Source organism: Oncorhynchus clarkii, chromosome 1 (assembly GCF_045791955.1).
Source record: "Oncorhynchus clarkii lewisi isolate Uvic-CL-2024 chromosome 1, UVic_Ocla_1.0, whole genome shotgun sequence".
NCBI classification, from domain to species: domain Eukaryota; kingdom Metazoa; phylum Chordata; class Actinopteri; order Salmoniformes; family Salmonidae; genus Oncorhynchus; species Oncorhynchus clarkii.
Window position 1 is genome coordinate 80371380 of NC_092147.1, and position 60948 is coordinate 80432327.

Consider the following 60948-nt stretch of genomic DNA (forward strand, 5'->3'; position numbering starts at 1 on the left):
CAGGCAGGCTAAAGAAAATGCTAAAATATTTAAAATAGTATTTGAACGGAAGTCTGTTGCAGTGTGGGGTATGAAGTATGGTGACTGTAGACTCAGTAGAATTACAGCAACAGATCATTGCAGAACTTTGTCCACCAGAGTTTAATTTAGCTCTTCTAAAACTCGCTCAGTCAGAACTTCCCCCAAGGCATCGAGAAATCCCTGAGCCTTCACACTCACAGAGTCTAAAACTACACAGGAGAGAGAGGAATCACTGAAATCAATCTTGCAACACTGCCTTGTGTTTGTCAATGTATTGTGAGAAAATGTGATGTTTCAATGAGGATAGCAAAAGTTGTAACCTCTTGATCTTGCTCCGTTACTCATTTGCACAACAAGAGGTAGACCAGCAAACCAAAATTGTTTCTGTGAAAGTTCCCAGAACATTCACTAGGTCACGGGAAATGTTCTCATAATACAAAAAACGTCCAGTCGGGCTGATGATTACACACTAGAATGTTTTGCCTGATGTTGCACGAACGTTCCTAGAACTAATTTAATCTGTTCTTTAAAGGTTCCCAGAATGTTTCATTAGGTTGTCGATGACAACATTGTGGGGACATGTTCCCAAAACTGTCCTATAATGTTCCAAAACTGTCCTATTGTGCAGATGATTCTACAATGTTTGTATCAGGGTGAACAAAACATTCCTATAATGTTGTAAGAATATTGGCAGAACTCCGGGTCTAAGTTCTTTAAAGGTTCCCAGAACATCTACTTAAGTTCTGGGAGTTGTCTGGGATGTTGTAACAATATTCTTGGGATATTCACATAGATTGCACAGAACATTCCCACAATGTTGAACAATGTTCAACAATTTCCAAATAATTCTGCTTTTATGACATTCATAGCATATTTGTTTTAGTTTAACATAATATTCCATTGATGTTCACATTTTTATCATGTCTTTGAAGTCCTCAAAAAACATTTAGAAAATATTATATTCAAGCTTGAGATATTACCACAACATACTCAGTATGCGAATTTGTAGCTCCTTAAAGCAGATTGGAATACATCCCCATTATGTTTCTCTCCAGATTTAATGGCAATTCACATTTTAAGGTGATATAGAGACACATGGCATTTTCATTTCATTCATATAACATTTGAACATTTAATCATACAAACACAACCATATTTTTTACACTTTATATGTTGACCATCTAGAGTTTGAAACTGTAATGTTTGGATCCCAGGCCAGCTCTTTAATCTTCTGCGCCACCAGGGAAGCTCTCTTACATCTTCTTTTTTCAGTATATAGCCATGGCAGTATGGTCAAGTCAGGAATTCAATGCTTACTATTATGTCAATCCAGACACAAAAAACAATTGCTGAGTTATTAAAATGTTCCCACCCTCTTCATATGCCGTGTACTCGTAACACTGTATTTTACACAAGAATACAAGTTAAACCTAAAACAAATATGCTATGAACGTCAGAAAAACAGACTTACTTGAAAACTGTGGAATATTATGCAACATTATGGGAATGTTCTGTGCAACCTTTGTGAATATCACAATAAGATTCTTGAAACATTTTTATTTTATCTTTATTTAACTAGGCACGTCAGTTAAGAACAAATTCTTATTTTCAATGACGGCCTAGGAACAGTGGGTTAACTGAGTTGTCATCACAACTGAGCATATATTGTGTTTTGGGAACCTCTCTCTTGTAATGTATGCACACTGTTCCCACAACCTACTTAAATGTTCTGGGAAACTTTAAACTCAACATTATCAGAATGTCAACACAACTGCACAGTTGAAGTGTATTGGGATACTACAACCTAAAGAAACATTCTGGGGACCTTTAAAGAACAGATTAAATGTGTTTCTCAAAACGTTCTTGTAACACCAGGTGAATGTTTCTTGCATCCTAAAATACATTTAGTAAAAATCATCCCCACCTGGACAGTTTTTGTTTTTTGGGAACAAATATTTTGTGATGTTCCCACAACCTAATGAAACATTCTGGGAAACTTTAAAGAACACACAAAACGTGTTCTGGGAATGTTCTTGCAACATCAGGCAAAAGTTTTGTGCAAACATTAAATAATCATCAGCACGACTGGACAGTTTTTGTGTTATGAAAACATTTGCCACAACCTAACAAATATTCTGGAAACTTTCACAGAACCAATTTTGGTTTGCTGGGAACACATTACTGGTACATTGTGTTATAACCTGGAAACCTAATTAGAACTTTTGGGGAATATTCTATGGTGATTGTTACAGATGTATCAATATTTTAGTGAACGTTAGGAGAACATTCCAATGATAATTAATTCAAAACAAAACATTTATTTTATTTTATAAAATGTTGTTTTCAGCAACATTCTTTTAATGTATTTAACTTAATGTGAATCTTAGCTAATGTTCTGGGAATGTCCCCGGTTTGCTGGCATTTATGCCTCCTCTGCCAGTGAAACGAGGTGTCCAATAAGAAATAGTAGGGCTGTGTTCAGGAGAGCACAACATTGTAACTTTTCAAATACTCCGAAGGACAGACATACATACCTCAGTGACATGTAGAATATGGAATCGTGTCAGCTCTATTCATGACATTTCTACCTGCAATGTTCAGTGTCGGTATGTTGCACCCTGTTAAATGTGGCACAATGTGTGTATTTTGCAAAAGGTATAAGAGTTGTTTTGTTATTGTTTTGATTGTAACAAGAGAGAGACATAGCAGTAGCTATTCTTCTAGGACAGGTATTCCCAAACTGAGGTACACGTACCCCCATTGGTACCTGCAATGCTGTCGGGGGTACGCCAAATAAAAACGTGATTCACATAAAAAAAATAATAATAACTAATCGTTTTTACATGTTTTTTCTTTGCATTTTCAAACAGTCCATTTATATTATCCAACGGGGCTACGTTTTATTCTTGCCTGAGTAGCCTCGTTTCACTGCCAAAAATAAAAAAGTCAACCATCTAGTGTTCAGCGGAATAACGACACAATGTCAAATACAGGTAGTCTAGTCAAATAATTAACATCCAATCACATTTACCATTACTCTCTCGCGGGAATTCCACAACGGTCCGTATGTAGCCAAACGTAGCTGCTGCTCATGTTGGTATCTGTACTGATGGCGCAAAAACAATGACAGGGAGACATAATGGAGTGGTAACGCACATGCAAGCAGTTGCTCCCAATGCCACTTGGGTACACTGCAGCATCCACCGAGAGGCTGTTGCTGCCAAGGGAATGCCTGACAGCTCGAAAGACGTTTTGGACACAACAGTGAAAATGGTTAACTTTGTTAAAGCAAGGCCCCTGAACTCTTGTGTATTTTCTGCACCATGCAATGATGTGGGCAGCGACCATGTAACGCTTTTACAACATACAGAAAGAAGTGAGCTGGTTATCAAGGTGTAAAGTATTGACACGTTTTAAAAGAAATTGAGAGACGAGTTTAAAGTTTTCTTTACTGACCATCATTTTCACTTGTCTGACAGCTTGCCTGATGATGAGTTTCTCACACGACTGGCCTATCTGGGTGATGTTTTTCTCGCCTAAATGATCTGAATCTGGGATTACAGGGACTCTCCGCAACTATATTCAATGTGCGGGACAAAATTGAGGCTATGATTAAGAAGTTGGAGCTCTTCTCTGTCTGCAATAACAAGGACAACACACAGGTTTTTACATCATTGTATGCTTTTTTTGTGTGCAAATGAACTCAAGCTTACGGACAATGTCAAATGTGATATGTAGCGAAGCACCGGAGTGAGTTGGCTGTGCTATTACGCAGGTACTTTCCAGGAACAGATGACACAAACAACTGGATTCGTTATCCCTTTCATGCCTTGCCACCAGTCCACTTACTGATATCTGAACAAGAGAGTTTCATTGAAATTGCAACAAGCGGTTCTGTGAAAATTACATTTAATCAGAAGCCACTGCCAGATTTCTGGATTGGACAGCGCACAGAGTATCCTGCCTTGGTAAATCGCACTGTTAAGACACTGATGCCCTTTGCAACCACGTACCTATGTGAGAGTGGATTCTCAGCCCTCACTAGCATGAAAACAAAATACAGGCACAGACTGTATTTTTCCACTGTGTGTGGAAAATGATTTAAGATTGAGACTCTCTCCAGTACAACCCAACATTACATAGTTATGTGCATCCTTTCAAGCACACCCTTCTCATTAACCTGTGGTGAGTTATTCACAATTTTCAATGAACAAATAAGGTGTTATAAGTAAGATGGTTATATAAGTAGCAAAACTTTTGATTATTATTATATCATTATTTGTGCCCTGGTCCTATAAGTGCTCTTTGTCACTTCCCAAGAGCCGGGTTGTGACAAAAACTTCTTCAGGCTAGGGTCTATCTTTCTCCACTTCCTGTCTGACTGACGTGCCCAAAGTAAACTACCTGTTACTCAGACCCAGAAGCCAGGATATGCATATAATTGGTACCATTGGATAGAAAACACTTTGAAGTTTGTAGAAATGTTAAAATAATGTATGAGACTATAACACATATGGTAGCCGAAAATCCAAAGAAAAACCAAACGGAAAAAAATCATTTGAGTGCCCATGCTCTTTCAATGGAAAGTTATGGGTCCTATGCAATTCCAGCTCCCAGAATGCAATTCCTTTGTCTTCCACTAGATGTCAACAGTCTTTATTCAAGGTTTCAGGCTTGTTTCTTCCCAAACGAGGAAGAGTTTTGAGTTTAGGTACAGGGAGTCAGAGTTGGAAATCCGTCTGTGCGATTGCGATGAAGAGGACGAGGACGAGCACTTGCTAATTTTACTTTTCTATTGAACACACTTCTTTCCGTATTAAATATGATAGTTTTATTTACATTTTAGGGTACCTGAGAATTAAAGAGAAATCTATTTTGACTTGTTTTAACAAAGTTTAGCGGTAGCTTTTTGGATTCCTTTCTCTGCATGTTGAACCAGTGGATTACTCAAATCGATGGTGCCAACTAAACAGACTTTTTGGGATATAAAGAAGGATTTTATCTAACAAAACAACCATGCATGTTGTAGCTGGGACCCTTGGGATTGCAAATCAGAGAAGGTTTTCAAAAAGTAAGTGAATATTTAATCGGTCTTTGTGATTTTACGAAGCCTGTGCTAGTTGCAAAATATTTTGATGTGGGGCGCCGTCCTCAAACAATTGCATGGCATGCTTTCGCTGTAAAGCATTTTGTAAATCGGACAATGCAGTTAGATTAACAAGGATTTAAGCTTTTAACCGATATAAGACACGGGTGGGTACAATTTGTGGAACGTTCCAACAGGAATATGTTCCAAAAACTTAGTAAAAACAAGGTTGTCAACAAACAACGCATTCAAAGTTGTATCGCCGAATAAGATACCGGGTAGGGAGTGGGCTATTTCAGTAAGTTTTTAACTCAACACATTTATTCCGAAAAATGTCTGTCCTCACTTTGGTAGCCAATGGACAAACATTAAGAATACGTTATGTGGCAAGTTGATGCCTATTCAGTAGCTAGTTAGCTAGGTGAATTGATCGTGCTACTTTGTATGCGTTGTTTGTTGGCAACATTGTACCTGTTGGAACGTTCCACAAATTATACCCAACCTAAGACACTTCTATGTACAGTACCTCAATGTTTAATTTCCATAATTGTTAGTTGTCGACAGGTGTCCCGCTGACGGGATGCCTAGCCCTAAGAGGTTTTTAATAAATAATGTATAATGTGTGTGTGGCAGTCTTACAATGATGGCAAAAAACAACATGTATGCTGACCCTGGTGCTAGAGGGGATATGCAGCTGGAGGTTGAATGTTTGAAGGGGCACGGGACTATAACAAGTTTGAGGACTACTGTTCATTGACAACACTCATTCTCTCTTTGAAGACAAACACTGCAGGAATTTGGTTGCTTCCCTTTGAAGATGCAGAGACATCACGTCTCATCACCCCTACCTACCCAATCTGGTGCTGTGTGTATGATAGTCCTGTGTGTGAAAATAAATCTGCATATTACAAAACAAACAAACAAGGAACCAACGATTAATCCCCAATGGCAATTCAATGATGAATCAAATCATGAGAGAGAGAGAGAGAGAGAGAGAGAGAGAGAGAGACAGAGACAGAGAGAGAGAAACATCTGGAAGGAGTGGATGGTGATCATCATGATGTTATAATTGCAGTGAGAGAGCCATTATTGATATTTATTGCACGTTAAGCTCATCAGAAGGTGATTAATTGGGGGAGAGAGTGATTGGGGGAGAGACTGCAATCACTGTGTAACACGGTTAAAGGGATACTTCGGGATTTTGGCAATGAGGCCCTTGATGTAGAGGCACATAGATTTTCTGTCGTTGCGCGAACGCTAGTCAGCATTGGCTCACGAAACTACTTTCAACTTCCTTTATACTGGACACAGAGACATAAAAATGGTATCCACGAGTTCATCTAACTCTGAGGAAGTACCCTGAATAAAAATATAAACACTGAACAAGGGAGAGCTTGGTTTGTTGTTATGGAAAATTTGTTGTTTTGGATAGTTTTGAAAGTACATTGAAAAGTTTCTTAGAGAGCTAGTGTCACAACTCTGCTGTGACGATCTGAAGGATCAGGTTACTGTGGGCCAGCTCTACACTGTGTTCTCTCTCTCGTAGAGAGGAGAGTGGGAAGTCGGCTGTTTTATGGCAGTCGTAAAATACGCTGCCTCTGCACTGTAGTGTGCGAGATTGGAATGTAAACTCCCCCCCGGGTCATCGAGGGCCAGCCAGCGTACTCAGTGAGACGCCTCCTGAGGGTTAGACGACGGGGCAGGGGTTTCCAGTACCTGGTTGACTGGGAGGGTTATGGCTCGGGGGAGAGGTGCTGGGTTCCCGCTAAAGACATCTTGGATCTAGGGGGGGGGGGGGGGGGGGTACTGTCACGCCCTGATCTGTTTCACCTGTCCTTGTGCTTGTCTCCACTCCCCTCCAGGTTTCGCCCATCTCCCGATTATCCCCTGTGTATTTATACCTGTGTTCTCTGTCTGTTTGTTGCCAGATCGTCATGTTAGTTCAAGCTTACCAGCATTTTTCCTGTCAGCTCCTATTGTTTCCCAGCCTCTCTTACATCGTCCTTCTGGTTTTTGACCGTTGCCTGTCCTGACCCTGTCCCGCCTGCAGTCCTGTACATTTGCCTTACTCTGGATTTTTGATCCCTGCCTGCCTTGACCTGTCTTTGCCTGCCCCGGTTGCCACAATAAATATTGTTACTTCGACATTCTGCATCTGGGTCTTACCTCGACATTCTGCATCTGGGTCTTACCTTGAGCTCTGAAACAAATACTGGTGGAGTCAACTAGCAAAAGAATGGATGACCTGACCAGAAAGGTCCAGGACCAGAATAACAGTTTGCAGTTCTCCCAGGGTCTTGCTATAGGCCACCAGGTGCAAACAGTCAGTATCTAATTAATATGTGTGAAATGCTTGATAGTGTATGTAATGTAAACAGAGTTCTACTATCTTGGGGACCTGAATATTGACTGGTTTTCATCAAGCTGTCCACTCAATAGAAAGCTTCTCACTGTAACCAGTGCCTGTAATCTGGTTCAGGTTATTAATCTAACTACCAGGGTGCTTACAAACACTACAGGAAAAATATATTTTTATAATTTTGTTCTAAAGCTGTATGCGTACCCATTGGATGCAGTGGCTATATCCAGGAAAGCCAAAGTTCCAAAAGCTGGGCCTAAAATAGTGTATAAGAGAACACACAAAATATTATGCTGTGTCTCCTAAGTGGATGATGTAAAACATGTGTTGGTCTGATATAATTAATAGGGAGCATCCAGATGCTTCACTTGATGAATTTATGAAAATGCTTCTTCCAATTATTGATAACGGACTGTTAGAACAATTAAGGCTCCATGGATTGATGAGGAATTGAAAAACTGTATGGTTGAAAGAGATGGGGCAAAAGGAGTGGCTAATAAGTCTGGCTGCACATCTGACTGGCTGATTTACTTGAAATTGAGAAATTATTTGACTAAACTCCACAAAAAGAAGAACCTGTATTATGAAGACAATATCAATGATATAAACTTTGGAGTACTTTAAATTAAATTATGGTCAGAAAGACTAATTGAACTACATTTTCATTGAATCAGATGGCTTATTCATCACAAAACCATTTGATTTTAGCAATTATTTTAATGATTACTTCATTGGCAAAGTGGCCAAACTTAGGCAGGAAATGCCAACAACGAACAGGGAGCCATTGTACTCTTGTATAAAAAAACTAGAATGAAAGAAAAGCATTGTAAATTTGAATTTGGTCATGTTAGTGTGGGAGAGGTGGCAACAATTGTTACGGAGTCTAGTTGATAGGTATTCGACTAGCCGGACTGTTCCCCGGACTCCAGGTGTAGGGATTTGTACAATGCACAACCAAGGCTATTGAACTTGACATTGGCGTCTGTCTTTATTCCTTTATCCAACATATCATACTGAAACATGGTATCAGAAGTGGCTTGGAAAACACACGTTTGTTATTTTTGTAGCTAAGTACAGTATAGACGCAGTTACGATCCATATGCGAACACACGCCGTTTCCTACTCACAACACTGATCAACTCGTTGTTAGCTGGCTAGCTAGCATCACTACCTACCTCAATGACTGCAGGCAAAGAAATATCCTACTCCATTGCTATGGCAGCGAACATTCTGCCATGGGCAGCGAATGCAGGCATATGTACCGGCACAATCTCACCCTCACAGCACGACAACAGTGTGATGCAAAGGCTATATTGGATGCATTGGAGGATTACTTCAAACCTGCCAGAAACGTAATTTACGTCAGTTCGCTTTCGGAGGCTGCAAACAGGAAGAGGGTGAGTCAGTACACAACTTTGTAACCCATTTGAGAGAAAAATCTGGCACTTGAGAATACGGGGGATTGAAAGATGAATTGATTTGTGACAAAATAGTACTGGGAATTGCAAATGAGGATACGCGCCGGTGTCTACTGAGAGAGAGAGGCTTAACATTAGTAACTGCCATTGAAATGTGCCGCACTGCTGAAGTCATTGACATGAGAATGAGAGCAATGGAAATTGAAACCCCACGCTCCGACGTTGATACTGTTCACGCTGTTGCTAGGCAGACATTCAGACTAAACCAATCGAGGCAGAGTAATTCACCACGAACGGTGAACACAGTGAGCCCCGTAGCATGTAAATACTGTGGGAATACATACACACGTGGCAAAGAGCCCTGCCCTGCCCACGGAAAACCATGCAGAGCTTGTGGAACTAATAATCACTTTGCAAAAGTGTGTCTCAATAGCAAAAGAAGGGTGAGTGAGGGCAAGATTCTCTGTGTTGATGATGTCACTCAATGTTCAGAGCAGAACAATGAAAGTGACATTTACATGCATGAATCCATTGGGGCTGTACACACAAGAGGGAAGAAATGGTTTGTGACACTACGATTACACAACAAGCAACAACAATGTCAACTGGATTCCGGTGCTACATGCAACATAATGAGCTACAAAGAGAAAATCAATCTGGCACCTGACACACATCTATTGCCCAGCGATACTAGACTAAACCTGTACTCAGGAGAGCTAATGAGCTCTATGGGCACCTTTGAGACCGAATGTGTTATTCGGGGACGCAAACACAAGCTGGAGTTTGAGATTGTGAAAACCAGTCAACATCCTCTCCTCTCAGGCTCTACATGTGAATGCCTGGGACTGATACAGTTCACTGTACCAAATGACCTGCACATTGTGGATCATGTCCAGCATGGACCCCTGTCCAAAGAACAACTACTCAGCAGATATGACGATGTATTCAACATGCCCGTTGAATCTGTGCCTGGGGAGGTACACTTTGAAGTGGATGAGAGCATCACTCCAGTCCAGTGTGCTCCTCGCAATTTTCCCATTGCAATGAAAGTGGCTGTGAAGGCCCAGCTGGACAAGTACGAGGCCAATGGCCACATGACATCTGTGACTGAACCAACTGACTGGATCAGCAATATGCTAATAGTGAAAAAACCAGAGAAGCTGAGGGTCTGCATCGACCCAAAGCATCTGAACCAAGCACTGAAACGATCCCACTTCTGACACCATGTTTCAGTCAATATGACTGTTATTGACAAATAATGACAAACCTCCTGGCATTGACAAATTAGATGGAATACTATTGAGGAAGGTTGCTGACTCTATAGTCATTCCTATCTGTCATATCTTTAATCAGAGCCTAGAGGAAAGTCTTTGTCCACAGGCCTGGAGGGAAGCCAAAGCGAAAAACTTGTGTTTCTAGCTCTGACAGTGCAGTAATATCTAACAAGTAATATCTAACAATTTCTCAACACATACCCAATATACACAAATCTAAGTAAAGGGATGGAATTAAGAATATATAAATATATGGACAAGCAATGTCAGAACGGCATAGACTAAGATCCAGTAGAATAGAATACAGTATATACTGTACATATGAGATGAGTAATGCAAAATATGTACACATTTTTAAAGTGACAAGTGTTCAATTTATTAAAGTGGCTAGTGATTTCAAGTCTATGCATATAGGCTGCAGCCACTAATGTGCTAGTGATTGCTATTTAGTCTGATGGCCTTGAGACAGAAGCTGTCCCAGCTTTGATGCACCTGTACTGACCTCGCCGTCAGGATGATAGCGGGGTGAACAGGCAGTGGCTCGTGTGGTTGTTGTCCTTGATGATCTTTTTGGCCTTTCTGTGACATCAGGTGCTGTAGGTGTCCTGGAGGGCAGCTAGTTTGCCCCCGGTGACGTGTTGAGCAGACCGCACCACCCTCTGGAGAGCCCTGCGGTTGCGGGCGGTGCAGTTGCCGTACCAGGCGGTGATACAGCCCGACAGGATGCTCTCAATTGTGCATCTGTAAAAGTTTTAGGTGCCAAGCCAAATTTCTTCCGCCTCCTGAGGTTGAAGAGGCACTGTTGCACCTTCAACACCACACTATCTGTGTGGGTGGACGATTTCAGTGTGTCAGGAACTTGAAGCTTTCCACCTTCTCCACTTTAGTGGAAGCTTCTCTAATGTCAAACATGTAAAGTGTGGTGTACCGCAGGGCAGCTCTCTAGGCCCTCTACTCTTTTATATTTTTTACCAATAACCTGCCCCTGGCATTAAACAAAGCATGTGTGTCCATCTATGCTGATTATTCAACCATTTACGCACCATTAACCACCACTAATGAAGTCCCTGAAACCCTAATAATTGCAGTCTGTTTTGGAATGGGTGGCCAGTAATAAACTGGTCCTGAAAATCTCTAAAACTAAGAGTATTGTATTTGGTGCAAATCTATACCTCAGCTGAATCTGGTAATGGATGGAGTGCCTGTTGAACAAGTTGATACTAAATTACTTTGTGTTACTTTAGATTGTATACTGTCATAGTCAAAACATATAGATTCAAATGGTTGTAAAGATGGGGAGAGCTCTGCCTGCAACAAAGAGCTTTTTTGACATCACACTCCAAAAAGCAAGTCCTGCAGGCTCTAGTTTTGTCTTATCTTGATTATTGTTCAGTCGTGTGACCAAGTGCTGCAAGGAAAGACCTAGTTAAGCTGCAGCTGGCCCAGAACAGAGCAGCACATGTTGCTCTTCACTGTAATCATAGGGCTAATATCAATACTATGAAAACCAGTCTCTCTTAGCTAAGAGTTGAGGAGAGACTGACTGCGTCACTTCTTGTTTTTATAAGAAACATTAATGTGTTAAATTCCAAATGGTTTGCCTAGTCAACTTACACACAGCTTTGACACACACACTTACCCCACCAGACATGAGCACCAGTTCTCTGTAGCCGATGTGAGCAAGACCTTTAACGAACAGGTCAACATTCACAAGGCCGCAGGGCCAGATGGATTACCAGGACGTGTACTCAAAGCATGCGCTGACCAACTGACAAGTGTCTTCACAGACACTTTCAACCTCTCCCTGACCAAGTCTGTAACACCTACATGTTTCAAGCAGACCACCGTAGTCCCTGTGACCAAGAAAGCGAAGGTAACCTGCTTAAATGACTACCGCCCTGTAGCACTCACGTCGGTAGCCATGAAATGCTTTGAAAGGCTGCTCATGGGTCACGTCAACACCATCATCCTGGAAAACCTAGACCCACTCCAATTAGCAAACTGTCCCAACAGATCCACAGATGACGCAATCTCAATCGCACTCCACACTGCCCTTTCCCTTCCGACAAAAAGAACACCTACAGTTGAAGTCGGAAGTTTACATACACCTTAGCCAAATATATTTAAACTCAGTTTTTCACAGCTCCTGACATTTAATCTCAGTAAAAGTCCCTGTCTTAGGTCAGTTAGGATCACCACTTTATTTTAAGAATGTGAAATGTCAGAATAATAGTAGAGAGAATTATTTTTTATTTCAGCTTTTATTTCTTTCATCACATTCCCAGTTGGTCAGAAGTTTACATACACTCAATTAGTATTTGGTAGCATTTCCTTTAAATTGATCAACTTTGGTCAAATGTTTCAGGTAGCCTTCCACAAGCTTCCCACAATAAGTTGGGTGAATTTTGTCCCATTCCTCCTGACAGAGCTGGTGTAACAGTCAGGTTTGTAGGCCTCCTTGCTCACACACACTTTTTCAGTTCTGCCCACACATTTTCTATAGGATTTAGGTCAGGGCTTTGTGATGGCCACTCCAATACCTTGACTTTGTTGTCCTTAAGCCATTTTGCCACAACTTTGGAAGTATGCTTGGGGTCATTGTCCATTTGGAAGACCCATTTGCGACCAAGCTTTAACTTCCTGACTGATGTCTTCAGATGTTGCTTCAATATATCCACAAATTTTCCTCCCTCATGACGCCATCTACTTAGTGAAGTGCACCAGTCCCTCCTGCAGCAAAGCACCCCACAGCATGATGCTTCCACCCCCGTGCGTCACGGTTGGGTTGATGTTCTTTGGCTTGCAAGCCTCCCCCTTTTTCCTCTAAACATAACGACGGTCATTATGGCCAACCAGTTCTATTTTTGTTTCATCAGACTAGAGGACATTTCTCCAAAAAGTACGATCTTTGACCCCATGTGCACTTGCAAACTGTAGTCTGGCTTTTCTATGGTGGTTTTGGAGCAGTGGCTCCTTCCTTGCTGAGCTGCCTTTCAGGTTATGTCGATATAGGGCTCATTTTACTGTGGATATAGATACTTTTGTACCTGTTTCCTCCAGCATCTTTACACGGTCCTTTGCTGTTGTTCTGGGATTGATTTGCACTTTTCGCACCAAAGTAAGTTCATCTCTAGGAGACAGAATGCTTCTCCTTCCGTATGACGGCTACATGGTCCCATGATGTTTATTGTTTGTACAGATGAACGTGGTACCTTCAGGCATTTGGAAATTGCTCACAGACTTGAACCAGACTTGTGGAGGTCTACAATTTTTCTTTCTGAGGTCTTGGCTGATTCATTATGATTTTCTCATGATGTCAAGCAAAGAGGCACTGAGTTTGAAGGTAGGCCTTGAAATACATCCACAGGTACAACTCCAATTGACTCAAATGATGCTAATTAGCCCATCAGGAGCTTCTAAAGCTATGCCATAATTTTCTGGAATTTTCCAAGCTGTTTAAAGGCACAGTCAACTTAGTATATGTAAACTTCTGACCCACTGGAATTGTGATAGTGAGTTAGAAGTTAAATAATCTGTCTGTAAACAATTGTTGGAAAAATGACTTGTGTCATGCACAAAGTAGATGTCCTAACCGACTTGCCAAAACGATTGTTTGTTAACAAGACATTTGTGGAGTGGTTGAAAAACGAGTTTTAGTGACTCCAACCTAAGTGTATGATCATGGACTACAGGGCCGAACAGGCCCCCATTCACATCAACGGGGCTGTAGTGGAACGGGTCGAGAGTTTCTAGTTCCTTGGTGTCCACATCACCAACAAACTATCATGGTCCAAACACATCAAGAAAGAAACACACCAGTGTCTTTTCTATGGAAGAATAGTAAAGTAATATCAGGCATGAGTGCGGCTTGTGTAGTGCACTTGCTGTTTGGAAGGTTTCCATAGCCGCACAACATGACATTTTACAGAATGTTAATAGACAAGCACACGGTCAGAACTACATCTATAATAGACAAGCACACAGACAGAACTACTATTTTAAAAAGGCACTCGTAGCCTACATATCAATAACTACACACAAACGATCTATGTAAAATAGTGGAAAGGCTTTGTGCCGTGAGGTGTTGCTTTATCTGTTTTCTTTAAACCAGGTTTGCTGTTTATTTGAGCAATATGAGAAGGAAGAGAGTTCGATGCAATAATGGCTCTATATAACACTGTACACTTTCTTGAGATTGTTCTGAATTTAGGGACTGTGAAAAGAGCCCTGTTGGCATCAAATAAAATCTAATTTTATTTGTCACATGCGCCAAATACAACACCTTACCGTGAAACTAAAGTTTAAATAAGTAACACAATGAAATAACAATAATGAGGCTATATTCAGGGGATACCGGTACCGACTCGCTGTGCGGGGGTACAGATTAGTCGAGGCAATTTGTACATGCAGGTAGGGGTAATGTGACTATGCATAGACAATAAACAGTGAGAAGCAGCAGTGTAAAAACCTAGACTTGGCGCGCCGGTAAATCTTGCCGTGTGTTAGCAGAGAGAACAGTCTATGACTTAGGTGACTGGAGTCTTTGACAATTTTTTGGGCCTTCCTCTGACACAGCCTAGTATATACAGTGCATTCGGAAAGTATTCAAACCCCTTCACTTTTTTCACATTTTGTTACGTTACAGCCTTTTTTACGTTATCCTCATCAATCTACACATAATACCACAAATGACAAAGCAAAAACAGGTTTATAGAATTGTTAGCAAATTTATAAACATTTAAATATTAACTTTACATTAGTATTCAGACCCTTTACTCAGTACTTTGTTGAAGTACCTTTGGCAGTGATTACAGCTTTGAGTCTTCTTGGGCATTACTCTACAAGCTTGGCACACCTGTATTTGGGGAGTTTCTCCCATTCTTCTCTGCAGATCCTCTCAAGACCTGTCAGGTTGTATGGGGAGCGTCGCTGCAAAGCCATTTTAAGGTCTCTCCAGAGATGTTTGATCAAGTTAAAGTCTGGGCTCTGGCTAGGCCACTCAAGGACATTCAGAGATTTGTCCCGAAGCCACTCCTGCGTTGTCTTGGCTGTGTGCTTAGGGTCATTGTCCTGTTGGAAGGTGAACCTTCACCCCAGTCTGAGGTCTTGAGGGCTCTGGAGCAGGTTTTCATCTGTACTTTGCTTCATTCATCTTTCCATCGATCCTGACTACTCCCCCAGTCCCTGCTTCCACCACCATGCTTTACCGTAGGGATGGTGCCAGGTTTCCTCCAAATGTGACACTTGGCATTCAATACAAAGAGTTCAGTCTTGGTTTCATCAGTTCAGAGAATCTTGTTTCTCAGGTTCTGAGAGTCTTTAGGTGCCTTTTGTCAAACTCCAAGCAGGCTGTCATGTGCCTTTTATTGACAAGTGGCTTCCGTCTGGCCACTCTACCATTTAAGTGCTTGGTGGAGTGCTGAAAAGATGGTTGTCCTTCTGGAAGGTTCTTCCATCTCTACAGAAGAACTCTGGAGCTCTGTCAGAGTGACCATGGGGTTCTCGGTCACCTCCCTGACCAAGGGCCATCTCCCCCAATTGCTCAGTTTGGCCTGGCGGCCAGCTCTATGAAGAGTCTTGGTGGAGTTAATGGAAACAGTATGCAACAGAGCTCAATTTTGAGTCTCATTGCAAAGGTTCTGAATACTTATTTAAAAAAGGTATTTCTGAATTTTTTAAAAGACATTTGCAAAAAACCTGTTTCCACTTTGTTATTGTGGGTTATTGTGTGTAGATTGATAAGGGCATGTTTTTATTTAATAATTTTTAGAATAAGGCTGTAACACAACAAAATGTGGAAAAAGTCAAAGGGTCGGTATACTTTCTGAATGCACTGTAGGTTCTGGATGACAGGAATCTTGGCCTCAGTGATGTACTGGGCCGTAAGCATTACCCTCTGTAGTGCCTTACGGTTGGATGCCGAGCAGTTTCTATACTAGGCGGTGATGCTCTCGACGGTGCAGCTGCAGAACTTTGAGGATCTGGGGACCCATGCCAAATCTTTTCAGTCTCCTGAGGGGGAAGAGGCATGTTTTGTGTGTTTGGACCATGATAGTTTGTTGATGTTGTGGACACCAAGGAACATGAAGCTCTCAACCTGCTCCACTACAGCGCCCCGTCCATGAGAATGGGGGCATGCTCGGTCCTCCTTTTCTTGTAGTCCACAATCATCTCCTTTGTCTTGATCTCATTGAGGGAGAGGTTGTTGCCTGGCACACAGTCAGGACTCTGACCTCCTCCCTATAGGCTGTATCATCGTTGTTGGTCTACCACTGTTGTGTCATCTGCAAATTTAATGATGGTGTTGGAGTCGTGCCTGGCAATGCAGTCATGAGTGAACAGGGAGTACAGGAGGGGAGCATGCACCCGAGGGGCCCCTGTGTGAGGATCAGCGTGGCAGATGTGTTGTTACCTTCCCTTACCACCTGGGGGCGGCCCGTCAGGAAGTCCAGGATCCAGGTGCTTAGCTTAGTGATGAGCTTTGAGGGCAATATGGTGTTGAACGCTGAGCTGTAGTCAATGAATAACATTCTCACATAGGTGTTCCTTTTGTCCAAGTGAGAAAGGGCAGTGTGGAGTGCAATAGAGATTGCATCATCTGTGGATCTGTTGAGGGGGGGGGGGGGGGGGGGGGGGGTATGCAAATTGGAGTGGGTCTAGGGATTCTGGGATAAAGGTGTTGATGTGTGCCATGACCAGCCTTTCAAAGCACTTCATGGCTACAGAGGTGAGTGCCACGGGTTGGTAGTCATTTAGGCAGGTTACCTTAGTGTTCATGGGCACAGGGACTATGGTGGTCTGCTTGAAACATGTTGGCATTTCAGACTCAGGGACAGGTTGAAAATGTCAGTGATGACACTTGCCAGTTGGTCAGAGCATGCTCGGAGTCCATGTCCTGGTAATCCGTCTGGCCCTGCGGCCTTATGAATGTTGACCTGTTTAAAGGTCTTACTCACATCAGCCACGGAGAGAGTGATTACACAGTCGTCCGGAACAGCTGATGCTCTCATGCATGTTTCAGTGTTACTTTTCTCAAAGCGAGCATAAAAGTAATTTAGCTCGTCTGGTAGGCTCGTGTCACTGGGAAGCTCTCGGCTGTGCTTCCCTTTGTAGTCTGTAATAGTTTGCAAGCGTGACACTTGGCATTCAGGACAAAGAGTTCAGTCTTGGTTTCATCAGTTCATGTGGATACTTGAAATTTTCTTTACAGTTGAGTTGCCCTGGTCGTGTCAGTATACAGTAACTTTAAAGAGCAACTGCCCCTAAAAAACAACTTCTCATTTAGGCTTTTTCTATGTGGCATTGATATGAGTCAGAAACATTTACTCTACTGTCAAAATTGACTACAAAGTGTAAATACGTTAATTTGATAATAAAGTCAATCTCGTCCAAAACATAGTTTTTTTAAAACTTTGAGACTGCATCACAATGTAAACAAATGTTGGGTTTTTTCAAACCTGCTCACATGTCCACAGATGACGGCACACAAGTAATCATCAATTCGGAGTGCAACTGCACGCGACCCGATAGTAATGCCTGTGGTAAATTTGGGTTGACTTTGGATATCCCTATGAGGCTAGTTAGGGACCATCGGTAAAATACACACTGTTCATTGGACAAAATGTTCGAAAGCTCCAAATTTCAATGACTTAAAAACCTCAAACCATCTGAGACACTGAGACAGTAACAGAAGAGTAGGATATGATGGAGAGAGACACCATAAGAACAGAAGAGGATAGACAAAGGAGACATTAACAAACAAGAACCTGAGAAGGCAACAGACAAGGCACAGAGAAAGTGACAGAAGAGGGCAGATGGAGAGAGAACAGAGAGGCAGCCACAGAAGAGGGCAGACCAGAGAGGCAGCCACAGAAGAGGACAGACCAGAGAGGCAGCCACATAAGAGGGCAGACAAGAAAGACAGCAACAGAAGAGGGCAGACAAGAGGGACAGCAACAGACAACACAGAGAAAGTAGAAGCAGAAAAGGGGTGAGGACAAAGTAGGCTGTATCACTTAAAGCTGCTCTATTGATTCTAATTACTGCACTGTGTGTGTGAGTGTGAGTGTGAGTGTGAGTGTGAGTGTGAGTGTGTGTGTGTGTGTGTGTGTGTGTGTGTGTGTGTGTGTGTGTGTGTGTGTGTGTGTGTGTGTGTGAGGGGGGGGTGTTTGGGTACTGTGGGAATTAATCAGTTTTGGCTCATTGGACAGGTTTAGTGTGCGTGCGTGCGTGTAGTGAGTGAGAGAGAGGGGGGTGTTTGGATACTGTGGGATTCTTTAATGAATTTTGGCTCATTGGACAGGTCAGAGTCTATTTTTGAACTTGTTGAGTGGTTTTGGGCAATACAATGTAGATGTACAGTACACTGAGTGTACAAAATATTAGGAACACCGTCTTGCGCAGTTCCAAGAATTTCACCTCTAGCGGCACAATACGAATGCCCCTGGCCGTCCATGATTTTGTCATAACCCAGCTCGTGGGAAGTGACAAAGAGCTCTTATAGGACCAGGGCACAAATAATAATAATAATAATAAATCAATAATTTTGCTCCTTATTTAGCCATCTTACATATAAAACTTTATTTGTTCATCAAAAATTGTGAATAACTCACCACAGGTTAATGAGAAGGTTGTTGTCAAGGCTGTGGGTAACTGGTGAAAGGAGTCAGGCGCAGGAGAGCTGAGTTGCGTGGACAAGGTATTTAATTCAAGAAAACACCAGTACAAACACAATACTATGGTGCTGGAAAAATACAGGTACCACGAAATAAACGGGAATAACAAGAAAACCCGGCCGTCAGGTACAGCCTAACAATAAAACAAACACACACACAAACATGGGGGAAACCAGAGGGTTAAATAATGAACATGTAATGGGGGGAATTGAAACCGGGTGTGTAGAAAACAAAGACAAAACAAATGGAAAATGAAAAGTGGATTGGTGATGGCTAGAAGACCGGTGACGTCGACCGCCAAACGCCGCCCGAACAAGGAGAGGGACGGACTTCGGCGGAAGTCGTGACAGTTGTGCTTGAAAGGATGCACATAACTCTGCAATGTTGGGTCGTATTGGAGAGAGTCTCAGTCTTAAATCATTTTCCACAGTCTGTGCCTGTATTTCGTTTTCATGCAAGTGAGGGCCGAGAATCGACTCTCACATAGGTACGTGGTTGCAAAGGGCATCAGTGTCTTAACAGCACGATTTTCCTAGGCAGGATACTCTGAGCGCAGTCCAATCCAGAAATCTAGCAGTGGCTTTTGATTAAATAACATTTTCACAGAACCACTTGTTGCAATTTCGATGAGGCTCTCTTGTTCAGATATCGGTAAGTGGACTGGAGGCAGGGCATGAAAAGGATAACGAATCCAGTTGTTTGTGTCGTCTGTTTCTGGAAAGTACCTGCGTAATTGCACAGACAATTTACTTCGGTGCTTCGCTATATATCACATTTGATATTGCCCGTAAGCTTGAGTTCAATTGCACACAAAAAAATCATACAATGATGGAAAAACCTGTGTGTTGTCCTTGTTAATGCAGACAGAGAAGAGCTACAACTTCTTAATCATAGCCTCAATTTTGTCCCGTACATTGAACATAGTTGCAGGGAGTCCCTGTAATCCTAGATTCAGATCATTCAGGTGAGAAAAAACATCACCCAGATAGGCTAGTCGTGTGAGAAACTCATGATCACGCAAGCGGTCAGACAAGTGAAAATAATGATCAGTAAAGAAAACTTTAAGCTCGTCTCTCAATTAAAAAAAATGTGTCAATACTTTGCCCCTTGATAACCAGCGCACTTCTGTATGTTGTAAACGCGTTATATGGTCGCTGCCCATATCATTGCATGGTGCAGAAAATGCACAAGAGTTGAGGGGTCTTGCTTTAACTTCTCTAGGGAAGGGGGCACTATTTTCACATCCAGATGAAAAGCGTGTCCAAAGTAAACTGCCTGCTAGTCAGGTGCAGAAGCTAGGATATGCATATATTTGGTAGATTTGGATAGAAGACACGCAAAAGTTTCCAAAACTGTTAAAATAATGTCTGTGAGTATAACAGAACTGATTTGGCAGGTGAAAATCTGAGAACAATCCATCCAGGAAGTAGGATTTTTTTATTTGTGTAGTTTTCTATTCTGAGCTTTTCATTGCTCAATCCCGAGAGCGTGCCTTTCTTGTTTACCTTTTATATTGACGACGTTACTGTCCGGTTGAAGTATTATCGATTATTTAGGCTAAAAACGATTGAATATAAACATCGTTTGACATGTTTCTATGAATTTTACGGATACAATTGAGATTTTTTGTCTGCCTATTGTGATTGCGTTTGAGCCTGTGGATTACTGAAGAAAACGAGGGATCAAAACTGAGGTTTTGGATATAAAGTGAGACTTTATCAAACAAAACAAAAATTTATTGAGTAAATTAATGTCTTCTGAGTGCAACCATATGAAGATCATCAAAGGTAAGTGCTTCATTTTCTCTATATATTTCTGACTTGTGTAACTCTTCTACATGGCTGGTTACTGTTTGTAATGATTTATCTGCTGGGCGATGTTCTCAAATAATCGCATGGTATGCTTTCGCCATACAGCCTTTTTGAAATCTGACACCATGGTTGGATTCATAAGAAGTTTATCTTTAAACCTATGTATTACGCTTGTATGTTTTCGGAATTTTTATAATCAGTATTTCTGTTTTTTTTATTTGTCGCTCTGAGATTTCACTGGATGTTGGTCAGGTGGAACGCTACCGTACCCTAGAGAGGTTTACAAAGTTAACCATTTTCCCTTTTGTGTCCAAAACGTCTTTCAAGCTGTCAGGCATTTCTTTGGCAGCAAAAGCCTCTCGGTGGATGCTGCAGTGTACCCAAGTGGCGTCAGGAGCAACAGCTTGCACGCACGTTACCAGTCCACTATGTCTCCCTGTCATGGCTTTTGCGCCATCAGTACAGATACCAACACATCTTGACCACCAAGTCCACCAAGTCCATTTGATGTCACAAAGCTGTCCAGTACTTAAAGTATAACCTCTCCTGTTGTCCTGGTTTCCAGTGGTTTTCAGAAGAGAATGTCTTCCTTAAAACTTCCTGCGAAGAGCAATCCCGGATCCGGGATCGTAATCATAGCCTCAAACGAATTAGCATAACGCAGCGAACATAAATACCCCTAGAAACTTTTCCTATTCATGAAAATCGCAAATGAAATGAATTAAATATATTCAAACACAAGCTTAGCCTTTTGTTAACAACACTGTCATCTCAGTTTTTCAAAATATGCGTTACAGACAATGCTAGACAAGCATTTGTGTTTGTTTATCATGGCATAATGCTATGCTGGGCTCTGCTGGCAGCAGGCAACATTTTCACGAAAATAAGAAAAGCAACCAAATTAAATAATTTATCTTTGAAGAACTGTGGATGCTTTCACTCAGGAGACTCCCAGTTAGATAGCAAATGTTCCTTTTTTCCAAAAAGATTATTTTTGTAGGCGAAATTGCTCCCGTTTGTTCATGATGCTTGGCTGAGAAATCGACCGGAAAATGCTACCACTACAACACCGAACTTTTTCCAAATTAACTCCATAATATCGACAGAAACACGGCAAACGTTGTTTAGGATCCATCCTCAAGGTATTTTAACATATGTCGAGGCAATTGGTTTCTCATAAGAAGAGATTGGAAAAATGGCTACCTCAGTATTTTACGCAAGATTTTCTGCGGGAGACACCATGTGACCACTTGCTATATTTGGTCCCTATTCTTCAATGGAAATGCGTAAAAAGACGCCACAATGCTGTAGACACCTTGGGGAATACGTGGAAAACGTAAGCTCATTTGTAGCTCATCCACAGCCATATACAGTGCCTTGCGAAAGTATTCGGCCCCCTTGAACTTTGCAACCTTTTGCCACATTTCAGGCTTTAAACATAAAGATATAAAACTGTATTTTTTTGTGAAGAATCAACAACAAGTGGGACACAATCATGAAGTGGAACGACATTTATTGGATATTTCAAACTTTTTTAACAAATCAAAAACTGAAAAATTGGGCGTGCAAAATTATTCAGCCCCCTTAAGTTAATACTTTGTAGCGCCACCTTTTGCTGTGATTACAGCTGTAAGTCGCTTGGGGTATGTCTCTATCAGTTTTGCACATCGAGAGACTGACATTTTTTCCCATTCCTCCTTGCAAAACAGCTCGAGCTCAGTGAGGTTGGATGGAGAGCATTTGTGAACAGCAGTTTTCAGTTCTTTCCACAGATTCTCGATTGGATTCAGGTCTGGACTTTGACTTGGCCATTCTAACACCTGGATATGTTTATTTTTGAACCATTCCATTGTAGATTTTGCTTTATGTTTTGGATCATTGTCTTGTTGGAAGTCAAATCTCCGTCCCAGTCTCAGGTCTTTTGCAGACTCCACCATTCTTCAAGAATGGTCCTGTATTTGGCTCCATCCATCTTCCCATCAATTTTAACCATCTTCCCTGTCCCTGCTGAAGAAAAGCAGGCCCAAACCATGATGCTGCCACCACCGTGTTTGACAGTGGGGATGGTGTGTTCAGGGTGATGAGCTGTGTTGCTTTTACGCCAAACATAACGTTTTGCATTGTTGCCAAAAAGTTCAATTTTGGTTTCATCTGACCAGAGCACCTTCTTCCACATGTTTGGTGTGTCTCCCAGGTGGCTTGTGGCAAACTTTAAATGACACTTTTTATGGATATCTTTAAGAAATGGCTTTCTTCTTGCCACTCTTCCATAAAGGCCAGATTTGTGCAATATATGACTGATTGTTGTCCTATGGACAGAGTCTCCCACCTCAGCTGTAGATCTCTGCAGTTCATCCAGAGTGATCATGGGCCTCTTGGCTGCATCTCTGATCAGTCTTCTCCTTGTATGAGCTGAAAGTTTAGAGGGACGGCCAGGTCTTGGTAGATTTGCAGTGGTCTGATACTCCTTCCATTTCAATATTATCGCTTGCACAGTGCTCCTTGGGATGTTTAAAGCTTGGGAAATCTTTTTGTATCCAAATCCGGCTTTAAACTTCTTCACAACAGTATCTCGGACCTGCCTGGTGTGTTCCTTGTTCTTCATGATGCTCTCTGCGCTTTTAACGGACCTCTGAGACTATCACAGTGCAGGTGCATTTATAGGGAGACTTGATTACACACAGGTGGATTGTATTTATCATCATTAGTCATTTAGGTCAACATTGGATCATTCAGAGATCCTCACTGAACTTCTGGAGAGAGTTTGCTGCACTGAAAGTAAAGGGGCTGAATAATTTTGCACGCCCAATTTTACAGTTTTTGATTTGTTAAAAAAGTTTGAAATATCCAATAAATGTCGTTCCACTTCATGATTGTGTCCCACTTGTTGTTGATTCTTCACAAAAAAATACAGTTTTATATCTTTATGTTTGAAGCCTGAAATGTGGCAAAAGGTCGCAAAGTTCAAGGGGGCCGAATACTTTCGCAAGGCACTGTAAGGAGTCATTGCCATGAGGCGGTTTAAAAAAATGCGGCACTTCCTGGTTGGAGTTTTATCTGGGTTTCGCCTGTAACATCAGTTCTGTGGCACTCACAGACAATATCTTTGCAGTTTTGGAAACGTCAGAGTGTTTTCTTTCCAAAGCTGTCAATTATATGCATAGTCGAGCATCTTTTCGTGACAAAATATCTTGTTTAAAACGGGAACGTTTTTCATTCAAACATTTTAATAGCGCCCCCTAATGCATAACTGGATTTATGCTACCAAATACTAATTGAGTGTATGTAAACCTCGGACCCACTGGGAATGTAATGAAAGAAATAAAAGCTGAAAAAAATCATTATCTCTACTATTATTCTGACATTTCACATTCTTAAAATAAAGTGGTGATCCTAACTAACCTAAGATAGGGAATTTTTACTAGGATTAAATGTCAGGAACTGTTTAAATGTATTTTGGTGTATGTAAACTTCCAACTTCAACTGTGTAACACACTGTGGCTGAGGAAAGGCACTACCCCCAATATAAGTGAACGCCAAATCAATGTAGTTCTCGTCATATTTGCACCTCTTCGATGGTCCAACGTCCCTGTCTGTTGTTCAGTGCTTTCCCGGCTAAGGGGGCAGTAGCTCTTCAGCTGCATCAGATTCACAACTGTCAGTGTCCATGCCAGCTGGGAAAACAACAAAGGTAGAATTACTGATGCTAGCATTGGATGTGCTTGTGGAAGCAGAACAACTTGTGTCGTGAACAGGTGCAGGTGTAGTACTGCTGGTAGTTTTTATTTTATTTATTTATTTAACTTGGAAAGTCGGTTTTAAGAACAAATTCGTATTTACAGTAAAGGCCTACCCCAGCCAAACCTGGACGACGCTGGGCCAATTGTGCGCCGCCCTATGGGACTCCCAATCACAGCTGGATGTGATGCAGCCTGGATTCGAACCAGGGACTGCATTTTTTATTTATTTTTTTACCTTTATTTAACCATGTAGGCCAGTTGAGAACAAGTTCTCATTTACAACTGCGACCTGGCCAAGTTAAAGCAAAGCAGTGCAGCAAAAACAACTACACAGAGTTACACATAAACAAACTCACAGTCAATAACACAAAATAAAAAAATAAAAAATATATAAAAATCTATGTACAGTGTGTGCAAATGAGGAAGAGTAGGGAGGTAGGCAATAAATAGGCCCTAGAGATTAAAAAATAATTACAATTTAGCATTAATACTGGAGTGATAGATGTGCAGATGATTATGTGCAAGTAGAGATACTGGGGTGCAAAAGAGCAAGAGGGTAAGTAATAATATGGGGATGAGGTAGTCGGTGTGCTATTTACAGATTGGCTGTGTACAGGTACAGTGATCGGTAAGCTGCTCTGAGCGCTGATGCTTAATGGTAGAGAGGGAGATATAAGACTCCAGCTTCAGAGATTTTTGCAATTCGTTCCAGTCATTGGCAGCAGAGAACTGGAAGGAAAGGTGGCCAAAGGAAGTGTTGGCTTTGGGGATGACCAGTGCAATATACCTGCTGGAGCGCATGCTACGGGGTGGGTGTTGCTATGGTGACCAGAGAGCTGAGATAAGTCGAGGCTTTACCTAGCAAATACTTATAGATGACCTGGAGCCAGTGGGTTTGGCGACAGATATGTAGTGAGGGCCAGCCAACGAGAGCATACAGGTCGCAGTGGTGGGTAGTATATGGGGCTTTGGTGATAAAATGGATGGCACTGTGATAGATTACATCGAGTTTGCTGAGTAGAGTGTTGAGGGCTATTTTGTAAATAACATCGCCGAAGTCAAGGATCGGTAGTATAGTCAGTTTTATGAGGGTATGTTTGGCGGCATGAGTAAAGGAGGCTTTGTTGCGAAATTGGAAGCCAATTGTAGATTTCATTTTGGATTGGAGATGCTTAATGTGAGTCTGGAAGGAGAGTTTACAGTATATCCAGACACCTAGGTATTTGTAGTTGTCCACATATTCTAGGTCAGAACCGTCCAGAGTAGTGATGCTAGTTGGGCGGGAGGGTGCGGGCAGCAATCGGTTGAAGAGCATGCACTTAGTTTTATTGATGCCTCTTGTCGCAGTGTCTTAGACCACTGCGCCACTCGTAGAAGTGGTACGTGTCTCTATGGATGCGGGCCTTACTTAAAAAAAAAAAAATCAGGAAAATGGTGTAATTAGTGGAATTCCCTTAAGAGAGTACGGTAATGTGAACGGTTAATGTTAATGTGTTAATTATTTGACTAGGCTACCTGTATTTGACATTGTGTTGTTATTTCCCTGAACACTAGATAGTTTAATTTTATGACAGTGAAATGAGGCTACTCAGGCGAGAAAAAAAACCTCACCCAAATGTATAGCCCTGTTGGAAAATATAAAGGAACTGTTTGAAAATGTAAAGATTATTATATATTTTTTTGCTTAAAAAAATATATATAAATATCTATTTTTATGTGTATCACATTTTTATTTGGCGTACCCCCGACAGCATTGCATACCTCAGTTTGGGAATACCTGGTCTAGCCCATTCACCCTGTGAATGGCACACATACACAATCCATGTCTCAACCTGTTGCCTCCCCTTCTTCTACACTGACTGAAGTGAATTTAACAGGTGACATCAATAAGGGATCATAGCTTTCAACTGGATTCACCTGGTCACCTGTGCCTTATTGCTTAAATAAAGTAACCTTCTAATTGAGCATTTTGATGCCAGAGGGCCTGGATATTGCTTTGGGGGCCTTTGTCTTCCCACCTGTAAAATCAAACTAGGAAACAACTGCTGCGGTCTGTGTGACTCACCTGCAGCAGTGGGGCGATGTGGAGGGTGGAGAGAGGGAGAAAGAGAGAGGCGGAGAGAGAAAAATAGTGAAGAGGAGGTGTGACTCTCCTGTATCTCCTGCGGTGGGGGGGATGTGGATGGTGGAGAGCAGCAGCAGTAGGACAGTGTGGGTTTATGCAGTTGGGCAACAGCCAATGACAGGCCCGATGGGCCAGGACCACGTCCACTCCTTTAATAGGCTGGCATTCTGAACTGGTGGTTAGGGAAAAACTAAAAAACATAAAAAACTACAATATTTTGGTTCTAAATTGTCTGGGGGAGAAAAAAAAATGGGGGGAAAAAAATGTTCCACCTTAGTTGGTATTTTCCTTGTATATTATACCTTAGGAACAAAGAAACTGGCTAGTCTGGAGACCACAGCATTGCCCAACAGAGTCCACAGCAAAAACTTCCTAGCCCAGTGGCTCCAGAAACTCCACTCAAAGTATATGGGGTCATGTCAAAGACAAATAATTTTACCATAGACAAATCATTTTACCATGAGCCCAGTCTGAAAACTTCATGTCACTTCACACACATATTAGAAAGCCTTTCTCCAGCTGGAACTGTCTCTCCAATCCTGGTTCATGTTCTTCGAAAAGAGAGCCTATTTCTCTCTCACACAATGAGGCTGTACAGAGCAATCATTCTGTTTTTATTGCAAAGTTTTGCCAGGAGGTTTGAACAACTCTACTATGAAGTATGAGAAGCTCTGTGGGGAAATATACATTGTTAAGGGGATAACACACTATAAAATCAGTCCATCTGATCCACTTTGCTTTCCATTAAGGCTTTTTCATGAGAGCTGTGTTGAATCAAATCAAACTTTATTTGTTGTTTTTGGCCCATGTGACAGGTGTAGACCTTAACGTGAAATGCTTACTTACAAGCCCTTAACTCTTCCTTAAACTGCATTGTTGGTTAAGAAAATATTTACCAAATAAACTAAAGTAAAAAATAACACAATAAAATAACAATAACGAGACTATATACAGGGAGTACCGGTACCGAGTCAATGTGTGGGGATACAGGTTAGTCAAGGTCATTTGTACATGTAGGTAGGGGTAAAGTGACTATGCATCAATAATCAACAGCGAGTAGCAGCAGTGTAAAAACAAAGGGGGGGTCAATGCAATTGTCCGGGTGGCCATTTGATTACAGTTCAGCTCCGGAACTGCTTGTTGTGCGGTAGCAGAGAACAGTCTATGACTTGGGTGACTGGAGTCTTTGACAATTGTTTGGGCTTTCCTCTAACACCACCTAGTTTATACAGTGAGCACCATAATGATAATGTGATAATTGTTTTGTTATTTTGGTTCTGTACTCTAGCACTTTGAGTTTGAAAGGATACAATGAGGGTGAAGTGCAGACTGTCAGCTTTAATTTGAGGGTATTTTCATACATATCGGATGAACCGTTTAGAAATTATAGAAGCTTTTGTATATAGTTCCCTTCCATTTTCGGGCATCAAAAGACATTGGACAGTTTAAGTAGAATAAAGTAATCATTGTTAATATTTGGTTGCATATCCTTTGCATACAATGACTGCTTGAAGTTTGCGATGGATCGACATCACCAGACGTTGGATTTCTTACCTGGTGATGTTCTGCAGGCCTGTACTGCAGCCATTTTCAGTTCCTGCTTGTTTTGGGGACTTATTGCCTTCAGTCTCCTCTTCAGCATGTAAAATGCATGTTCAATGGAATTCAGATTCGATGATTGACTCGGCCAGTCAAGGATTTTCCACTTTCTGACCATCAAAAACCCCTTCGTGGCTCTAGCAGTATGTTTAGGGTCATTGTCTTGTTGCATGATGAAGTGCCATCCAATGAGTTTGGAGGCATTTGGTTTTATCTGAGCAGATAAAATATTTCTGTAGACTTCAGAATTCATTGTTCTACTTCTGTCTGCAGTCACATCATCGATGAAGACAAGTGAGCCTGTTCCACTGGCAGCCATACAGGCCCAAGCCATAACACCCCCTCCACCATGTTTCACGGATGAGGTGGTATGCTTTGGATCGTGGGCATGTCTTTTTTCTCTCCACACTTTCCTCCTAACATCACTCTGGCACATTTTAATCTTTGTCTCATCAGTCCACAATACTTTTTTCCAGAACTCTTGGGGCTCTTTTAGGTGCTTTTTAGCAAACTGTAATCTTGCCTTTATGTTCTTCCGGCTCATCAGTGGTTTGCATCTTGTAGTGTACCCTCTGTAGTCCTGCCGGTGTAGTCTTCTACGTATGGTAGACTTTGACACATCTACATCTGCATCCAGGAGAGTGTTTTTGGTCTGTTGGGCTGTTGTCAGGGGGGTTTTCTTCACCATAGAGAATATTCTCCGGTCATCCACTACAGTGTTCTTCCTCAGTCTACTGGGTCTTTTGACATAATTGAGTTCACGGGTTATTTTTTTCTTGTTAATGATGAGCCAAACTGTTGACTTGAACATGCCCAGGGTTTTTGCAATGTTCCTGATTGATTGATTTTCATTTCTGAGCCTTATGACGGCCAGCTTCATCTGCATCGACACTGCTGTCTTCCTCATGTTGTCACACCCCAACAACAACCTCCAAAGGCAATAGCAAAGTGTAGAATCAATACTATTCATCAACAGCTCTCCTGCATTCACTAACGACACAAATTAATACACCTGCCTAACGACACACATCTGTGAAGCCAATTCAACAAATACTTGTAGTATCTTAAAATGGGGGGACCATGTACAAAAGGTGCTGTCATCTCTAAACGGTTCATCAGATATGTATGAAAATACCCTTAAAGTAAAGCTGACAGTCTGCACTTCACCCTCATTGTCATTGTATCCTTTCAAACTCAAAGTGCTAGAGTGCAGAACCAAAATAACAAAAAAATGGTCACTGTCCAATTAATTATGGTGTTCACTGTAGGTCCTGGATGGCAGGAAGCTTAGCCGCAGTGATGTACTGGGCCGTACGCACTACCCTCTGTAGCGCCTTATGGTCAGATTGTCACGCCCTGACTTGAGAGAGCCTTTTTATGTCTCTATTTTGGTTTGGTCAGGGTGTGATTTGGGTGGGCATTCTATGTTATATTTTCTATGTTTTTGTATTTCTTTGTTTTGGCCGGGTATGGTTCTCAATCAGGGACAGCTGTCTATCGTTGTCCCTGGTTGGGAATCATACTTAGGTAGCCTTTTTCCCTTTGTTATTTGTGGGAAGTTGACTTGTGTTATTGGCACTATAGCCCTGTAGGCTTCACAGTCGTTTTGTATTGTTTATTGTTTTTGTTGGCGACATCCTAATAAAAAGGAACATGTACGCTCACTTTGGTCCACTTATTCCTTCCAGGAAGACGGCCGTGACAGAACTTCCCACCACCAAAGGACCAAGCAGCGTGGCCAGGAGAGGCAGCCCCAAAAACATTTTTGGGGGGTGGCACACGGGATGGTCGGCGGAGCCGAGGATGGATCCAGAGCCAGTCGGGGTGAAATTGGAGGGGAGCGTAGGGTGCGAAGCAGAGACAGAGAAGGAGTTGATGGGGAGATTGGAGGAGAGAGCTATGAGAGAGCTGCTGTGTTGGTGCATGAGGGACGACATTTGCCCTACAGAGCGTGTACGGAGCATGTCGCCTGAGTCAGCTCTCCATACTCGTCCTGAGGTGCGTGCTAGCCATCTGGTGAAGACTGTGCCAGCCCCACGCACCAGGCCTCCTGTGCACCTCCCCAGCCCTGCACGTCTTGTGCCAGCTTGGTGCTCCAGACCTCCAGTGCGCCTCCACAGCCCGGTGAGTCCTGCGCCGGCTCTACGCACGGTTTCCCCAGTTCGCCAGGAGAACCCAGTGCGGCCTGTTCCAGCTCCCCGCACGTGCCGGGCTAAAGTGGTCATGCAGCCAAGAGGAGCGGTGCAAGTGCTAAGCACCAAAGCTCCAGTGCTCCCCCACAGCCAGGTTCGACTTGTGCCTGCGCTCTGGAGGTGCCGGGCTGAAGTGAGCATTCAGCCTGGAAGAGTGGTGCCTAGGCTACGCACCAGATCTCCAGTGCTCCCCCACAGCCCGGTCTATCCTGTGCCTCCAGTAGGTCTCCCCAGCCTGGTTCATCCCGTGCCTCCTCCACGGACCAGGCCTCCAGTAGGTCTCCCCAGCCTGGTGAGTCCGGTGCCTGCTCCACAGGCCAGTCCGGGGCCTCCAGCAAGGGTGCCCAGTCCGGGGCCCGCAGCGAGGGTGCCCAGTCCGGTGCCTGCTCCATGGGCCAGTCCGGGGCCCGCAGCAAGGGGGCCCAGTCCGGGGCCTGCAGCGAGGGTGCCCAGTCCGGGGCCCGCAGCAAGGGTGCCTGCTCCACGGGCCAGTCCGGGGCCCGCAACGAGGATGCCCAGTTCAGAACCCGCAATGAGGGTGCCCAGTCCGGGGCCCGCAGCGAGGGTGCCCAGTCCGGGGCAAGCAGCGAGGGTGCCCGGTCCGGGGCCCGCAGCGAGGGTGCCCAGTCCGGGGCCAGCAATGAGGGTCCCCAGTCCGGGGCCCGCAGAGAGGGTCCCCAGTCCGGGGCCCGCAGAGAGGGTCCCCACAATTTTTGTTAGTGGCACTATAGCCCTGTAAGCTTCAAGGTCATTTTGTATTGTTTCTTGTTTTTGTTGGCGACATCCTAATAGAAAGGAAAATTTACGCTAACCACGTTGCACTTTGGTCCACTTAATCCTTCCAGGAAGACGGCCGTGACACAGATGTTGAGCAGTTGCCATACCAGGCGGTGATGCAACCAGATGCTCTCCATGGTGCTGCTGTAGAACTTTTTGCGGATCTGGGGACCCATGCCAAATCTTTTCAGTCTCCTGAGGGGGGAGAGGTATTATTGTGTCCTCTTCACGACTGTCTTGGTGTGTTTGGACCATGATAGTTTGTTGGTGATGTGGACACCAAGGAACTTGAAATTCTCGACCCGCTCCAATACAGACCCGTCAATGTTAATGGGGGCCTGTTCGCCCCGCCTTTTCCTGTAGTCCACGATCATCTCCTTTGTCTTGCTCACATTGAGGGAGAGGTTGTTGTCCTGGCACCACACTGCCAGGTCTCTGACCTCCTCCCTATAGGCTTTCTCATTGTTGTCGGTTACCAGACCTAACTGTTGTGTTGTCAGCAAACTTAATGATGGTGTTGGAGTTGTGCTTGGCCACGCAGTCGTGGGTGAACAGGGAGTACAGGAGGGGACTAAGCACGCACCCATGAGGGGCCCCCGTGTTGAGGTCCAGGATCCAGTTTCAGAGGGAGGTGTTTAGTCCCAGGGTCCTTAGCTTAGTGATGAGCTTTGTGGGCACTATGGTGTTGAACGCTGAGCTGTAGTCAATGAACAGAATTCTCACATAGGTGTTCCTGTTGTCCAGGTAGGAAAGGGCAGTGTGGAGTCATCTGTGGATCTGCTGGGGTGGTATGCAAATTGGAGTGGGTCTAGGGCAGTGGTCGCCAACCGGTCGATCACGATCAATCTGCAAGGCATTCCTAGTCGATGACCAAATATTTCTGCAGAAAAGCCAAAGGCTTGCGCTCCTTTTTTAAAATCGTGTTGAGCTGTTGCCGGTAGGTGCACTTGTTTCAAAAGTCCTGCGCAACCCTTTGGCTTTTCTACTTCCGCTCGGGCTACAGCTGCAATGACTGAATAGCCAAGTATCGATAGCCCTGCGTTTTATTTTTATTAGCAGCTCGTCGTGTCGATTTTAATGTTAAGGAATATTTAACTTTCTCTGGTCATAGGAACAACATGAATTTGTGCATGAGGCAGATGCGGTGCGACTCGAGTTTCGCCATCAGGTGGAAGACGGTGTCCTACCTCTCTGGTCAGTCTCACTGGAGGAAAGGAAGGAGAGAGCAGGGACTGTGAGAGGCGGTTGTGAAAAATTATTTTGAACTGTCATCCAACTCGGAATTCCTAGTCGGAAACTCGGGCATCTTTCTAGAGCTCCGAATTTTCGACCTGAAGATCACTGACGTGGTGATTTGACCTCGTTGTCTATCAGATGCAGGTACCATTAGTCCAGTAACATAAAAAAGCTATTTTTGTAATTCATGCTCCACAGTGCCTTACAAGTGCTAAACCAACTGATCTATTTTGTTATCAAACCTGGAGTTTTTAAATTGAATATGGTCTGATTATCAATATTGGCAGGCCAATCATATAGCCAATATGCTGTGATAATGTATTAGGCCTACTGCCCAAACCTCCTTCCTACAAAACTGTTCGTGTGAGGTTAATGTAAAAAAGAATCTGAGCAGTAGATCTCAACTTGCTTTTTGACTGGGAAAGTGATCTTGACCCAGAAAAGGTTGGTGACCACTGGTCTAGGGTATCCGGCATGATCACGCTGTTGATGTGAGCCATGACCAGCCTTTCGAAGCATTTCATTGCTACCAAACGTGAGTGCTACGGGGCGGTAATCATTTAGGCAGGTACCTTCGCTTCCTTAGACACAGGGTCTATGGTGTTCTGCTTGAAACATGTAGGTATTACAGACTCGATCAGGGTGTAATCATTGTGATGACAACACACCAGTGTCTCCCCTACCATTGTACATTATACATAGGAAGGGAGGAGTGGGCCCCCACCAACTCCTTCCCCCTGCCTAAAATAATTAGACTTAAATGGGTTTCAATTGACAATTCTGGTCAAAGAGGCGCAGGATGTGGATTTGGGGCCTTTGCGCCCCACCTGGAGAAAAACCTAATAATGAGAAACACTGCAACACACAGGGAATCCCTGGCCATAGCCCAATACTAACATTCGTTGCCTCCTCCTCTGCCCCTTCGCTTCCCTGCTCTGCAATGCAGCATCAGCTTGTTTAGCATTCTTACCTCTATCTCTCTCTTTTCCACTCTATCGTTCCATGGGGCGAATTGCCTTGTCACCTAAACAAAAGGCATTGCTTCCTGCATAGAAATGCAACACAGTGAGATGGGCCTGCATCTCTCCCCGGCCCTGCCCATGTAACCCCTTGAATAACAATATTGTCGGCCTAGTTTAGAATGTAGATATTTTGATCAAAATGGATACAATGAATTATTTTCACCCATTGTATTCTGTTCTTCTTTTTGCCTGGGCATTGTGGTATTGTGGATTCGTTACAATATATTTAGTTTTGAGTCCTATGGTTTAATTTTAAACATAACAGAGAGGGACAGTTGGGTGTAGTTGTAACCCTATGGTATATACCAATCCCAACCGTTCAGATCTCAGAGGGAGTCAACGGTAACAAGAGTTATTAGTGATTTGTAATCATCCCCAGCTCACTTTTCTGCAAGGTGCATGAACCACAGTGCCACAGCCCCACTTAGTGGCAAAACAACACAGAGCCACAGCCCCACTTAGTGGCTAAACAACACAGAGCCACAGCCCCACTTAGTGGCTAAACCACACAGAGTCACAGCCCCACTTAGTGGCTAAACAACACAGAGCCACAGCCCCACTTAGTGGCTAAACAACACAGAGCCACAGCCCCACTTAGTGGCTAAACCACACAGAGCCACAGCCCCACTTAGTGGCTAAACAACACAGAGCCACAGCCCCACTTAGTGGCTAAACCACACAGAGCCACAGCCCCACTTAGTGGTTAAACAACACAGAGCCACAGCCCCACTTAGTGGCTAAACAACACAGTACCACAGCCCCACTTTTTGGCAAAACAACACAGAGCCACAGCCCCACTTAGTGGCTAAACAACACAGAGCCACAGCCCCACCCAGTGGCTAACCAACACAGAGCCACAGCCCCACTTAGTTTCAAAACCACACAGAGCCACAGCCCCACTTACTGGTTAAACAACACAGAGCCACAGCCCCCCTTAGTGGCTAAACCACACAGAGCCACAGCCCCACTTAGTGGCTAACCAACACAGAGCCACAGCTCCACTTAGTGGCTAAACAACACAGAGCCACAGCCCCCCTTAGTGGCTAAACAATACAGAGCCACAGCCCCACTTAGTGGCTAACCAACACAGAGCCACAGCCCCACTTAGTTTCAAAACCACACAGAGCCACAGCCCCACTTAGTGGCTAACCAACACAGAGCCACAGCCCCACTTAGTTTCAAAACCACACAGAGCCACAGCCCCACTTAGTGGCTAACCAACACAGTGCCACAGCCCCACTTAGTGGTTAAACAACACAGAGCCACAGCCCCACTTAGTGGCTAAACAACACAGTACCACAGCCCCACTTTTTGGCAAAACAACACAGAGCCACAGCCCCACTTAGTGGCTAAACAACACAGAGCCACAGCCCCACCCAGTGGCTAACCAACACAGAGCCACAGCCCCACTTAGTTTCAAAACCACACAGAGCCACAGCCCCACTTACTGGTTAAACAACACAGAGCCACAGCCCCCCTTAGTGGCTAAACCACACAGAGCCACAGCCCCACTTAGTGGCTAACCAACACAGAGCCACAGCCCCACTTAGTGGCTAAACAACACAGAGCCACAGCCCCCCTTAGTGGCTAAACAACACAGAGCCACAGCCCCACTTAGTGGCTAACCAACACAGAGCCACAGCCCCACTTAGTTTCAAAACCACACAGAGCCACAGCCCCACTTAATGGCTAACCAACACAGAGCCACAGCCCCACTTAGTTTCAAAACCACACAGAGCCACAGCCCCACTTAGTGGCTAACCAACACAGTGCCACAGCCCCACTTAGTGGCTAAACAACACAGAGCCACAGACCCACTTAGTGGCTAAGCAACACAGAGCCACAGCTCCACTTATTGGCAAAACCACACAGAGCCACAGCCCCACTTATTGGCAAAACCACACAGAGCCACAGCCCCACTTAGTGGCTAAACAACACAGAGCCACAGCCCCACTTAGTGGCTAAACATCACAGAGCCACAGCCCCACTTAGTGGCTAAACAACACAGAGCCACAGCCCCACTTAGTGGCTAAGCAACACAGAGCCACAGCTCCACTTATTGGCAAAACCACACAGAGCCACAGCCCCACTTATTGGCAAAACCACACAGAGCCACAGCCCCACTTAGTGGCTAAACAACACAGAGCCACAGCCCCACTTAGTTGCTAAACCACACAGAGCCACAGCCCCACTTATTGGCAAAACCCAGAGCCACAGCCCCACTTAGTGGCTAAACATCACAGAGCCACAGCCCCACTTAGTTGCTAAACAACACAGAGCCACAGCCCCACTTAGTGGCTAAACAACACAGTACCACAGCCCCACTTAGTGGCAAAACTTCACATCACAACTGAGGCCTCCACTTAGTAATACAGGGCTACAAAGTCTGGCAAGTCAGGTAGGTATCTTGCATACAGCAGACTTTGCAAATTAGTGTGAAAATGTTTTAACAATGACTCAACTGAGACCTCGCGCTAAAAGTGTTTTAATCGGTGATGTCACTCACTCTGAGACCTGAAGTAGTTGTTCCCCTTGCTCTGCAAGGGCTGTGGCTTTTGTGGAGAGATGGGTAAGGATGCTTCATGGGTGTCAGTTGTCTGTGTGTGCAGAGGAGCCCGGGTCGGGGCGAGGGGATGGACTAAAGTTAAACTGTTGCACTTGCAAGCCGAAGAACACCATCCCAACCGTGAAGCACGGGGGTGGCAGCATCATGTTGTGGGTTGTTTTGCTGCAGGAGGGACTGGTGCACTTCACTAAATAGATGGAATCATGAGAGAGGAAAATTGTGGATATATTGAAGCAACATCTCAAGACATCAGTCAGGAAGTTAAAGCTTGGTTGCAAATGGGTCTTCCAAATGGACAATAACCACAAGCATACTTCCAAAGATGTGGCAAAATGGCTTAAGGAAAACATAGTCAAGGCATTGGAGTGGCCATCACAAAGCCCTGACCTCAATCCTATGGAACATTTGTAGGCAGAACTGAAAAGCGTGTGCGAGCAAGGAGGCCTACAAACCTGACTCAGTTACACCAGCTCTGTCAGGAGGATTGGGACAACATTTACCCAACTTATTGTGGGAAGCTTGTGGAAGGCTACTCAAAACATTTGACCCAAGTTAAACAATTTAAAGGCAATGCTACCAAATACCAATTGAGTGTATGTAAACTTTTGACCCACTGGGAATGTGATGCAAGAAATAAAAGCTGAAATAAATCATTATCTCTACTATTATTCTGACATTTCACATTCTTAAAATAAAGTGGTGATCCTAACTGACCTAAGACAGGACATTTTTACTGAGATTAAATGTCAGGAATTGTGAAAAACTGAGTTTAAATGTATTTGGCTAAAGTGTATGTTAACTTCCAACTTCAACAGTATATTTCATGAATTACTTGAAATTAGTAGACATCTAACAGACGGTGCCTTTAAATAGTCTAGTGAAACATCCAACTAATTTTGTGCCAGAGGTGGGATGGGGAATAGTGAGTGAGGACCACGTTTGGAGGAAACAGACTACATATGGTGGCAAAGCCTAGACCCCGCTAGTGACTGATCGTATTTCAGACATTTGGAATAAGATGCGAAAAAGAGCTCTGAAGAAGGCCTTGAGGCAGACGCATAAAGCGTATTAAAGAGTAGTGATAGTAGCAGTGTGCGGGTTTCAATTGTTTTCTCATCTTGTTCAACTGTTGCCATGCACCTACAAAAAGGGATGGCTCAGATGTGCGAGTGCCCTATGAATTTTTGAGAAACAGGGAATAAAAGGCCCATATCTATGTGTTCACGTGTGCAGTGCATGAAGTTGTGTTCGAAATGAACCGATTTCAGAAGTTTAGCCTACTCGTTTGACACTGTTTATACTGTATCAATGCCACTTTGTGCGAGTCCGGCGAAGGCACGAATAGTCCTACAGCTGGTTACTGAGGCCTATTGGTTAAAACAGAGAAACACAACCGTGCTACTCACATGCATTATACAACAGACAAATACGTTGGACTACATCTTCTGCCTTGTCTGTACAGCGAACACCGCTACCACAGATAGATGTGACGCTTCCTTGGGAAATGGTTGGACCACTCAGGATTCAGGAAATCTCTGCCCACACGTTCCTTGGCGCTTATTCCCAAAACTTTTGATTGGTTTTGTTGTAGACTTGGACTTGGAGACAGTGATATTGTTTCATTAGGATGACCTGCATGAATGAATTCTGTGTCCAAAAAACTGCAGACCCTTTGATATTGTAGCATCCCGCACAGACAGCTGTGTGTTATGTGTTAGGCTAGTAGGTGTTCGCTGGGTCCGACATGCCAATCAACCTGCTATCTGCCAATCACGGGAATGCCTGGAATGTTCTGATTCCGGGCATCCTGGCGGTTGGCGGAGTGGCGTGGAGGGGGGTTGGGCAGGGGGATGGAGCATTGGAAGTTAAGACCAGGTTTAGCCTTTGTTCTCTCTCTTACATCTGGGCTTCACAAGAGAAGGTCACGATTGGCTTGTGGGTTATCTTTCATTCATTTGGCGTGGGCTACGGCCAAACAGTATCCTGTGTAAAGTTGGTTTAATAAACCGTCAATTCGTAAACTCAAGCCTCTGTCTGGACAATTGTTCCTTTATGATCTAGTCAGGTCATTACAATATAATTTTTATATTTTTTATATCAATATGCCTAGATATTTGTTAATGAGAGAATAACGTAAAACCACAGTCTGTTAGATTAATAGTAATTTCAACAAATAAATGATGTACCCCATGAAATTCCATAGGCTTATTATTCTATACCAACGTTAAGCTACCCTTATAAATACGATTTGATGCTCCTATAACTAATTTACGAAGTCTATGATCGTATCAATCCCACACAGCCTGTGTGGTGTGGGGATAGCTTTGTCCACTGAGTGGGGACAGAGAGCCACATACACAGTTCGGAGTGTAGGCTACTTGGAGGAAGATTGGCCTGACAGTAGTATCATCTTGATTTGAGTTCGTTTGCGAGAGCTGTTGATGAGGGTAGGGCCTCTTTACACTGGGAAAAGTGGACACAGTAAAATGTTTTTGTTTCACCGATACATGTAGCTTATTCTGGGTTTCTGATTGTTGATGTTAGGGTATGCCTTTACATTTTCCCTGGTAGAAACATGTTTCTCATGTAGGCCTCCAAAATACATGGACACAACAGCTCTGGTGAGTGCTGCCGCGGGCCCAGGTTCATGTCAGGGTACCACAGGTTTCCTATGTCCTGTTCTTAATAAAGTGGGTGTGTTCATTCAATAGGATGGTACGGTTGGCTACACCTCCCATTGCTCTGGGGTGACATTTCCCCTATGAAGGCCTACAGATCTTGGATCAGCTTCCTTCCCGGAATCCTAACATCAACAATCAGTGGGGAAAATGCAAAACTGTCCCAAGATCAGCCTCTAGGGTCAACTTCACCCTACTCCACACCTCCCATTCGGAGGCGGAGCCCCGAAGTCTCTTTACTTGAAATTGAACAGAGTTGAAGGTACTGCATCATTCTGCCAGCCTCACAGATAGAATTTTAAGGTCTTTCGAGTGGGAGTAGATCGTCAGCTGGACAAAGCTTTTTTGAAGAATGACGTCGAGGTGCCCCAGATGCACAAAAGATGTGTTTTTTGGTAAGGAATAGTTTTTGTAAATTTATAGCCCGCGCCAATGAAAAATGATTTGAATATTGAAGATGATCAGAGAATTTGGATTGCATATATTTAAGAGTGATGGTAATGATTTACGACAATTAAATGATAATTTACTGAAAGAAAACATTCAAATGGTTATTGTAGGGATAATTTGTGCAGATACGAACATAATAGAATATAACTGAATCCAAACCCTGTATGTCTTGCAAATGCCTTTGTGAAGAGGAGAAAAATATATGTTATGTGAACTGTTTGGCATTGAGGCGACCCTGAGCGTGTCGGAGGGCTGCCGAGGCATGAATGCCAAGTTGTCCCGGCTGATGACTTTGGGTTGCAGAACTGTCAGAATAGGCTAAACGTGTAGACTTTGTTATCATAAAATAATGTATTATCAAAAGACAATAGAAAAACATAATTAAAGTTACCTTTTCAAAACCAGGCTAAAGGAATGCATGCATACATTCTTAACCAGATGTCTCTGAAATGTTGACTGATTATTCCAAGACATTCAACGAGGATGAGTTAATACTTTACATGTTTATTTACTTTAACGTATAGGCAAGGTTACACGGGTTATATAAGTTAAACCACTGGAAGGAGGCTACAGGCTGCAGCTCTTGGTTGTTCCCACTCTTGTCTCTGAGCTGAAATACACTTTTGTCTATTGATTTATTGTCTGCAAGTTGAAACCTTATTTATGCTGAAGTGTGGTAACCCGTTATAGGCAGAGGGAGAGGGGTCAAAATGTCCAATAACATTTCAGGGAGAGGGTAGAGTACAAAGTCTGTGTTGGTTATAGCCTACCCTGTGAAACAACATAAAGGAAACCCTATGTATAATGTACCAAATAGAGATATACACTACCATGTCAAACGTTTTAGAACACCAACTCATTCAAGGGTTTTTCTGTATTTGTACTATTTTCTACATTGTAGAATAATAGTGAAGACATAAAAACTATGAAATAACACATATGGAATCATGTAGTAACCAAAAAAGTGTTATATTGGAGATTCTTCAAATAGCCACCCTTTGTCCTGATGACAGCTTTGCACACTCTTGGCATTCTCTCAACCAGCTTCATGAGGTAGTCACCTGGAATACATTTCAATTAACAGGTGTGCCTTTTTAAAAGTTAATTTGGGGAATTTCTTTCCTTCTTAATGTGTTTGAGCCAATCAGTTGTGTTGATATACAGAAGATAGCCCAATTTGGTAAAAGACCAAGTCCATATTATGGTAAGAACAGCTCAAAAAGCAAATAGATTTGACAGTCCATTATTACTTTAAGACATGAAGGTCAGTCAATACGGAAAATTTCAAGAACTTTGAAAGTTTCTTCAAGTGTGCAGTTGCAAAAACCATCAAGAGCTATGATGAAACTGTCTCTCATGTAGAAAATAGTAAAAATAAAGAGTAACCCTGAGTAGGTTACTGAATAAGTAGGTGTTCGAAAACTTTTGACCGGTAGATGCTACCATAATCGGGAATAAATAAACAAATTAATGAATTAATAAATAAATGGATGAATGAATGGAGGGGTTTGTATTTCATAGTATTTTTGTGTAATTATAGGGGATTAGTACAAGCAGGTTGGCTGCTAGGTAAAGGCCTTAACAAAACCTTCCAAACTGGCAGCGACTACAGGGCAAAACAGACCTAATGGACATGGCAAAATGTTCAACCATTGAAGGTTTAAAGGTGCTACACATAATATTTATTAAAAATCTTTGCATTGTAATTTCTGAACATTTTCATAATATACACTACCGTTCAAAAGTTTGGGGTCACTTAGAAATGTCCTTGTTTTTGAAAGAAAAACTATTATTTTTGTCCATTAACATAACATTGATCTGAAATGCAATGTAGACATTGTTAATGTTGTAAATGACTATTGTAGCTGGAAACGGCAGATTTTTTTATGTAATATCTACATAGCCGTACAGAGGCCCATTATCAGCAACCATCACTCCTGTGTTCCAATGGCACGTTGTGTTAGCTAATCCAAGTTTATCATTTTAAAAGGCTAATGGATCATTAGAATACCCTTTTGCAATTATGCTAGCACAGCTGAAACTGTTGTGTTGATTAAAGAAACAATAAAACTGGCCTTCTTTAGACTAGTTGAGTATCTGGAGCATCAGCGTTTGTGGGTTCGGTTATAGGCTCAAAATGGCCAGAAACAAAGAACTTTTTTCTGAAACTCATCAGTATATTCTTGTTCTGAGAAATGAAGGCTATTCCATGCGAGAAATGTCCAAGAAACTGAAGATCTCGTACAATGCTGTGTACTGCTACCTTCACAGAACAGAGCAAACTGTCTCGAACCAGAATAGAAAGAGGAGTGGGAGGCCCCAGTGCACAACTGAGCAAGAGGACAGGGTACATTAGAGTGTCTAGTTTGAGAAACAGACGCCTCATAAGTCCTCAACTGGCAGCTTAAATAAATAGTACCCGCATAACACCAGTCTCAACGTCAACAGTGAAGAGGCGACTCCGGGATGCTGGACTTCTAGGCAGAGATGCAAAGAAAAAGCCATATCTCAGACTGGTCAATAAAAATAAAAGATTAAGATGGGCAAAATAACACTGGACAGTGGAAGATTGGACAAAAATGTTGTGGACAGACAAATCTAAGTTTGAGGGGTTCGGATCACAAAGAACATTCGTGAGACGCAGAACAAATGAAAAGATGCTTGATGCCATCTGTCAAGCATGGTGGAGGCAATGTGGTGGTCTGGGGGTGCTTTGGTGGTAGTCAAGTGGGAGATTTGTACAGGTTAAAGGGATCTTGAAGAAGGAAGGCTATCACTATATTTTGCAATGCCATCCCCTGTGGATGGCTCTTAATTGGAGCCAATTTCCTCCTACAACAGTACAATGGTCAAAAGCACAGCTCCAAACTATGCAATAACTATTTAGGGAAGAAGCAGTCAGCTGGTATTCTGTCTATAATGGAGTGGTCAGCACAGTCACAGGATCTCATCCCTATTGAGCCGTTGTGGGAGCAGCTTGACCATATGGTACGTAAGTGTCACGAGCACGTGTCCTTGGTGCGCAGGGTACTTGGGTGACTGTTGGAGCATGACCTGTACGTCAAGGCTGAGAAATGCCTGCTCTTCCAGCAGGCCGTCTCCTTCCTAGGGTATCGCATTTCCACATTAGGGGTGGAGATGGAGAGTGACCGCATTTCAGCTGTGCGTAGTTGGCCGACTCCCACGACGGTAAAGGAAATGCAGCGGTTTCTAGGGTTTGCCAACTACTACCAGAGGTTTATCCGGGGCTTTGGTCAGGTAGAGGCTCCTATTACCTCACTGGTGAAGGGGGACTGGTGCGTTTGCAGTGATCGGCTGAGGCGGACAGGTCTTTTGGTCACCTGAGGGCTCTGTTTACCTCGGCTCCCGTGCTGGCGCATCCGGATCCCTCTTTGGCGTTCATAGTGGAGGTGGACGCGTCCGAGGCTGGGATAGGAGCCGTGCTCTCTCAGCGCTCGGGTACGCCACCAAAGCTCCGCCCCTGTGCCTTCTTTTCGAAGAAAGCTCAGCCCAGCGGAGCGAAACTATGATGTGGGGGACTGGGAGTTGTTGGCTGTCGTCAAGGCGTTGAAGGCGTGGAGACATTGGCTTGAGGGGGATAAACACGCTTTTCTCATCTGGACTGACCACCGCAATCTGGAGTACATCCGGGCGGCGAGGAGACTGAACCCTCGTCAAGCAAGGTGGGCCATGTTCTTTACCCGTTTTGTCTTCACCCTGTCCTACAGACCAGGTTCCCAGAATGCTAAGGCAGACGCACTGTCCCGGATGTATGACACAGAGGAGCGGCCCATGGATCACACTCCCATACTCCCGGCCTCTTGCCTGGTGGCACCGGTAATGTGGGAGCTGGACACGGACTTCAAGCAGGCAATACGTGCAGAGCCCACTCCCCTCCAGTGTCCAGATGGAAGTCTGTACGTTCCGTCTGCTGTCCACAACCGTTTGATCTATTGGGCTCACACGTCACCCTCCTCTGGTCATCCGGGCATCGGTCGGACAGTGCGCTGTCTTAGTGGGATGTACTGGTGGCCCATCTTGGCTAAGGACATGAGGGTTTATGATTCCTCCTGCTTGGTGTGTGCTCAGTTCAAGGTCCCTAGGCACCTGCCCAGAGGGACGTTACAACCCTTACTCGTTCCACAACGGCCGTGGTCGCACCTGTTGGTGGACTTCCTGGCGGATCTTCCTCCCTCACAGGGTAACATCACGATCCTGGTCGTTGTGGATCGGTTTTCTAAGTCCTGCCGTCTCCTCCCTTTGCCCGGTCTCCCTACGGCCCTACATACTGCGGAGGCTCTGTTCACTCACGTCTTCTGGCACTACGGGGTGCCTGAGGACATAGTATCTGATCGAGGTTCCCAGTTCACGTCAAGGATCTGGAGGGCATTCATGGAACGTCTGGGGGTCTCGATAAGCCTTACCTCAGGTTTTCACCCCAAGAGTAACGGGCAGGTGGAGAGAGTGAACCAGGATGTGGATAGGTTTCTGCGGTCCTATTTCCAGGACCGGCTGGGCGAGTGGGCGGCGTTCATACCCTGGTCAGAGATGGCCCAAAACTCGCTCCGCCACTCCTCCACTAACCTCTCCCCCTTTCAGTGCGTACTGGGGTACCAGCCGGTTCTGGTGCCGTGGCATCAGAGCCAGATCGAGGCTCCTGCAGTGGACGACTGGTTTAGGCGCTCAGAGGAGACATGGGACGCCGCTCATGTGCACCTTCAGCGGGCCGTGAGGCATCAGAAGGCTGGCTCAGACCACCACTGCAGTGGGTCTGGCTCTCGAAACCTGCCCCTCCTCAAGCTGGGTCCGCGGTTTGTGGGGCCATTCCCGAGGAGAAGTCCTGGGGGGGTACTGTTCCTCTCCTTGTTCGGGCTCTCCTTGTTCGCCGGTCTACTAGCCATCGCCGATCCACTTTTCATTTTCCATTTGTTTTGTCTTTGTTTCTACACACCTGTTTTTCATTCCCCTAATTATTGTTCATGTATTTAACCCTCTGTTTCCCCCACGGTGTTGTGCGGGATTGTTTAATGTCATGTTCTGTAATGTTGGTGACTGGTTATTTCGACGGGTGCTGTTTCTTGCCCGTGCGTAAACGTTGGTGTTCGTGTGTTTGTGTTTGGGCAAGTGTATTGTTTTACCTTGCACCATTCATTATTCTGAGTAAAGTTACGTTGCTCCCAATTCTCTGCTCTCCTGCTCCTGACTGCATACACCAGCTATACCCACCATTCTGACTGTAAGAAGTGCCCATCAAGCCAATCCAACTTGTGGGAGGTGCTTCAGGAAGCATGGGGTGAAATCTCTTCAGATTACCTCAACAAATTGACAACTAGAATGCCAAAGGTCTGCAAGGCTGCAAGGCTGTAATTTATGTAATTGATTCTCCTGCCGGAGTGGCATCTGTTGTAGAAATGGGAAAGTTTTTTTTGACTTTGTAGCTGTGTTATCTAGTGGACATTGGGTCAAATGGCCATTGTAGAAATTGCTCTGTCATTTCTTGGTTTCAAAAATTCTACACCATTTGCTCAATTTCAGTTTGTGTGAGAATACAAGCACGTAGTAGTGTAGGGAATCATTGTACCATCTAAATTGCTGTGAAAGGCTCAACCTCGAGTCAATCACGGGTCTCCGCCATGTTACAGGGAAATGAGATCCGAGGTAGAGGGAGATTGATTTTGAATGCAGCTTAGTGCTGTTGCAATTCACCTTACATCCACATAGAGGAAATTCTAGGCGTAGCACCTTTACGACTTGCTGCCACTCCAATCTGTCCTCTATACATTTTCAATTGATGGGGCACTATAATCACATCAGAGTAATATTGGTACAGCATTCTCACTCACGAGTGCAACAAATATAGCATATTACAAGGCACGCCTCAAAATATGTTAATTACTGGAAACAACAAGGCCTACTCCATTGTTTTTACTGTGTTGTAATTTTCTCTCTCTTTCTGTCCTGCAGCTGAGAAAGTGAGCTCGCTGGGGAAGAACTGGCACCGGTTCTGCCTGAAATGCAAACGCTGTAACAAAACCCTGTCGGCTGGCAACCACGCTGAGGTAAAAGGAAGGCCTGTGACCGTAATCAAATCAAATATCCTATCTACAGAGAGGGAGATTTTATTTACTTATTTATACTTTATTTAACCAGACAAGTCAGTTAAGAGCAAATTCTTATTTACAATGATGGCCTACCCCAGCCAAACCCTCCCCTAACGCGGACGATACTTGGCCAATTGTGCGCCGCCCTATGGGACTCCCGATCACGGCAGGTTGTGATACAGCCTTAGACCACTGCGCCACTCGGGACGAGAGAGTGAGAGAGAGAGACAGAGAGAGAGAAAGAGGGGTGTGCTATCTTACCCAAGAATAAAGGGAGGGAGGGAGGTAGGGGGCGAGACAGAGAGAGATACAGCGAAGGGATGTGCTCTCCTACTCAAGAGAATGGGAGAGAAGGAAGGAGTTGCATGGGGACGGAGGGAGTAGGGCAGGCCACTAACCCCCATACAATGTAAAGCTATTTGAGCATAAACTGTATCACAACTAAGGGGTGTTGTCAGTTAAGTGAGTTGCTTTTAGGCCCATATATAAACTCAAATGAAAAGTTGCTGTGGCGCATCTACATTAGAAGTCAGATAACAGTGGCTGTGAAATTCAGTGGCCTAGATTCCAATCATCTCAAGAATGAAACTGTTGAGCGGCTATGTTTTTGTGGGTCCCTTTGATTGTAGCTGGTCTGTGAACCAAAGCGTGGGTTTAGAATAATCTGACACTCCTCCTTTGTCCACTCCGATCCCTCACCAGGCATCGTGACCCAGATCCTTTCTACTGTGTCTGTGTCCCAAATGGTACCCTATTCCCTACACTGACCAAAAAAATCCTGTTGTTTTTACAATAACTTAGTGTATATAGGGCACTACATAGGGAATATGGTGCCATTTAGAACACAGGCAGTGTCCTGCCACCTTTCATTGTCCTGCTCAAAAGATTTTCTAGCTCACTGAGCTGAATCGTTCAAGTTCAGAATCTAGGGCTTGTATATCTGACTGCACCCCCATCTCACAGACATGGGACACACACACACACACACACACACAAACACACTGTGTCCTCCCCTGAGCATGGCAGTTAGCCAGCCTAGTAGTGGAATGGAATGTTAGCTCAGGGGACGTCTCTAATTCGAGTGAATGTTTAATGGAACTCTGTCAAGAGGACTTGTCTCTCGTTTCACCAGGGTGCTTCTTCCTCAAGACAAATATGACACTGAGGATGATGGATGGAAATAACGAAGGGTTGGGGAATGCAAGTATTAAGACTTTAGTAAGAGTCAGGGCCAGTATTCATAAAGCGTCTTAGAGTAGGAGTGCTGATCTAGGATCAGGATCCCACTGTCCATGTAATCTTCCTTAATTAAGATCTAAAATCAAAACCGAGGCTACATCAGCACTCCTGATCTGAGAATCTTTGTGAATATGATCCCAGATATTTGAAACAAAGTAATTCCATTAGTATCTAGAAAGTGTAGGGTTATGTTATTGCTAGTGTAGTATTAACAGTGTAATCCTCTTGTATGATCTCTCAGGACCACACATTTCTACCTAGTCATGCACAGTATATCCTGTTAAATGTAAGAAAGGAGCTTTACTGTACAGTCATAGTAACAGCAACTGTTCAAGGATGACTCATCCCCACAGTCAGAAAAATAATAAGCAAATCCCAGAAATATACATATCAAAAGAAAGATAACAGAGATTGAAAATAAGCTCAAAATGAAGACCGCTCAGGTGGGCCTGGACAATGAAGACTCAGCTTGGTGCACGGATCCCCAGTGAGGGTTTATTGTACTAAAAATAGTAAAAGACAATAAATAAAACAATCAATAAACAATGGATAAAAACTACGCAGTGTCGAGCCAGTGGGGGACTACATATGCCCCCTGGCAGGGGGGGGTTTGAGTCCCGACTAGGCCTCTATCTGTGGCTGTCAAAAATTACAGAAGGGGATCAGAATTATTCTAGCCAGTGTCTGGAAAGGCTATATAACACATTCATCTAAATCTGCACTCTAAATTATATTTTTCACTTATCACAGACTCCAAGTAACTGAATTATAGTTAGAGGCCCAATATTCTGGTCAGGTATGGTTGGTCTCCTGACTAGTGTTCTCCAAGTCTCACAGAGTAGGATAAATGTCAAAGGGCTATAGTTGTTTTGGAAGCCTGTTTGATACCCTAACCCAGGGGTAAGTCATCGTCCTGGCCCAAACAAGTCTTTGAGTTGATTGATACTAGGGCTACTGAGACCACATGTGGCTGGAGGCTCCTTATTTGGGGAGGACAGGCTCATAGTAATGGCTGGAATGGAATTAATGGAATGGTATCGAACACATCAAACATATGGCTTTCATGTGTTTGATACCATTCAATTCACTCCAATATTATGAGCTATCCTCCCCTCAGCAGCCTCCTGTGACTGAGGCTACTCATTCAGGTCATTTCAGACCAGTAAGTGACAAAATCAAGCCTTGATTCAGTGTTTCAGTGTACATTCGTTTGGAGACTATGGGGTAGTTGGTTCAGTGGGCCAGGGAACAGACAGTTGGTTCAGTGGGCCAGGGAACAGACAGTTGGTTCAGTTTACCAGGGAACAGACAGTTGGTTCAGTGGGCCAGGGAACAGACAGTTGGTTCAGTGGGCCAGGGAACAGACAGTTGGTTCAGTGGGCCAGGGAACAGACAGTTGGTTCAGTGGGCCAGGGAACAGGCAGTTGGTTCAGTGGACCAGGGAACAGACAGTTGGTTCAGTTTACCAGGGAACAGACAGTTGGTTCAGTGGGCCAGGGAACAGACAGTTGGTTCAGTTTGCCAGGGAACAGACAGTTGGTTCAGTGGGCCAGGGAACAGACAGTTGGTTCAGTGGGCCAGGGAACAGACAGTTGGTTCAGTGGGCCAGGGAACAGACAGTTGGTTCAGTGGGCCAGGGAACAGGCAGTTGGTTCAGTGGACCAGGGAACAGACAGTTGGTTCAGTGGGCCAGGGAACAGACAGTTGGTTCAGTGGACCAGGGAACAGATAGTTGGTTCAGTGGGCCAGGGAACAGACAGTTGGTTCAGTTTACCAGGGAACAGACAGTTGGTTCAGTTTACCAGGGAACAGACAGTTGGTTCAGTTTACCAGGGAACAGACAGTTGGTTCAGTTTACCAGGGAACAGACAGTTGGTTCAGTTTACCAGGGAACAGACAGTTGGTTCAGTGGGCCAGGGAACAGACAGTTGGTTCAGTGGGCCAGGGAACAGACAGTTGGTTCAGTGGGCCAGGGAACAGACAGTTGGTTCAGTGGGCCAGGGAACAGACAGTTGGTTCAGTGGGCCAGGGAACAGACAGTTGGTTCAGTGGGCCAGGGAACAGACAGTTGGTTCAGTGGGCCAGGGAACAGGCAGTTGGTTCAGTGGGCCAGGGAACAGACAGTTGGTTCAGTGGGCCAGGGAACAGGCAGTTGGTTCAGTTTGCCAGGGAACAGACAGTTGGTTCAGTGGGCCAGAGAACAGACAGTTGGTTCAGTGGGCCAGGGAACAGACAGTTGGTTCAGTTTACCAGGGAACAGACATTTGGTTCAGTGGGCCAGGGAACAGGCAGTTGGTTCAGTGGACCAGGGAACAGACAGTTGGTTCAGTGGACCAGGGAACAGACAGTTGGTTCAGTGGGCCAGGGAACAGACAGTTGGTTCAGTGGGCCAGGGAACAGACAGTTGGTTCAGTGGGCCAGGGAACAGACAGTTGGTTCAGTTTACCAGGGAACAGACAGTTGGTTCAGTGGGCCAGGGAACAGACAGTTGGTTCAGTGGGCCAGGGAACAGGCAGTTGGTTCAGTGGGCCAGGGAACAGACAGTTGGTTCAGTTTACCAGGGAACAGACAGTTGGTTCAGTAGGCCAGGGAACAGGCAGTTGGTTCAGTGGGCCAGGGAACAGACAGTTGGTTCAGTTTGCCAGGGAACAGACAGTTGGTTCAGTTTGCCAGGGAACAGACAGTTGGTTCAGTGGGCCAGGGAACAGACAGTTGGTTCAGTGGGCCAGGGAACAGACAGTTGGTTCAGTGGGCCAGGGAACAGACAGTTGGTTCAGTGGGCCAGGGAACAGACAGTTGGTTCAGTGGGCCAGGGAACAGACAGTTGGTTCAGTGGGCCAGGGAACAGGCAGTTGGTTCAGTGGGCCAGGGAACAGACAGTTGGTTCAGTGGGCCAGGGAACAGGCAGTTGGTTCAGTTTGCCAGGGAACAGACAGTTGGTTCAGTGGACCAGGGAACAGGCAGTTGGTTCAGTGGGCCAGGGAACAGACAGTAGGTTCAGTGGGCCAGGGAACAGACAGTTGGTTCAGTGGGCCAGGGAACAGGCAGTTGGTTCAGTGGGCCAGGGAACAATTAATTCTTTATTTTTATGTTCTGATGGTCTCGTATGTCTTTCTGAAATGCTGACTTTGGCTAGAATTTTTTTCTACAGTTTTTTCACATAAAAAAAATACTTGCTGATAGAGTTCACAGGGAGCAGAATTCATGGCATGCTGTGGTTGTACTCTCTAGTCTAGTAGTCTTAACCTCCATACTGTCATTGTCCTTTCATCTAAAGACTAGTTGAATTTTAAAATTGCAATATGTAACCTTTTGGGCGACCTGACCAAACTCACATAGAAATATGAGTTATGGATCTGTCATTCTCAAGAAGCAAGTCTAAGAAGCGGTATATCTGTTCTATGTGCGCTATTTCTATGCTTCCTCTTCTTAAGATTCATTTTTGCATATTTTACTTTTGGTTTTATACACCAGCTTCAAACAGCTAAAAATAAAATATTTCTAGTTATGAAAAAAAATAATCACAGCGGTTTAGATGGTACAATGATTATCTACACGATACTTGCTTGTTTTGTCACATAAACTAACATTTGATTTCTGCATAGTGCACCTTTAAGGGTTACTTGTGGATGGAAGGGTTCACATGCTTGACTTTTGAGAGGTAATTGTTCTTACACAGGTCCTTCTGGACAGTACATGGAATAATGTACAAGCACTGCTAGTTCACTGTCACCAGCCCATATACTGTCTACTTCAGGGGTGTCAGTCTGCCAAAAGGTCCTCACTGTCAACTTTTTCTATGCTCCCTTACTGTCCAGCTTTCATTGTTTTGTGATTACTAGCGTGCTGAACACGGTCAAGAAACTGTATGAATGTAGGTCCATTGTCATTTATACACAGTTTCCATTTGATTTGAGTCATTTTAAAGTATAACAAATTCTCCCCTTCTCTCTCTCAGGGGTCAAATAAATGTTTTTCATCAGGGAGGGACAGAGAGGGGACAATGGTTTTTGCATTCCTGAAAGGGTTTCTCATTCAGGGAACTCTCAGTACTTCTGGCTGTTGGAATCATTGAAAATACAGACATGCCAAAAGTCATGGGCACCTGATGTTGGCATCTTTAAAGTTAAGTAGATGTTAAAAGACTAAGTATACATTTATAATGACCTTGTCAGAGAGCCTGTAGCCTACAATGCTAACACATTCATCACATTGAAAAATGCCTGCTCCATGACATAACGCCCTCAGTGACAGTGTGACAATGAACGGGCCAAAGTGTGACATCACAACAGACTGTCAGGTCTGTAACGGATACTTGTGGTATCAGAGGTTGAATCCCATTTGGGACGCACATTCACTCTCCAGAAAAACATGATTTCAAATGATCAGACATGGGACAACATGAGTCACAGGCTGTCCTAGACACCATGTTCCAGACCTCAGTGTCCGTATATAGAGAGCCTGAAATAGCTATGCAGGAAGTGATTATTTAACTTTGAAGTTATCAGTGCGTATGTGACACATTCAGTGATTCACTATGAAAATCATGTGCGTATTTAGGAATAATACGCTTTTTTTTGCTCTCTAAATTTCACGCTACGGTTAGTTTTCGTTGTATTAATGGTGCAAGCAGGACGCTAACAAATCTACACTCGGAAAACAATGGTATAGCAAGGCCTTTTCATTAAAACAATTATTACGAGAAAATACATGTACAAATATATATATCTTTTTTTTGTCACACAGCAAAATATTTTGTTGCATATGCGACCAAATAGATCGCAGTTTAGAGCCCTGTATCCACATCAATGCAATTGAACCGCAAACAATTGCACACTAAATGCCATTTCTTAATATGTACCTACACGGTGTTACCATTGTTTCTGACAATGTAATAACCTTATGTCATACTGGGATGATCTGAAGCTATTTACGCAGCAAATGGGTATTTCGTTAGAGACTTCAGTGTTTTTGGAGAATCTTCTTTGGAGTTTTGGTTTGTCTTACTTTGTTGTTCTTGTGGCATAAGGGAGTTTGTCAAGTAATGAAATATTATTCTGCTTGAGGAAACACATATATCTCACACACACATATCTCGCACGTATGCACACAAACACACACACAGATCATTCCTGTGTGTTCAGAGTGAGCTGTGTCCGACAGTGTGTGTGCATTTATTCATATAGGTACTGTTTGAGCTGTGTCGCACACAATAACCCAGTGTTGGTCCGAAAAGAGGTGTGTCACATTCATTGCGTGTCACATTCATTGCGTGTTTCTAAGGTTGAGTCATAAAAGGCACCCTATTCACTAAATAGTGCACTACTTTTGACCCCATGGGCCCTGGTCAAAAGTAATGCAATAGGGTGCCTTTTGGGACTTACTCTCTATGGTTGGTTTCATATGCAGCCATTTAGATTGAAGAGCTTGAAAAGCCTGGTGAGGTCACAGCATCCTAAATCTCTGCTCTCAGAAGGGTGTTAGTTGTCTAAATATTGCTTTATTCCCAGTTCATGCCCCGAAATGTGAGGGAGCTAGCTAGAGCATATGGAAGCAGTTTGTTCAAATTAAAGTCTGAATTGGGGAGGTGTTTGACAGGAATTTGAGTTGGAAGGATCTCTCTGCTCTGCTCGGCCCAGTCCATTTTAGGACTGACAGAGAGAGCTCCTCCATAATTAACTTGAAGGGGTCAGGAGGAGAAGGCATTTGTATATATTTGAAAGACAATTGCTGCCCAATGGGCCCAGGTCAAATGCAGTGCACAATAAACAGAATATAGGATGCGATTTGTGACAATTCCAGTGACCGGTCAGCGGTCACATTCCTGAAATATAACCTCTGTCTGATTGGTTTAAACACAATGCTTTACAATGACGCTGACTGGCTGTAAAGTTCAGTTTCAGTGAATTGTGAACCGTTTCAGTAGTTTCAACTTCAGTAAACAGTTTATTTCTGAAATAAGTAGAACTGTTTCAGTAAATAGTAACAGCTTCAGTAAACAGTTTATTTATGTAATAAATAGAACTGTTTCAGTAAATAGTTACAGCTGAAGTTGAACTTAAATTGTATATTTGTTTTTATTAATGAACCATATTCAGCTATTTCTTCTGATTATAGATTATTTGTTAATATTAGACATTCTCTATCTTTCAGCATGATGGACTGCCCTACTGTCACAAACCATGCTACGGAACTCTCTTTGGACCCAAAGGTAAGAGATTACTGTTAAAAAGCCTCATCACAAATATATGACGAGGAAGAATGGCTAATAGCATACATATAGGTTAATCTTTGTTGTCCCTGAGGGGGAAATTGTCTTAGATACACAGTGCTGCTGAATTTAAAAAAAATAACCCTATACCCGTTACACACACACTGTCACGCCCTGACCCGAGATATCTCTGTTTTCTTTATATTTTGGTTAGGTCAGGGTGTGACTAGGGTGGGTACGCTAGTTTTTGTATTGTCTAGGGTTTTTGTATTGTCTAGGGTTTTTGTAGGTCTAGATGATTTGTATGTTTATGGTGGCCTGATATGGTTCCCAATCAGAGGCAGCTGTTTATCGTTGTCTCTGATTGGGGATCATATTTAGGTAGCCATTTCCCTTTGGTGTTTGTGGGATCTTGTCTATGTGTAGTTGCCTGTCAGCACTCGTTTGTATAGCGTCACGTTTCATTTTGTTATTTTGTTAGTTTGTGCAGTGTCATTCTTTAAATAAGAATGTACGCCTACCACGCTGCGCCTTGGTCCGATCCTTATAACGAACGTGACAGAAGATCCCACCACAAATGGACCAAGCAGCATGTTCAGGAGGAATGGACCTGGGAGGAGATTTTGGATGGAGCAGGACGCTGGACGCAGGCAGGGGAGTATCGCCGTCCGAAGGAATGAAATTGAGGCAGCGAAAGCGGAACAGCGACGTTACGAGGAGTTATACCAACGAGGTAGGTCACAGAAACCCCAATAAATTTTTTGGGGGGGCACACGGAGTGGTCAGCGAAGTTGAGGGGTGAGTCAGAGACTGCCGACGAGTTATTGGACAAATTGGAGGAGAGTGAACGGAGGGAGAGTTAGAAACCTTTGAGGAGCTGTTGGACAAATTGCAGGAGAGTGAAGAGAGCGAGCTGTTGGTTTGGCGTAGTATGCATGGCATTCACCCTGAGGAGCGTGTTAGCCATCCGATGCCACCTGAGTCAGTTCCCTGCCCTCGCCCTGAGGTGCATGTCATCAGCCTGGTGCCACCTGTACCGGTCCCATGCATCAGGTCTCTAGTGCGCCTCCACAGTCCAGTACGTCCTGTGCGTCCTCTCCGCACTCGCCCTGAGGTGCGTGTCATCAGTCCGGTGCCACCTGTACCGGTCCCATGCATCAGGTCTCCAGTGCGCCTCCACAGTCCAGTACATCCTGTGCCTCCTCTCCGCACTCGCCCTGAGGTGCGTGTCATCAGCCAGGTACCACCAGTACCGGTCCCACGCATCAGGCCTCCAGTGCGCCTTCACAGTCCAGAGCTTCCAGCAACAGTTCCCAGTCCAGAGCTTCCAGCGACGTTTCACAGTCCGGAACCTCCAGAGACGGGCCACAGTCTGGAACCTCCAGCGACGGGCCACAGTCTGGAACCTCCAGCGACGGGCCACAGTCTGGAACCTCCAGCGACGGTCCCCAGTCCGGAGCCTACAGCGACGGTCCCCAGTCCGGGGTTCTACAGTGACGGTCCCCAGTCCGGGTCTCCAGCGACGGTTCCCAGTCCGGGGCCTCCAACGATGATCTGCAGTCCAGAGCCTCCGGCGATGATCCACGGTCCAGTTCTACAAAAGCGGAGAGATCAACGTAAAGAGGGGGACGGCGTCCAGAACCAGAGCCGCCACCGAGGGTAGATGCCCACACAGACCCTCCCCTATAGGTTCAGGTTTGCGGCTGGGAGTTCTTACCTCCGCACCTTTAGGGGGGGGGGGGGGGGGGGGGGGGGGGGGGGGGTACTGTCACGCCCTGACCTGAGATATCTCTGTTTTCTTTATATTTTGGTTAGGTCAGGGAGTGACTAGGGTGGGTATGCTATTTGTTGTATTGTCTAGGGGTTTTGTATTGTCTAGGGTTTTTGTAGCTCTAGGTGATTTGTATGTTTATGGTGGCCTGACATGGTTCCCAATCAGAGGCAGCTGTTTATCGTTGTCTCTGATTGGGGATCAGCCATTTCCCTTTGGTGTTTGTGAAAGCCTGTCTATGTGTAGTTGCATGTCAGCACTCGTTGGTATAGCTTCATGTTTCGTTTAGTTATTTTGTTAGTTTGTTCAGTGTTCATTCTTTAAATAGGAATGTATGTATACCACGCTGCACCTTGGTCCGATCCTTATAACGAACGTGACACACACACACACACACACACACACACACACACACACACACTTAAACACCACCACACTTCATACAGTATCACAAATGCACTCCTTTCCCCATTCACACAAACAGCCATAAAAGTAGTTGAATGATTAAGAAAACAGTGTTTAAAACATTAGACTATTTTATCACACAGATACTATATGGTTTTTCAAGGCATTTCCAATGCATCAAAGTGCATTGACCTCCTCAGTGTGCTGTGTGGAGCCCAGACAGATATTTATATATCTATAATGACCTCCTGCCCTGGTGTAATGCAGCCTGACCAGAGCCTATTCAATTATTACTCCTAACCAGGTGGGCCTCATTTCTTAAAGTTCCTTCAATTTCAATTTGCTTAAACCTTTGACAAAAAGTTGAACCACACTAAAATCCTAGGATTTGTATGTGCCATTAAAAAAGTTGATTCATAATTATGGCGTACACATCACACCACACCACATTACATCATGTAGTTCTACGCAATGGAAGAAATACATACAACTTTGGGTTTATGAAGGCGTGAATGAACTCTGATGTAATCTGAGGTACTTCGCTTTTTTTAAAGGCAAAAGAACCACAAAAGGAGATTTTTATAAGCTCATAACATTTTTGTCTGACTACAGCTGGGGTGTACTCAGAAATATAGGTATTATTCTGCGTAAATATGAGATCCCAATTGGCACCCTATTCCCTATATAGTGCACTACTTTTGCCCAAAGCTCTATGGGCCCTGGTTAAAGGTGGTGTGCTATAAATGGAATATCGTGCCATTTGGACAGAACACAGACATGATTTCACTACTAAGATTTTAATTGGATTATTCCCCAATGTGATGCTTTAATCGTGTAGTAGTGTAAGAACACAAGGGCTTATTGAAGAACTGAAAGAAATATACATATCTACACACTGTTGAAAGCTACCACAGTTTATTGAGTGCAATGTTTCACTCTATTGAAAACCGACTACAGAGGCAACCAGCAACCTATTATGACCATGCCTGCATATTACATGATTGTTGTTGTAGGGGTGCTATAACACCTGGAAGAGAAAGTGTAATCTAATGTCCTAGATGGGACCTGGGGCCAATAGGGGAGGTTCATCAGACTGGGGAAGTTAAATGTAAAGAGGGTTACACATCTGACAAACTTCCGCTCATTTCAAAGAAAATTATTTTGAGTAGCTTCATAGATTATCCATAAAGAATGAGATAATCCTACATTACAGTTGAGTTGACCCAGTCCATACATACATACAGAAACAAGGAATTTGTCTGGAATGTGTGTGTCTCTGGTGGTTTGGGTTGGATGGGGGCGGGGTTTGGTTCTGGATGTTTGGATAAAGGAACCTCAAACCCAACTGAAAAACAACAGGCATTTCCCCTTGGCCTCTTCCTCCTCTGTTTTCAGTCTATCATCCAAGATGGGAGTTATGCAGTAAGACCTCTACTGGGGCTTAAAACGTTTCCTTTTTTAAATAAATCACACTGACAACCAAATTCCTCTCCTCTCCTCTCCTCCAGGTGTGAACATCGGAGGGGCAGGCTCCTACATCTACGAGACTCCTCAACCCACCTTCGACTGCCCCTCCGAGGGATCCCCCACCACACCATGGACCACCATGCAGGTCACCTGGAACCAGCCCAAAGGCAAGGGACAGTAGATCCCAGATCTATTTGTCATGCTAAACAATGTCCACAGGAGCTGAGCAAGACAGCACAAACCGATTTGGGACCAGGCTAAAGCGAGGGGAGTAGTAGTATTATTAATTAAGGGAGCTTAGAGTAGCATATTGTCTTGATGAAAAACAAATACCCTCCTTAGCTCTCGCAACCTCGCGCACACACACACTGTTGGTTAAGGGCTTGTAAGTAAGCATTTCACGGTAAGGTCTACACATGTTGTATTCGGCGCATGTACCAATAAAGTTTGATTTGATTTGAACCCGTCCTTTTTATCAGGGCTGCTCAAATAAACTGGCCTTGCCAAGTGCTCCAAGTATGACCATTATGGGTTAAATATAGCAACATAAAGGGAATAGAGAGAGGGTTACTCACCATCAAATGGTTGTAACGACTGTCTTGTTTCACACACAAACATACACACACTTGTAATGACCCTCTGTTTGTCACTGGGGAGGAATGAGGCATTTTCATTGGCCAGCTTTGATTGGCTCACTTCCTGAAATATTTTGCCTTAATGAGGCTTTTCCTACAGACGAGCCAATTGTGTTAGTGACACTTCACATGTGACAGGGGACTTAATGTTCCAAGTAAAATTGACACGTTACTTTGAGTTATATAAAAGGATGGCTTGTATCTAAGATACATTTCTAAGATATAAACCCTCTAAATCAGGACCAATGGTTTTGAAGTGATTTGCAGCACAAGAGATGTCTATCTCTGACTATGTCTTCAAAGAACCATCTCTGATTACAAGATCCAAGATTGACCAACAGATCTTTTTAAAAGATCTTCTCCATAGTTTGTGATTAGCATTTCCTTTGAAGATTACAATTATTTTGACGGAAGGGGTGGGAGCATTGCTGATTGCTCATTATTACGATTATAATGATTTATAATCTTTTGATAAAAAACCTTTTTGCTACAGTATGTATCACACTGCGTTACTATTCAATCTGCAAACTGCGTGGTTAACTTAGAATAGATAAGTTGTGTATATTGAATAATTCTGTAAAGTAGGAGATTACATTTATTTTACAGTAGCAGCTGGACTTGGTCACTGGTATGCTGAGTTTGTGTCTGTTCTTATATTTGCTGTCTGGTTGGAGGAATACAATCTGCATGTTTCTGTGGTGTTAACTTCTGAGTTTAAGTGAGGTTAATTTATACATTTATGTGGGGTGAACTTATGAATAACCTCCAGTCACTGTTGTTTTTTCCAGTTCTTCCCCCTCCAACCAGGACATTTGCTGGAGAGACCTCACTCTGTCCTGGCTGTGAGAAAGTGGTCTATTTCGGTATGTTTTGGTCAGACTGTTATTTTCAACATTTGCTTTCTTATGTTTATTTTCTATGTTGTCAACGGACTTGTACTGATAGTTTAGCAGATGTTTATATTTTCAAAGCAACATACAGTACAGTGAGTGCATATATTTTTGGTGGGAATTGAACCCACGACCTTGTGTAACCTTTATTTAACTCGGCAAGTCAGTTAAGAACAAATTCTTATTTACAATGACAGCCTACACTGGCCAAACCCGGATGACGCTGGGCCAATTTTCCACCGCCCTATGGGACTCCCAATGATGGTCGGTTGTGATACAGCCTGGATTTGAACCAGGGTGTCTGTAGTGACGCCTAAAGCACTGAGATGCAGTGCCTTAGACCGCTGCACCACTCGGGAGACCTTAGCATTGCAATCACCACATTTTTACCAACTGAGCCACACAGAACCATGTGCACTGTTTATTATTGATCCTGACATGCCAGCTGAATGAGGTGGTAGTAGTGACGTGTTTGTCTGTATGTGCAGCAGAGAAGGTGATGTCCCTGGGTAGGAACTGGCACAGACCGTGCCTGCGCTGTGAGAGGTGTAAGAAGACACTGACCTCTGGTGGACATGCTGAGGTATTATATCCACATTATTACTGTAGTGGTTCCCAAACGGTGGGGTTCACCTGAGGGGGTCAGCAAAATGTGTACAATTGCAAGAAATTAGCTTTAAAAAGGTAGGTTGACGTTTATTGTCATGAATCTTGCCCTGGTGGCAGAACTGACTGATTTCTGCAGATGGTGCAAAGTCCAAATTGGCTTTATCCAAAAAATTCATGAAAACAAAAACTTTATTTTTGGTCTTAATTTAAGGTTGGGGTTAGGCATTAGGGTTAGCAGTGTGGTTAAGTTTAGGAATACTAGATTAAAGGAATACTAGATTTTTGCAAGGGGAGCCTTGATCTACTTCCCCAGAGTCAGGGGAATTGTGGATACCATTTGAATGTCTCTATGTCCAGTATGAAGGAAGTAAGAGGTCATTTTGTGTGCCAATGCTAACTAGCATTAGTGCAATGACTGGAAGTCTATGGGTATCTACTAGCATGCTAGCCTGGAAATGACTGGAAGTCTATGGGTATCTACTAGTAAACTAGCAGATACCCATAGACTTCCAGTCATTGCGCTAATGCTAGTTAGCAATTGCCCTAGCAAACTGCGTGGTTAACTTAGAATAGATAAATTGTGTATATTGAATAATTCTGTAAAGTAGGAGATTACATTTATTTTACAGCTCTAGTTAGCAACTTCCTTTAAATTGCACGCTGAGACATAAAAATGATATTCACAAGTTCATCTGACTCCCGGAAGGTAGATAAAGGGCCTCCATGCCAAAATCCCGTAGTATCCCTTTAAAGTAAGGATTAGGATTAAAATCAGATTTTGTGACTTTGTGGCTGTCCCAGCTAGTGATCACTGCAGAGCTGTGAGAAAGGGGGCTTAGTGTAAAGGTTTGGAAACCACTGCTGTAGATGACAGAAGCCAGGGGTGCTTTTAAGACTTGCATCAGTATTTTTGTAATGAACTGTGCAAGTAAGGTGATTTTATAAATTTTATTATTAAAGTCTCTTGCATCTTCAGGATGCAAACATGGATTTATAATACAATCTGAAGATGCATTGATGTTGGTAAATTAAATCAGACTGAATCAAACCAATAGAAGTGTATTCATCCCCTCAGGGAGGGGCAATTAAGAAGAGCTAAATGCCCCTTCATGTATGTCTTATTCTGACATCTGTAGTCTAGGGTCATGAGACAGGCTCATGATAAAGAATGGATGTTGAATAATAATATCTATCAGATTCAAAACTATAATATGACATTGCTGATGTTTCCCTTGCTGCAGCATGAAGGGATACCTTACTGCCATGTCCCTTGCTACGGCATCCTGTATGGACCAAAAGGAGTGAACATCGGCAACGTGGGCTGTTACATCTACGAGAAAGAAGGCATGGCGCAAACTGAAATACCCAGCCAGTCCTAGCCACACACTGAAAGTGAGATGAATGTTAATAGCCAATAGAAAACTCTGGTTAAATGTCCTCGGTTTGGGGATTCAGTTTGATTTGGGTAATTTCAGTGACTGAATTGATTGAAATGACTGAATTGAGTGACTAGTTGTTGTGATGGAACTGACCACACGATCACAGGTCAACATGAGGTCATGTTTCTTTATTTGTTTTCATGATCACAGAAATGATATCACATGGAAGGGACATTTACAAAAAAACGTTCTGCATTTTATTCTAATGTATTAACGTAATAATGTTTAGGAATATTTAAATCACGTTTGCAACCTAAAGTTATATAGCATTATACCGGCACACTTTAAGTGTTTTTACATTTTATATATATATATATATTTAATATATGCGTGTACAGTACCAGTCAGAAGTTTGGATACACCTACTCATTCAACATTTTTTCTTAATTTTTAACATTTTCTACATTGCAGAATAATAGTGAAGACATCAAAACGATGAAATGGCACATATGGAATCATGTAGTAACCAAAAAAGTGTTAAACAAATCAAAATATATTTTAGATTTTAGATTCTTCAAAGTAGCCACCCTTTGCCTTGATGACAGCTTTTCACACTCTTGGCATTCTCTCAACCAGCTTCACCTGGAATGCTTTTCCAACAGTCTTGAAAGAGTTTCCACATATGCTGAGCACTTGTTGGCTGCTTTTCCTTCACTCTGCGGTCCAACTCATCCCAAACCATCTCAATTGGGTTGAGCTCGGGTGAGGCCTGGTTACCTGATGCAGCATCTGATTTGGGCTCATCAAACCAAAGGACAGATTTCCACCGGTGTAATGTCCATTGCTCGTGTTTCTTGGCCTAAGCAAGTCTCTTCTTATAATTGGTGTCCTTTAGTAGTGGTTTCTTTGCAGCAATATTACCATGAAGGCCTGATTCACGCAGTCTGTTGAGATGTATGTGTCTGTTACTTGAACTCTGTGAAGCATTTATTTGGGCTGAAATTTCTGAGGCTGTTAACTCTAATGAACTTATCCTCTGCAGCAGTCTTCCTTTCCTGTGGAGGTCCTCATGAGAGCCAGTTTCATCATAGCGCTTGATGGTTTTTGTGACTGCACTTGAAGAAACTTTCAAAGTTCTTGAAATGTATTAACTGACCATCATGTCTTAAAGTAATGATGGACTGTTGTTTCTCTTTGCTTATTTGAGCTGTT

The 60948-nt window shown here is 43.7% G+C and overlaps 1 protein-coding gene across 2 annotated transcripts; it reads left to right on the plus strand.

Moving 5' to 3' along the window:
- Window positions 1-38862: 38862 nt before the first annotated feature.
- On the plus strand, window positions 38863-60587 carry LOC139417949 (cysteine-rich protein 3-like). 2 transcript variants are annotated; one of them, XM_071166970.1, is made up of 7 exons: window positions 38863-38974; window positions 44994-45088; window positions 52523-52580; window positions 56265-56390; window positions 57647-57721; window positions 58237-58331; window positions 59599-60587. In XM_071166970.1, the coding sequence occupies exons 1-7, from the start codon at window positions 38932-38934 to the stop codon at window positions 59734-59736; spliced, it is 630 nt and encodes a 209-aa protein (XP_071023071.1). In that variant the 5' UTR covers window positions 38863-38931; the 3' UTR covers window positions 59737-60587. The 2 variants fall into 2 exon arrangements, with proteins under 2 accessions (XP_071023071.1, XP_071023079.1); XM_071166978.1 differs by having other exon boundaries at window positions 58240-58331.
- Window positions 60588-60948: the final 361 nt, after the last annotated feature.

Coding starts and splice junctions, on each gene's coding strand:
- LOC139417949 (XM_071166970.1), top strand. CDS start 38,932: ATGACGTCGAGGTGCCCCAGATGCACAAAAGATGTGTTTTTTG. Junction 38,975..44,993: donor CACAAAAGATGTGTTTTTTG/GTAAGGAATAGT, acceptor TCTGTCCTGCAG/CTGAGAAAGTGAGCTCGCTG. Junction 45,089..52,522: donor CGGCTGGCAACCACGCTGAG/GTAAAAGGAAGG, acceptor TCTATCTTTCAG/CATGATGGACTGCCCTACTG.